We start from the raw sequence: 72,089 nt of genomic DNA on the forward strand, positions 1-72,089 counted from the left end.
TCTCTTACACACTCCCGCTCGGTGCGGTCACTTTTTGTAACTATAATAAACAAACGCCTATCGCCACGGCGCGTTAATCAAACTCTTACAACGCCACAAATGAAGAACCCGTAACACATAATAATCATTCGCGATATAAAATGCAAACTAAAGTTATAACTCCTAAGCGGCGCGTACACCGGCGAGCTTGAAAGACTCGACTTTCGATATCAGTTTTACTAAAACTATTAATTAATCCGTATCTATCGGCATCACGCAAATCTTTGGTAATGTCCTTTGGATTATTCCGCCTTGAGTCTTCAGAGTCACAGTACGAATCAAACCATCCTTTCCCGGATGGACGTCGATTATCCTTCCCAAACTCCACTTGAGAGGAGGCGTACTCTCACGAATTAAGACCAGTGCTCCAACCTTAATCTCTTCATTGACCCTTTTGGTCTTCCATTTCGTTCGTTGTTGTAATTGAGCGAGATATTCTCTGGATCAGCGATGCCAAAAATCTTGCTGCATTTTAGTTAACAGCTCGTAACGATTTAAACGATTCAACGCTACGTTGGAAATGTCTTTTTCAGGAAGCGATGTTAACGATGAGCCTACTAAAAAATGCCCCGGCGTGAGCACTTCAAAATCGCAAGGATCGGAAGATAAAGGACTTAAGGGCCGTGAATTCAAACAAGCCTCTATCTGGCAAAATACTGTACATAGTTCTTCGAAACTGAGGCTAGTTTCTCCAACCACCGCCTTTGCGTGTGTTTTGGCCGATTTTACTGCTGACTCCCATAATCCGCCTACATGCGGTGAATGAGGTGGAATAAATTTCCACTCTATACCTTGGTCTGCAGAGAATCTAACTATCTCTTCCTGATGAGTCGCGCCTTTTATTAGATTGCCGAGTTGCTGCAAAGTATTGTTAGCGCCCACAAAATTTGTGCCATTGTTCGAAATAATAGTCTTACATTGACCTCGCCGAGATATAAATCTTTTCAACGCGTTCAGAAATCCCGCTGTAGTAAGGTCAGATACTATTTCCAGATGAACCGCTTTAGTTGCAAGGCAAATGAATAAGCACAAATATGCCTTTGATGTCTTATTCCGTGATATCTTGATTGTGTACGGTCCTGCATAATCTACGCCAACATTTGAGAAAGGTCTACTCGGAGTTATTCTCTCAGCAGGTAAGTTGCCCATTAATTGTGTTGGGCTTATCGGTTGTCGCCTAAAACAAGTAACGCATTTCCTTAATACGCTACGAATTGCACTTCTAGCCGCTATTATCCAATATTGCTCTCGGATCGCAGCCAATAGTGCTAAGGATCCTGCGTGTAAGTCTCGATGATGAAAATGTAATATGATTAATTTCGTCAACGGATGTTTTTGTGGTAGAACCATTGGAAAACGCCTTTTGTAAGGAAGTGGTGCGTTTTGTAACCGTCCACCCACTCTTACAATATCATCCTCATCGATAAAAGGATGAAGATCCAATAGATTGCTTCTTGAAGAGACGATACTCTTACTTTTCAGATCGTTGATTTCTTGAGGAAATGTCTGCTGTTGCGCCAGCATGACGAAAGCCTTCATGGAGTGCTGCAATTCTTCAACTGTTAAGAGGATGCTGAAGTCATATTGTTACCGACCGAAACTTCAATTTTCTAAAAAGGATGGCGTTTTTTATTGCGTTAATAGAATTACAAATCCTTTGGTGTAAATAAAGTACATATGCTAATCTTTCGGCAGTTGGTCAAATTTAAACCAAAAAATAAAAAAAATTTTTGAAAATTTACCGACAATGTTACCTCAAAGAATTATATTTTTTATATCAAAATTATACTGCTTTAATCTGCAAAACAAGACCATGTGCCGAAGAAGAGCGTATGAAACAATAATGGAAAACCAAAAAAATAGAGCTTAGAGACTTATTTTCAAAACGCCACCTTTTTCCAGATTTATGTAAAGCATGTGTGCAATATAAAAAGAATAAGGTAAAAAAGAGCTATAGATTAGTTCCGAGATTTTGGGATAGAGGCGCTATACAGTTCTCAGTGCTATCTGTCATATACAGAATCTTTTAGGTTAGTTATGTGTGTGTTAGTTGTGCGTGTGTGTGTGTTTGTGTTATGTGCTACGAAACCCGGCTGAAAAAAATGGGTTGAAGGCACTCTGAAGGATAAAAAAGTGTATGTATTATACATAAATTTTGCAACATTTTTGCAAATATTTATATTATTTAATTACATACATTCATATTCTAATTTCTACAAAATACTTTTATTCATGTGCTTTATGTGTATATATTATGTATATTATGTGCTCCATATTATGTATATTCACATCAAAGTATCTATGTAAAAAGTTAATATCATTTTGTATATTGTATATATTTTTATAATAAATGTATATGTCATATAACTTATTTATAAAGCATGAAATATAAAGGTATTTTTAGTTTCTTGTATGCATCATTTGTAAAAAAATCTTGATAAAAAAAACATTAATTTTGTGACTTGCAATTATCTGTTTCAATATATACTTCTTTTAAATACTTACAACTAGCCTTATTTTATGCGTTTACCTTGGTATCTAAAATACACATCAAAATATAAAATTAATTTCTAATTCAGTAGAAAAAAAACATTGTAGTCTTACACCAGAGAGGAATGGGAAAATATCATGTATATGTAATAACAAATAAATCACTTTTCCACTGACATTATACACAACTTTGCAGAAATAAATTTATTCTGTGAATTTTGAATGTGTAGTGCAGTTTAAAACACACAGTCGAAATATGTCTATATTTTTGAAAAAATAATTCTGATTTTTCATGAATCACAGTGGTTTTATAAAATGTTCAATTTTAACCGTTTTTATTGGACTGTACTTTAGACAATATAATATTTTGCCATTTCTCTCTGTTGTAAGACAAGAATGTTTCTTTTCTACTGTAATAGAAATACATTTTCGATTTTGATACGTATTTTAAATACCAAGTTAATCACATAAAATAAGGCTAATTGTAAGTATTTAAAAGAAGCATATAATGAAACAGATTATTGCAAGTCGCAAAATTAATGTTGTTTCTTTTATCAAGATTTTTTTACAAATGATAGACACAAAAAAATAAAAATATCTTTATATTTCATGCTTTAGAAATAAAAAATATGGCATATATCATATACATTTATTGTAAAAAGAGTATACAAAATGATGTCAATTTCTTAGAAAAATATTTTGATATAAATATAGATAATGTGGAGCATATAATATACATTATATATATATATACATAAAGCATATGACGTAATAAAAGTATCTTACAATAAAGAATAAGACAAGCCAGAGGCGGTTTCCTCGTGGACTGGCAATATAGAATAAAACAAGCCAGAGGCGGTTTTCTCGTGGACTGGCAATATAGAATAAGACAAGCCAGAGGCGATCTTTCGTGAGCTGACAATTTTAAATAAATATAGTCAGAGGCGATCTAACGTCAGCTGACAGTTTAGAAGAGAGCTAAAGGCGATTTATTCGTGAATTGGCAAATTGTAAGAAATATTGTCAGAGGCGATCTATCGTAAGCTGACAATTTTAAATAAATATTGTCACAGACGATCTAACGTCAGCTGACAGTTTAGAAAAAAGAGAGCTAAAGACGATTTATTCATGAACTGGCAAATTGTAAGAAATATTGTCAGAGGCGATCTATCGTGAGCTGACAATTTTAAATAAATATTGTCACAGACGATCTAACGTCAGCTGACAGTTTAGAAAAAAGAGAGCTAAAGACGATTTATTCGTGAACTGGCAGATTTTAAGAAATATTGTCATAGGCGATCTAACGTCAGCTGACAGATTTGAAGAAATACGTATTTATTTTAGTTAGCAATTTACTGCACGTGTGGTCTGTTTATATTTTATCAGATAATTTATAAGGTCATTTAACCTTTTTTCTCGCAATTGAAATTCTATCGTATGGCTGAATGATGTACATACGAGACAAAATAGACTTATACAAGGTGTCTAATAGATATAAGTTAGATATAATAAAATATTTTATTTGAAAAATGTATGTATAATACTATATATCTAATTGGAAAAATATGTTATATGCTTTTCCTATTTTTATTCTTATGTAATAAATACAAAATAAATAAATAAGTTAATTAATTATTGAATACATACATATACATATTGAATATAGTTATCTTTATTTTGTATTTTATATAACTGAAATAATATATACTTTCATTATTTCAGTCATTATCATATAAAATACAAAATAAAGATTACTATTTATTGAATATATGTGTATATGTATATATTAATTAATTGATTAATTAGTTATTTAGTATTTACTACATAAGGATAAAAGTAAGAAAAGTATATGACATTTTTCTTCAATGATATATATAGTATTATATGTATATTTTTCATTTATTATTTTGTCATATTTAGTTTGTATTTATTTGACACCTTGTATACGCCTATGTTTTCTCGGACATTATATTGCAGCCTTGCGATGAAATTTCAGTCGAGGAAACAAGCGCAAGCATCGTTTGTTTACAAACTTCCGATGACACACGTACACGGACCACACGTCAATGTAGTGAGTCACCACTACAAACAAATGCGTACACACGGACTTACGCGGCATAGGTCCGTAGGCTGCGCCGATAATGTCATTTCATTTTTAGTGCCATCGAAATGATGGCGCTTTCGCGTCGGAGTTCGCCCGTCACTTCAGCATCCTCTTAAGTCTCCAATTTGCCGTTCCCCTCTTGCATTAGCGGCCTTCGCGTTAGTTTGGAATCGAAATACATATGCGACTATTCGTTGTAACTTCCGCAACGATGAGTATTTAAGGAACAGCTCGTAACTAATCGGCACAACTGGAAATGCTAATGAGTACGCCTTGGTTTCTGGTATCTCATGAACCGGCGGGTAAGACGATATTGGCCACAATTCTTCGTCCTTCTTCAGCCACTCGGGGCCATACCACCAAATGGAGGCGTTGATTAATTGCTGAGGATCACTTCCGCGTGAGATAATATCCGCTGGGTTGTGTTCTGATCTCACATGCCTCCAATGATTCTTCTCAGTGGCATCTTGTATTTCCGACACTCGATTACGAACAAACTCTTTCCACTGATAAGGTTGCTCTCTTAAGAATGCCCTCTTAAGGTTGCCACGAAAGTGCTACACTGGAATCGCACCAGAAAATCTCACGATGAATTTCGATGGTTAGGGCCGTTTTCATTTTTTTATATAATTGTGACAGTAGTAGAGCGCCACATAATTCCAAACGAGGCAACGTGATAGCTTTTAACGGGGCGACTCGTGACTTCGCGCACAACAATTGCACGCTGGTGGCACCTGAAGGTTCCGTTGATTTTAAATATATGCAGGCTCCATATGCTGACATGGAAGCATCGCAAAATCCATGTAACTCGATACGTATCGGATTATTGCATAATACATGCCGAGGTATCTTGATCTCATTTATTCGTGCAAAGTTCTGTTTATACTTCATCCACTTCGTGTGAAGATCCATGGGGAGTCCTTCGTCCCATCTCACTTTTAATTGCCACAACTGTTGGATGATAATTTTTGCCTTGATCGTTGTCGGTCCTATGAAACCCAGAGGATCAAATAATTGTGCCACGAATGACAGAATAGTCCGTTTCGTGGGTCTTTGCTCCTGTCCTGTTAAAAGGATTTTGTAAACTAGCTGATCGTTATCTGCGCTCCATCGTAATCCAAGAATTTTGGTTTCTTCGCCTATCGCATAAGTAGTCGATCGATCGTAGTTCTCGCCTTCGACTATTTCGCGTGAGTTTGATTTCCACTTTCTCAAAGGGAATAGGGCTGATTGCAAAATCTCTGTTATTTCGTTCTTTCTTTGCAGAAGCTCCATGACCGAAGATCCTCCAGTTATGAGGTCGTCTACGTAAAAGTCTCGCTTGATAATCTTACTGGCTTCTGGGAATTTCGTGGCATTTTCTATTGCCAATTGTAACAAACATCTCGTTGCTAGAAATGACGCAGGTCCCGTTCCATACGTCAAGGTGTTTAATCTGTAGATTGTGGGAGTCGCATGAATATCTGTTCTCCATAAAATTCTTTGGAGGTCTCTACCTCTTTCGTCAACTGATATTTGGCGGTACATTTTTGTAATGTCCGCTGTCATTACATATGCATGTTGTCGGAAGCGTGCTACGATGTCTATTAATTCATCTTGAATAACTGGGCCAACCATCAAAATGTCATTTAAAGATTTGCCTGATGTCGTATGACTTGAAGCATCGAAGATAACCCTGTTTTGTCGTTGCACTCTCTTCTTTTAGGACTGCGTGATGAGGTAGATAATTTGCTGGTATGCCCTTTTCATTCATTTCCCCTCTACCCATGTGGTTTAAGCTTTCATAATCCTTTATGAAAGTTGTATATCTCTCTTTAATGAGCGGATCTTTAATGAATTTGCGTTCAATGAATCGTAGGCGTTTGAAAGCGATATCATATGACTCTCCTAACTGATCTGGATTTTCGCGCAATGGAAGTCGAACTTGAAATCTTCCGGAAAACAGTCTTCGATGTGTTTGCTGAAAATGTTTTTCGCATGCTAATTCCTCTTGTGATTGAACTTGACTCGTTGGTACCTCGTCAATCTTCCAAAAACGTTGCAGCTGGTTTTGCAGATAATTAGCGTCGGAAAATCCGCAGAATTCTTGTATGGTCGTTTGTCGCGGTTTAACGGCGTAAGGACCACCTATTATCCACCCTAACTTGGTCTTTTGTATGATCGGTTGATTTTTCCCATTTCTAATCTGTTCTGCGCAAAGTAATTCCCAGAATACCCCCGCGCCTAACAATAAATCTATCTTTTGAGGAATACAGTACGACGGATCAGCTAGAATAACATGCTTTGGAATCTTTACGGATTGCGCGTCGAACGGCATAAGAGGAATATTGTTAGTGATTTCATCGAGCATAGAAAATGACAACGTAATCGAAAATGCATTAAATCTTGACCGTATAGTGGCTGTTGTCGCAGCGGATATTCGTGTTACCGCTTGAGCTATTGCTCCTACTGATTGATTAAATTTTCTTTTCGGTAACTTTAATCTGTCGCATAATGAACTTGAAATAAAGTTTGACTGTGAGCCATTGTCTAAAAGTGCACGCGCTTCAATCTTATTACCTACGTTGTCATCTATATACACGATTGCTGTCGACAACAATACCTGCGCTGGTTGCTTTACGCTATATGTTGTGATCGCTTGTACCAGTTGTGGTTCGCTTAATGAAGAGGTTTCCTCCTTTGCTTTACCGTCTTTACGGCTATGATTTGGTCGAGATGCATCCGCTTTTGATGAGATGTCTGAAAGTTCTTCAATATGTAATAATGAATTATGTTTTCCGCTACATCGCTTACAATTTCCCGCTTTACAACTCTTTACAGTGTGTCCTTTCCCGAGGCAATTCAAACACAGATTCAGACGCTTGACTTCAGTTATTCGCGCTTGCACTGAAAGATCGCGTATTTTTTGACACTGATATATTCTATGATCTTCTTGACACATCGGACAATTACCCTTGTTCTGAACGCTTAAATGAGAAGTGAGATGCTCCGATTTTTGTTTTATACTTGAATTTGCTTAACTCTTAGCGTTATTGTCCTTTCTCTGTTGAACTGCCTCGAGAATTTGACATCTATTCGCCAGAAAGCCTTTTAATTGTTCCATTGTAGATAGGTTGTCCGCAATAACCTTTTGTTCCCATTCTCGCTTTGTAAATGAATCTAATTTGTTGACGACCATTTCAATAAGCAATGTGTCCCAGGATTCTACAGGTTCTCCCAGATTTTTTAGCGCTCTCAAGTTTTTGCACAGCTCATCCGATAGGGTGCGCAGAGCGCCAGCTGACTCCTTATGGATTTGAGGTAACTCAAACAGCGCACGGACGTAATGCCTCGTAGTAAGACGCTTGTTTTCAAATCGACTCTTCAAGAGCTCCAATGCTATTCTGTAATTTTCACCTGTAACTTCGAGTGAATGAATTACTTGAGCTGCCTTATCCTTGAGTACTGATTGCAAATAATAAAACTTTTGTACATCCGACAACGATGAATCTGAATCAACTAAAGCCTTAAACAAATCGAAAAAATGACTCCACTTTTCATAGCTTCCATCAAAGTGCGGCAATGCTATTGTTGGTATTTTTATGTTATGATGTACGATTTCATTATTTGGCTGTACCGGAATTGCAGGATTATTTTGTGGATTGTTCGGCACCAAGCTTCGTGCCCTTGCAATCGCTCGAAAATATAGAGGCTCGAAAACTTCATTTTCCGCGTTTAATTCCCCATCAAGACCGTTATTAATGTCTAAATTGCGAATTTGATCCTGACAATTATTGAATTCTGTTAATAAATCCTCCGCTCGTTCTAATCGCGTTTTCAATTCTATTAAATTTTCTGCATTCGGATTGTATGCATCCAGAAATTGTCGGAATCTTGTTAATTTCGATTTAACACCCGCGCGAGTTCGTTTTAGAGATGCAATATTTACCTCCATTTTTGTGCTTGTATGCGATGTATCGCCTTGTATAACCTTACTGCGAAAACCAAATCTATACTTACGTACTTTTGCTCTTGAATTAGTAAATTTGCTCTTATACAATCCTTTTGTGATTTAATCGTGATTAAATTGTTACTTATTGCGCCGATACCTTCCTGAATTTTTTAACCATGCTATTGAATGCACGCAATCAATTCTCTCTGCTAAACGCACGCCACGATGTACTTTTTCTTGATGTGGTGCGTACGTTGTCTTTTTTGTGTCTTCTACACATCCGGCTCGAAGGACCATTTGTTGGGTCGGGATTATGCTTAAGAATCCACCCGATTACCTGAATAAACTTTTATTCTTAAAAATGCTTTTATAAAAAGACACACACTGGAGATGTGCTCGACTCGCGAGCTTCTCTTACACACTCCCGCTCGGTGCGGTCACTTTTTGTAACTATAATAAACAAACGCCTATCGCCACGGCGCGTTAATCAAACTCTTACAACGCCACAAATGAAGAACCCGTAACACATAATAATCATTCGCGATATAAAATGCAAACTAAAGTTATAACTCCTAAGCGGCGCGTACACATATATAAATATAGAATACTGTAACAGAAGAAGTATAAATATTTTTATAAATACAATATATTACTTTTTTTTATTATTAAACATAAAAACTGTTCTAAAAATGTTAAAGAATGTAAAAGATTGTTACAGAATGCTTATCAAAATTCAATAGAATATAAATAATGTATCATTTTCTCATAATAAAAGATTATCAAATATATTGTATATATTTAATTTATCAAATTCTATAATTTTGGATTAATTAGGCGAGGATGTCTCCGTATATCTTAAAAATAAAGTTGTTTATGAGTTGAAGCGCAAAAATCGAAACTGATTGGCTATAAAAGCGCATAAATCGTAGATTAATCGCACATAATTGTTCTAACGATCCTTTTCATTTTAGAGACATTTTATGACGATTACGTCTCTGATGTCAAAAGAGAAGTCCTTTAAGGATTGCAGCGCAAAAATCGAAACTGCGTTGTTGTAAAAGCGCATAAATCGCAGATTAATCGTACATAATTGTTATAACGATCCTTTTGACTTTAGAGACATTTTATGGGGATCGCCTCTGTCGTCAAGATAGAAGTCCCTTAAGGATTGCAGGGCAAAAGTCGATATTACTTGGAAATAATAGCGCATAAGTCAAAGATATATTTTCCTTAGTTAAATAATTATTAAATAATTATTTTTTAATTTTAAAGCACTTGGAAGCAAATATTACTGTTTGCTCCAAGAGGGAAGTCCCTTAAGGGCTGCAGCGCAAAAATCAAAATTACTCTAATATAAAAGCGCATAAATAGCGCATAAATCATGTACAATTTATTTTTGGAATAGGTTGTTATTAATCCGTGGGGGGGGCTCACTGGCAGCCTACTCAGCCCCCCACATAAAAAAATTTTTTCTTGGCTAAACGAAATAAGCGCAAAATTTTTTTCTTGTGGATTTGGAAAGCGCATAAATAGCGCATTATTATATAATTTTTTCATAAAATTTTGGTCAAGTGGAAAGGCCAGCTAGGCAGACGTACAAATGGAGCAATTATTAGAAACTGAGTTGTTAGATGAAGAGAATGATTATGTGATATTTGAACAAGCTATGGAAATAGGTACCAAACAATATAAACAATTAAATAATAGACAAAAAGAAATAGTTGATCTTGTGTTAAATAAATTAGATAACAATATTTATAATAATAACTATTATTTTTTTATGTTGATGGTCCAGGTGGATCAGGTAAAACATTTATATATACAACTATTTATCATTTAGCAAAAATTAGAAACAAACACGTGTGTGCAATGGCTTTTACGGATATTGCAGCGACATTATTACCTGCTGGAAAAACAGTTCATAAGACATTTGGATTGCCGGTTCCATTATTTGCTAATTCAACATCTGCTATTAAAATCCAATCAAAGGAAGCTCAATATTTGAAAAATACAGATATTTTTATCTGGGATGAAGCACCAATGTCACCACGATATGCTTTAGAAATTATGGATCGAACATTGCGTGATATTATGAACAATGATTTACCTTTCGGTGGAAAAATTGTTTTATTAGGTGGTGATTTTAGACAACTTCTGCCTATAAAAGTACATGGTACTCGAAATGAACTTGTGAATCTCTCTATTAAATTTAGTGCTATTTGGAAACATTTTGTAAATTATTCTTTAACACAAAATATGAGAGTTCTTCCAGAAGAAATTGAATTTGCAAAATTTCTTTTAGATATAAGAGATGGCATATTGAATGATTCTAATGATAACATACAAATTTCTGAATGTTGTATAGCACCTATTAATGCTGATATTGTAGAAGATATATATGGCGATTTAATACGAAAAAAGGAATTTACCAAAATGGCTAAATGTGCTATACTTTCTGCAAGAAATACTGACGTAGATAAAATTAATAAAAAAGTTGTTGAATTATTAAATATAACTAATGAACGAATGTATACAAGTGTTGATAGTACTATGAATTGTGATGATAATGGTGATATTGGTGAAGCTTTGTTACCAGAATATTTAAACAGTTTATCCCCATCATGTCTTCCTCCTTATGAATTACGTTTAAAGCCAAATTGCATTATTATGTTGATTAGAAATCTTAGTATCAATGAAGGTCTTTGTAATGGTACTAAATTAATAATTATAGAACTTACAGATCATTTATTGAAATGTAAAATCTTAACGGGTGATAAGACAGGAGATATCGTTTTTTTAAATCGTATAACATTATATTACAAAAATGTATATCCTTTTACTTTTTCAAGAAGACAGTTTCCAGTAAAATTAGCATTTGCTATGACAATTAATAAATCACAAGGGCAAACGTTTGACAGAGTAGGAATAGATCTTCGCAAAGATGTTTTTAATCATGGGCAATTATATGTTGCTTTCTCAAGAGTTCGTTCTTGGCAAGCATTAAAAGTTTTTCTTGGTAATCAACGAGATAATAGACACGTTAAAAATTATGTATATAAAGAAATATATATGTGAAATAAAAATATATATTAAACTGAGAGCTGTATTTAAAGATGTATGTTATAGTTAATTAATTTTTTAAAACTGTATTGCACATATTGTGTAGTATAAATAAAAGAAAAAAAAATATTTAAAAATTTTGACGATTCTGATGTTACTGAATATTTTTTAAACTTTAATTTAATGTAACTTTTTGTATATATATATAACAAAAATATAATATTTGATTAAAATTATTCAATATACAATCAACAATTGTAAAATAACAGTGTTTTTAAATGTTGATAGAATTAAACGTTACGATTTTTGTACAATAATATTTTTAGGATATTTTGATCTAAGATAAAATTGTATTTTTTTTTTATTATATGCGAAGCTGAATAGCGCGCGCTTGTGTTGTTCTAGTTATAAAAAATTGCCAGCCCACAATGTGTGTGAAGTTAGCCCAACACTTTTTGAATTTTATATTTTTTTTAATTGTGCCGAATTGTGCTACGTTTGTGCCGTAAACGCGAAATCGATAACTCAAACCACACTGTTGAAAAAAAAAATTAAATTTTTAGTAGTCCAGCACTTTTCAAATTTTATATTTTTCTTAATTGTGCCGAATTGTGCTATGTTTGTGCCGGTTTGTGCCGTAAAATTTTCAATTTTTTTTAACTTAAATAATATTAATATTATGAAAAATGTTTTTAAAATTCTAAAATTTAAGGGTTAAATGACATATCTAAGGTTTGATTTCAAAGATTAATATTGCCACACAAAGAGGATACTAAAGTGTTTCAAGGTATGTCCGGTATTTAAGATTGAATATACACAAAGCATGAAAGAAAAGCAATGCACGGAGATTTTGTTTTGAATACTATAAATAAAAAAGAGAAAGATTTCACTCGCGGCGCGGTGAAGTACTATATGCTCTTTTCTTCGATCTTCTTTCAATATCTTTTGTCGCAGAAGCCATAAAATCCACATCTGTTGAAGTATATTCATCCTCCATTCAATATTTCCGGAAATGTGACTCTTATTGGTAAAATGAGAAATTCATTCGGAAAAGGATATGTGAAAAATGTAGAGTATGTTAATTGCGCAATATTTGTTTTCTGTCATTTCTTTTCTCAAAGAACCATCTCTTTTTAAATTACACATGTATGTTATATAATATTACATGTGTTTCTTTTTTAAATAAAATTCTTTCTCTCGATTTTTCTTCAAATATTATTATAATTTGCTTTTCTCATTCTTTTTAAAACAATTTTCTTAATTTAATTTTTAAGTAACGGTTACAAATGTAACGATGCTGTAGAAATACTGCATATGGATAAAATTTGCAAATCTACAATGAATTTAATAATAAGCTGCATGTAATAGTTTTTTATTTTATTTCCAAATGATAAACAGACTGAAACATGCAATATTAATTATATTTCATGTCAAATATTATTTATTTTGTTATATAAAAAATTAAATATAATAGGAATAAGAAAAAACAAATTAACATTTATTACAGACATTCAACATTTATTTATATTTTATGTGTATAAAAATAAAAATTTGACATGAAAAGCATTATATGTATCAAAGCGAATAATATTGTAATTATTGCACTATGCAAAAACATTCATAAGTTTTAATGACAAAGGAATATATTTTAGGATCCTACTTTTTTTTGGATAATACGATATACATATTCAATGTAAAATTATTGTTCGTAACTTTTACTAATATAGAAATTTTTTCTGCGAAATTCTCAAAAAAAGTAATTCAACTGTTTTAATAGTAATGAAAAGTACGATCGCCTTGTTTTGTTTCAGACAAAAATTATGAAAGTTTTGATATAGTCGCGAGAGAGAAACTGAGCACATTTTTACCTATTGCTATTCGAGATATTTTTCTTTTATATATTTTCGTACTTTTTTTTGACATTCTAATAATTAATTTATAAGAATCATTTTGAATAGAATGCTAATGCTTTAAGTGAATTTTATACATTATAAATGTTCTAAATTCCATGTTTATTCAATAATTATTTTGCAAATGAAGCCGCAGATTTTCTTGTTCGCACTTTTAACCAGAATCCATCTTCAGCATTCATAATAAACGTTTTTTTGTTCAATACCATGGGATTTTTGGTCTTAACATCAGCTTCAACATCGCAACGCCGTAGTAGATACAACAGCATAATTTTTATTTCCATTAGGGCGAATCTATTACCTATACAAATCCTTGGACCGATACCGAACGGAATATACACCGAGTTGTCCATTTCGCTGTTTAGAAATCTGTCCGGATCGAATTTCTCTGATTGCGAATAGTACTTAGAATCACGCTGTATAGCGTAACTCGGAAACCAAATGCTATCTCCAGGTTTGACCGTGACCGGTTCGCCGTCTGAAGTAGCTGGTGGCAATTCGAATTCTTTGACGCATAATCTATCAAGGAAAGCCGACAGCGGATAAAGTCTTAGAACTTCGTTCACCACAGCATCCATATACTTCATACCGTTAATGGCTTCATAAGTGGGCTTGCCATTAGTCTCTTTGAGTACATCGTCGACCTCTTTTCTCAATTTATTTTGTACGTCTCGATTAACAGCGATCTCGTGCGCCGCAAAGCACATAACCGTTGCCACGGAATCGAATCCACCTAAGAAAAAAGTGAACGCCTGAGCGGTCATCTCGTTAATATCGAACACTGGTCCATGATTTTTGTCTCTAGTTTCCATCATTAGCTGGATCATATCTGGTCGAATAATTCCTTGCTCGTCTCTGGCCTTCACGGTGCTGGTGACGACTTCTTTGAAAAAATTGTCTATCCTCGTACTAAACATTCTGAGTCCGAAAAATTTTGCAACTTTCGGGAAATTTCTGTGCATGAAAAATATAAATGACTGCCAGCCGCCGACGTTCAGGGTTTTACCAAGTAGAAAAAATTCGTTCTTTGGGTGCTTGAATGAGTCCACACTGATACCAAAAGCGCATGTGGCAATCACGTCATTAGCATATCTGCTTACTATGTCCTTCATTTCGTACGTTTTGCCAGTGTTTCCAGACTCAATGACCAAAAAATTAGTAAAATTTTCAGCGCATTGGCAAATTAATTCAAACATCATTTTCATTTTGCTGGCCGTGAAGCTGGGACTGAGGAGTTTCCGCATCTCGCGCCAATGATCGCCTCGCAAACCAAACAAATTCCTGCTGGCCATCGGTTCAATCTCCTCATTCACAAAATTATTATGGTCGCAAAAATTGTCGAAGTTCTTAATAGCGATTGTGTTGATCATGTCCGGATCGCGTATTACGTAGACTGGTCTCATAAATTCGTAGAAACCGAAATACTTTGCATCAGGAAAAAGATTGTATATGTCGCGTAAGTTATCCATCAAGGACACACGTCGGAAAATGAAAGGTGCCAGGTTGCCCAGATACGGAACTGGTCGCACATGTGGAATCTTCAATCGCTCGAAGTGAGATAACTTGCTTAGAACGAAATAATATAAAAAAATACCTGCAGTGAGGATAATGAGTAACAAAGTAGAAAATTCCATTGCGATAATGATTTTCAGATCAATTATATGAGAATGTTGTTGATTGTTGTTGGTTTTTGTCACAATTTTGGCCAAAAAAATAATTTTTACTATTTCTTATTAAATCTATATTATCACTACGTAAAAACGTGTAGTCCACTAAAAACTGCTAGTCTACTGATTTTATAAATTGCCGTTAGCACTTCTATTTAAATCACACGCGATTTTTACGGCTGATTATTCACAAGAGATTGATATCTTATCGATTAGATAAATTATCAACCAATGAAACGCATATGTGTGTTATGTACGAGGTAGTATCGTTGAGTGTTTCTTGTCTGATAAAATGAAATTTAATTGCGTCAAGTTGCGTCAAGGATGATATGAATCATAAGGTTATATTTTCAAACAATTGTGTAATCCTCGGCAATTACATGATTTGCGTTATTTTTATTATCAATGTATTGGACTTGTTATTTGTGAAGTAAGTTATCTTAAAGATTAATTGACTGCATGAAAATTTTATTTTAGCAACGTCATCGTTTAATATTCTTGAAAGAAATAATATTGAAAAAACAAATATTTTATAACGTGTGTGAAGTTAGCCCAGTACTTTTCAAATTTTATATTTTTTTTAATTGTGCCGAATTGTGCTATGTTTGTGCCGGTTTGTGCCATAAACGCGAAATCGATAACTCAAATCACACCGTTGAAGAAAAAATCAAATTTTTATTAGCCCAGCACTTTTCGAATTTCATATTTTTCTTAATTGTGCCGAATTGTCCTATGTTTGTGCCGATTTGTGCCGTAAACGAAAATCGACTACAACCTATGGTTCTCTTTCAAAACGGAGAAAAGTTTTTTTATGCACAAGCAAATTGGGTCCAGTACGACTGAAAAACTGATTTTATCAATTATTCTCGTTGGGAAAAGTTGTTGTACTGGCCTAGCACAACAACTTTTCCTAATGACAAAATGGTCTAAATAGCTTTTTGCAGAATCGGTGGATAATTGTTTATACAGCCATTTTTGACATTTATTATTTTGACAATTCCAATGCTTGTGCTGAGTTGTGCTAGTCTAGCAACGAGAATAATTGATAAAATCCGTTTTTCAGTCGTACTGGACCCAATTTGTTTGTGCATAAAAAAACTTTTCTTTGTTTTCAAAGAGAACCATAGGTTGTAGTCGATTTTCGTTTACGGCACAAACCGGCACAAACATAGCACAATTAAGAAAAATATAAAATTCGAAAAGTACTGGGCTAACTTCACACACGTGCGCGCACCGTAATCGTTAGGGCCAGCGTCGCCGAACATTAGGAGCGGTGCTATCCGATTAATGTTTGATTCTTCTTCCTTGATCATTAAAAATTAAAAAAAATTTTTTTATTTTTTAATTTATTATGTGGAAATATTTGAATAGATTTTCACGTCACTTATGAGGTACTATTGCTATTGAGGAAAAAAGTATTTTTAATAAATTTTTTTAACATTAATCGGATAGCGCCGGTTTTAACGCTCGGCGGCGCTGGCCTTAGCGACTGTGGCTCGCGCGGTAAGGAAAGGAGGCGTGTGCCGCGAGAATCGGCTGAAAAGCTGAAGTAATTCGAGCCGAGCACTGACATAGGTAACAGATTTGCCTTAATGGAAGAAAACATTATGCTATTATACCTGTTATGACATTACGATCTCGAACTTAAAACTAGAAATCCTATTGTGTTGAACAATAAGATGTTTGTTGTATGAGCTAAAGGTGGTTTCTGATTGAAATTGCGAGGGAGGAAATCGACGGTTACTGTTGCATAATGTTTTGCAAATGGACATAAAAATTTAAAAACATTTGTAACTAATAATGCTTACTTCAAGTTTGAAAATTATATTTTCAATAAATTTTACAATTATTACTTGCTTAAATGACAAAAAGATGGATTTTGAATATATATATATATATATATATATATGTATATTAAAAATGCCACGTAACGCTGTAGATTCAATAAAAATTTTGTGAGTGTGGGCCGTAATTATCAATATTTGCAAGCTATTATTAAATCAATGATTTTTGTTTACAAAAAGTGCCTCAAGAACTGTGACTATTTTTTAAAATTTTTTGATGTAAAACAAAAGAGCTTTTTTACATTCGAATGTTTAAATTCAATATTTGATGTGAATATTTAATTATGTAAATAACATAAAAAAGTCAAGAGTAAAAAGTTACAAAAAATTATTTTCCAGCTGACATATATTCTTTATTTTTACGAAAAAAATAAAATAAGTCGCAATATTATATTTTCTTATTTTCAATATTTCAAATATTTGAAATATAAATATCAATTTTCTACAGTTATATGCCAAATATAAAAGAGAATGGCGCCATAAAATCTTAAAATATTAAAAACAAAATTATTTTAATCTTACGACTTAATATAAGATATCATCATAACGATACTTTGATAGTTTGCCAGATAAATGTATTAATAAAAAAAAACATTATTTACTGAAAAAATTTATATTACTTTACGTTTACTTATTCTTATTTGTATTTCTTAAATACTGCATTTAATAATGTTTTTCAATGCTACTACAATTTAACTGAATGAAAGTTTGTACATGTATACATAATAAAAAAAAAGCATACTTTGTAACTGAATAGAAGAATGCATATTGAAGAATTGATGGATTGACAACTTTATGTACAAGTATCTTAATCTAATACATACACATGCACAAATATAAAATGACAAAACAGGATAAGTGTACATTTTGTTATATAATATTCATACGTTAAAAAAGGAATATATAAGTGTATATTTTATCATCCAAATAAATAAAAATAAAATTTTATTTTGCATTCGAGCCATTAGTAAATTTCAAAGAGAGAGATATGTCTGATCGCTACGTAAACACTTAATTATTAAAGAAATATTATATTTTGTCTAAATCTTGTACTAACTATTTTTGTAATAACATGATATTTGCCACCTTTATATTTATTAATAAAATATTGGCATAAATAAAAAACCAAAAAATATATTTAATTAACATACCATCGCATAGAAAAACGAACGCTATTCCAATTTAACTACATTTTTGGTTTTGCATTAAAAGCTTAAAAATTTAATATGTATCTTTCAGTAATTTTTTAGTTGCTAAAAAACATATAATATTATTATTTGTATAGCACTACAATTATTTCCTTTATAATTTACTTTTGTAATAAATCGAAAAATGAAATTAACATAAAATAAAGAGAAGAAAAAACATCAAATTATTTTACATATTTCTTATCTAGAAACTGAAGCTAGTAAACAGAAATATGCGATAAAAATTGAATTTAAAACACAACATATGGTTACAACATTGTTTCATTTTAATATCTTAAATGATGATACTGATTGTGAAATGACGATATATTGAGATGAATACGTTTGCAGTTGACCTTTAAATCAACTTTACGAGCAATGAACATGATACACTGATAAAAATAAAAATGCAAAATACATAATAGGTTACAAGATAGCCATCAATCAAATATATAACCTTATGACTTTTACGCTTGTACACTTTGTAGCTATGTATATATCTCGTCTTGATAGATGAAAAGCATTCAGTTATAGCGCAGTACGCATAGTGCATGTTCATTGTCAAAGTCAAAGATATTCGTTTCTTAGAAACGTTGGTCGTAAAAATTGTTTTAAAGTTTCAACAATAATTAATAAAATTAATAAATAAATAAGTAATGATGAATAATAATAAATAATAAATAAGTACGTTTTTGTGAAGTTTTGATGTAAATATAAAAATTATTTAAATAAACAATAGATTGTGAGAATTATATATATATTTCGTCGACTGTGATAAAAAGACGCAACAAACACAGAAACATTTTTTTCATACATAATTAAACCAGTTATCATTATCGCAATGGAAACTTCTACTTTGCTCTTAACTATCCTCACGGCAGGTGTCTGCTTTTACTATTTCATTCTGAGCAAGTTATCTCATTTTGAGCGGCTGAAGATTCCACACATACGACCGATTCCGTTGCTGGGCAATATGGTATCTTACGTTTTTGGACACGCATCCTTGATGGATAATTTACGCAACATATACAATCTGTTCCCTGACGCAAAGTACTTTGGATTTTACGAATTTATGAGGCCTATCTATGTGATCCGCGATCCGGATTTAATCAATACAATTACTATCAAAAACTTTGATAATTTTTGCGACCATCTTAATTTGACAAACGAAAAAATTGAACCAATAGCAAGCAAAAACCTGTTTGGTTTGCGTGGCGATCATTGGCGCGAAATGCGAAAGCTCCTCAGTCCTAGCTTTACGTCCAGCAAAATGAAAATGATGTTTGGATTAATGTGCCAGTGCGCTGAGAACTTCGCTAATTTTCTAATCACCGAATCCGGGAGTACTGGCAAGACTTATAATATGAAGGATGTACTGAGCAAATATGCAAACGATGTCATTGCCACATGCGCTTTTGGTATTAGCGTGGACTCGTTCAAGCATCCAAGGAACGAATTCTTTCTGCTAGGCAAAACTCTAAACTTTGGCACATGGATGTCTTTTGTATTTCTTATGAATAGAAGCTTTCCGAAAATTTCACAGTTTATCAATCTAAGAATGTTCGGTTTAAAAGTGGAAAAATTCTTCAAGGATATTGTCAGTAGCACAGTAAAAACAAGGGACGAGCAGCGGATTTTTCGACCAGATATGATTCAACTAATGATGGATACTAGAGACAAAAATCATGGCCCCACATTCGACATCGACGAGATGACTGCACAAGCATTCGTCTTTTTTCTGGGCGGATTTGATACCGTGTCGACGATTATGTCTTTTGCGGCACACGAGGTCGCTGTCAATCCTGATATACAGAGCAAGTTGAGAGAGGAGATCGACGATGTCCTCAAGATGACCAACGGCAAACCTACATACGAGGCAATCAATAACATGAAATACTTGGACGCAGTTATAAACGAAACTCTAAGAGTTTATCCTCCAGGATTTTTTCTCGATAGATTGTGCGTTAAAGAGTTCGAATTACCGTCGGCGACGCCAGATAGTGAACCGGTCATACTTAAGCCTGGAGATAGTATCTGGGTTCCAGTTTTTGCTCTACATCGTGATTCTAAATATTTTTCACAGCCGGAAAAATTCGATCCAGACAGATTCCTGAATGACGAAGTAGATAATTCAGTTTACATGCCATTCGGTATTGGGCCCAGAATTTGCATAGGTAACAGATTCGCCCTAATGGAAGCAAAAATTATGCTGTTTTATCTTTTATGGCATTGCGATGTTGAACCCGACATTAAAACCACGAATCCTATGGTATTGAATAAGAAGTCGTTTGTCGTGATGCCAGAAAATGGGTTCTGGTTAAAATTGCAGACGAGGAAATCGGCGGTTACATAATGTTTATCGAACGGACATAAAATTTAGATAAACATTCATAAAAATTTATAAAACACATTTATAAAAATATATTTTAATACACATACACATATTTTGTATGCATATTTTTTACATAAAATGTGTAATCTAAATAAAAAAGATTTTAGATACAACGTTGAATATAGCATTCTATGTGATACTCAATCGAATTACTGTTGAATGTTTCAATTTATTAATGATTTCAAAATAAGATAAAAAAACTATTACGTATGGTTTATTTTTAAATTTATTATATGAAATACATTTGCGGACATAATGCATATGTACAATACTAGTAGAGTATATGATAATAGCATACCATGCAAGGCAATAAGTGGTTTTTTAAATATAATTAGTTCAGTTTTTTATGTCGCAATTATCAGAATTATCACGTAAAGCAGTAGATTCAATAAAAATTTTATTAGTTTTTGTCGCAATTATCAATATTTACAAGCCATTATTAAATTAATACTTCTTTCTTCGTAAAAAATACCTCAACAAACTATAACTATCTTTTTTTTCTGCGTAAAACGAAAAAGCTTCTTTACATTTGAATGTTTAAATTCAGTCTTTTTACGTAAATTTTTAACATAAAAAAATAAAGAATAAAGAGTTGCAAAAAACTTATTTTGCAGCCGATATATGTATATTCTTTATGTTTGCGAAAAAATAAGGCATAATATTATATTTATTTATTTTGAATATTTCAAATATACTTGAAACAAAAATATCAATTTTCTATAGTTATATTTATTTTATATGCCAAATATGAAATAGGATGACGCCATGAAACCTTAATATATTCTAAAAAATTGTTATTTTAATCTTACAATTCAAGATAAGATATCATATCATTATAAAAATACTTTGATAATTTGCCAGAATAATGTATTAATAAAAATAAATAATATTAATAAATAAAATTAATAATATTAATAAAAGTTTTTATCAATACTTATAAATATTTTTATTAATACTTTTATTAATTTTATTAAATAAATAAAAAATAAAAGTATGAATAAAAAAAAATTTTTACTGCAAAAATTTTTTCTTAATTTTCTTCCATTTACACATTCTTTTCATTTTTATTTCTTAAATACAACTTTTAATTCTGTTTTTCAATACTACTTCAATTTAATTGCATGTAAGTTTGTAGATATATATATGATACGAAAAAGCATAACTTTGTAACTAAATATCATACAAGAGTATGTTGAAGAATTGATGGATTGTATAACTTTATTTACAAATATCTTAATCCCATATACATACACATACACGAATATAAAATGACAAAACAACATATGTGTACATTTCGTTACATAACATTTGTAAAAAAGTTAACATTGTTAAAAAAGCAATAAATGTATATTTTTTCTTCTATATCCAAATAAATAAAAATAAAATTCTATTTTACAGACGAGCTGTTAGTAATTTCAAAGAGAGATATTTCTATTCGCAATATAAACACTTAATTATTAAAGAAATATTATATTTTGTATAAATCTTATTCAAGACTATTTTTGTAATAACATGATATTTGCCACTTTGGTATTTATTAATAAAATGTTGACAAAAAAGCCAAAAAATATATTCAATTCATATGCCATCGCATAGAAGAAGGAAAGGAATAAAATGGTATTCCAATTTAACTATATTTTTGGTTTTGTGAAATGTTTGGTTTTAAAACTTGAATAATTTCCGGTTGCTAAAAAGCAAATAATATCATTCGTATAGAAGCAGCAATTATTTCTTTTATAGTTTGCCTTTGTAATAAATCAAGAAATAAAATTAGCATAAGATTAAAAAGAAGAAACCTCAAATCGTTCTACAGATTTCTTACCTGCAGTTAGATAAAGAAATATGCGATAAAAATTAAATTTAGAACACAACATGTGATTACAACATAGTTTTATTTTGATATCTTAAACGATGATATTGAGATGACGATACATTGAGATGAATACGTTTTCAGTTGACCTTTAAATCAATTTACTTCACGAGCAATGAGCATAACACATCGATAAGAATAAAAATGCAAATAGGCAAATACAGGATAGCGCCATCAATTAAAGATATCATTTTAAGACTTTTACGCACTTTGTAGCTATCTATCTCATTTTGATAGATAAGAAGCATTTTTTTCGTAAAATAGATAAGTTTCTTGACAATATTTCTTATTTGTATTCCTTAAATACTGCATTTAATAATGTTTTTTAATGCTACTGCAATTTAATTGAATATAAATTTGTACATCTATATGTACAAATGTATAATATGTACTATCTCCGAGTCGAAATTTTAAACCTTCTTTGATTCTTCAATTTCTCAATTAAAGATAGGTTTAAGAGGATGCTGGAGTGGAAGCCGAACTCCGACGCGAAAGTTCCATCATTTCGATGGTACTAAAAATGAAATGACATTATCGGCGTAGCCTACGGACCTATGCCGCGTAGGTCCGTGTGTACGCATTTGTTTGTAGTGGTAACTCACTACACTGACGTGTGGTCTGTGTACGTGTGATCGGATAGTTTGTAAACAAACGATGTTTGCGCTTGTTTCCTCGACTGAAATTTCGTCGCAAGGCTGCAATATAATGTCCGAGAAGACATAGGCGTATACATGATGTCAAATAAATATGAATTAAATATCACAAAATAATAAATTAAAAATATACATATAATACTATATATATCACTGAAGAAAAATGTCATATATTTTTCTTATTTTTATCCTTATGTAGTAAATACAAAATAGCTAATTAATCAATTAATTAATATATACATATACACATATATTGAATAAATAGTTATCTCTATTTTGTATTTTATATGATAATGACTAAAATAATGAGAGTATATATCATTTCGGTCATTATATAAAATATAAAATAAAGATAACTATATTCAATATGTATATGTATGTATTGAATAATTAACTAACTTATTTATTTATTTTGTATTAATTACATAAGAATAAAAATAGAGAAAGCATATAATATTTTTTTCCAATTAGATATATAGTATTATATATACATTTTTTAAATAAAATATTTTATCATATCTAATTTATATCTATTAGACACCTTGTATAAGTCTATTTCGTCTCGTATGTACATCATATAGCCATACAATAGAATTTCAATTGCGAGAAAAAAGGTGAAATAACTTTATAAATTATCCGATAAAACATTAAAAGACCACACTTGTAGTAAATAACAAACTTAGAAATACGTATTTCTTAAAATCTGCAAGCTCACGATAAATCGCCTCTGACAATATTTCTTACAATTTGCCAGCTCACGAATAAATCGTCTTTGGCTCTCTTTTTTCTAAACTGTCAGTAGACGTTAGATCGCCTCTGATTGTATTTATTAAAAATTGTCAGCTCACGATAGATCGCCTCTGACAATATTTCTTACAATTTGCCAGCTCACGAATAAATCGTCTTTGGCTCTGTTTTTTCTAAACTGTCAGTTGACGTTAGATCGCCTCTGATTGTATTTATTAAAAATTGTCAGCTGACGATAGATCGCCTCTGACAATATTTCTTACAATTTGTCAGCTTATGAATAAATTGTCTTTGGCTCTTTTTTTTCTAAACTGTCAGTTGACGTTAGATCGTCTCTGATTGTATTTATTAAAAATTGTCAGCTCACGGTAGGCCGCCTCTGACTTTTCTAACTCTACATCGCCAGCACACGTTAGATCGCCTCTGGCTATTCTATTTCTACATCGCCAGCACACGTTAGATCGCCTCTGGCTTGTCTTATTCTTTATTGTAAAATACTTTTATTACGTCATGTGTTTTATGTTGTATATACATATATACAGGGTGGGGCATTTTAATCTATGCACCCAAATTTCTCCGTAAGTAAGCCAAATACAGAAAAATGGTTCAGACAAAAGTTGTTCAGGACAATGGGGGTCACCTATTTGTGCTAGTAACTTTGACCTTGAAGTCATCATGGAAGACCGTATTCGTCGAGTTTGCGCAGCAATTCCCAGAGAAACTTTGCTAAGAACAGTGAAAAATTTCCAAAGGCGTTTAAATTTGTGCCTTGAAGCAGATGGAGGCAACTTTGAACATTTGCTTCGTGGTTAACAATTATACAATTGATTGATACAATAGTGAGAGGCAAGGGGACTCACGGTAATAAAGCACCCCAAAGGAAACAGAACTTACTACGTCCACGGGTGTTTATGATAATTCAAGTTCGAGTTAGTTTCACTAGGACCGAAAAATAAGATAGATATAACCATCTAGAACCTTTATGATTTATGACAACTCGACGCTGTCTTGTATTGCTTGAGTTAAATTCATTGAATTTGTTGAGTTTATTGAGCAAATTTTATTGTAATAGAAAAATGTCATTTATTATTATTATTAATTATATTATTATTATAAAATTATATTATATTTATATTATTATTATATTATATTATTATGTTATATTATATGTTATTATATTATATTATATTATTATTATATTAATTATATTATTATTAATTTATTAAAGAGGTATACCAACAAACATACCAACATTATTTGTTTCTTTCATAGACTGATTTGCAGTTGACATTTTTCTATAAAAATAAAATTTGCTCAATAAACTCAATAAATTCAATGAATTTAACTCAAGCAATACAAGACAGCGTCGAGTTGTCATGAATCATAAAGGTTCTAGATGGTTATGTCTATCTCATTTTTCGGTCCTAGTGAAACTAACTCGAACTTAAATTATCGTAAACACCCCACGTCGTTGTTTCTGGATAGCGCTAAAAGTAAGGTTAGCACATGTAAGTAACAGCTTCCGAGTGCTTGTGGAATATTTAACCTTGAATTGTCCTTCTCAAGGTCACACAAACAAACTTTAAAATATCATTTTTAACGTTAAATTTTCCGCTCTCTTCGAATCCGGTGTCAAAAATAGGGGTTTCCATTTAAAAAAATAACTCTGACCTTCAAGTGACTTTGAAAATTGACTTCAAGGTCAAAGTCACTAGCACAAATAGGTGACCCCCATTGTCCTGAACAACTTTTGTCTGAACCATTTTTCTGTATTTGGCTTATTTACGGAGAAATTTAGGTGCATAGATTAAAATGGCCCATCCTGTATATAAGTATATACATATTATGTATATTGTGCTCCATATTATCTATATTCATATCAAAATATTTATGTAAAAAATTAACACCATTTTGTATACTGTTTTTATAAAAAATGTATATGATATACTATATGCCACATTTTTTATTTCTAAAGCATAGATTATAATGATATTTTTAATTTCTTGTGTCTATCATTTGTAAAAAAATCTTGATGAAAGAAACAACATTAATTTTGCGATTTGCAATAATCTGTTTCAATATATGCTTCTTTTAAATACTTAAAATTAGTTTTATTTTATGTGCTTAACTTGGTATTTAAAATACATATCAAAATTGAAAATGTATTTCTATTACAGTAGAAAAGAAACATTGTCTTATAACAGAAATGGCAAAATATAATATTGCCTAAAGTACAGTCTAATAAAAGCTGTTAAAATTGAACATTATATTTAATAACATATACACTCACCCGCAAAAAAAAACGGGCCACCAAACTTTAGCACAATTTTTTAACATCTTTGAATAGCGATAACTCAGCAAAAAATCATCGTATTGGGATGAAAAAAATTGTAAATTAAAGCTTGAACATTCCTCAAAACATTTTGCATAACTCAATTTTGGTTTTTTTGGCTGTTAAAAGGAATGTTCAAGCTTTAATTTGCGATTTTTTTCATCCCAATACGATGATTTTTTGGCTGAGTATCGCTTTTCAAAGATGTTAAAAAATTGTGCTAAAGTTTGGTGGCCCGTTAATAACATATATTATAACTAAAGCTGGGATTATATGAAAATGAATATTTTATATTATTAATATGAATTCAAAACGGTTTGCATATCTACACAAATTACGTAAAAACAAAGCGTTAGAGCCTACTTTTATTTTGCATATTTTGCACATATGTATCTTTTTGAGCATATTTCTTGTAAAATTGCATATTTCCATTTTGTCAATTATGTTATTGGAATATATGTGTACGATCAAGATCGATACTTTCTGTCGTTGGATGATTCCACTCGTGCAGTGCGAGTACTAACATAAATCGCTGAAATACCTGTGAATCTAAAGCAGGCCATACATGATCGAACATACTCGGCAAGCATGTTGATGAAAATAGTTGACAGCTGGCTCGGCGGACATGCTCGACCCTCTCGAGTTCAACTGTTCGCCGGACGTGTCCTGACATGTTCGACCGTGTTTGGTCTGCCTAAAAGATACAGCTAGCCAGTTAAAGCTAACTAATTGCACTGATCGTTTTTGTTTCTCGTATTTTATTTTCAATAATGCCAAAGTCAAATTCACTTGTATCGCTGTGGATAAAAGATTACCCCGAACTCTATTTAGATAAAGGCAGTGTATTCTGCAAATATTGCAGTGAAACTGTAAGTAAGTTTTTTTTACGTTTTATTATTTTTTTGTCAATTTATTATTTATTTTAGGTATCATGCGATAAAAAATTTCAAATAACGCAGCATCTTGGCATTAGTTTGCATAAAAATAGTTCAATAAAATTTAAAAATTTAGTACAACTTATTGTACGATCAAACAAACTTATCTGTAAGTGAAGTTCGATCGTGATTATACGAAAAGCCTCGTTCGAAGAGATTACACATGTAGTTTCCTTTCTTTATACCAGTGCTCGGAATTAGTCTGAACATTTCAGCCGATTTCCGTGGTATACGCCTCCTTTCCTCTCCTTACCGCGCGCGCCGCAGCCGCTTGGGCCAGCGCCGCCGAGCGTTAGGAGCGACACTATCTGATTATGAGTGGGTTCTTCTCCCTATTTATTAAAATTTAAAAAAATGTATTAAAATTTATTAAAAATAAATTTTTTATTTTTAAATTTATTAAGTGGAAATATTTCAATAGATTTCCACGTCACCCATGAGATACTAATGCTGAAGCGTTTTTTTTAAAGTGGTTTCCCCCGTAGACCTATTCCACTAAAGATAAAAATAAATTCTTAATTTAAAAAAAAAAATATATAAAAGAGATTTTCTTAATTAGATTTTCTTGGCCTTTTATGAGAATGAACAATTGATGCACTAATGTAGATAGAAACCACTTTTTGAAAAACGTGTCAGTATTAGTACCTCATGGGTGACGTAGAAATTTATTGAAATATTTCCACTTAATAAATTTAAAAATAAAAATTTATTTTTAATAAATTTTAATAAATTTTTTTAAATTTTAATAAATAGGGAGAAGAACCTACTCACAGAACCTAATCAGATAGTGCCGCTCCTAACGCTCGGCGGCGCTGGCCCTAGCGGCTGCGGCGCGCGCGGTAAGGAGAGGAAAGGAGGCGTATACCACGGAAATCGGCTGAAATGTTCAGACTAATTCCGAGCACTGCTTTATACTAATTAACCACACATTTAGAGTGAGTGGAAGGAGAAAAAAGTGCGCCGGTGGCGGCGCCCCTGCTACGCCGTCCCGCGCGTCACGTGACATCGCGGTTTCATACTTTAGAGTTTGTAGCCTTAAAATTGCTTTTATAAAGAGGGATATGGGTAGAAAAAACAAAAAAACTTGTTTGGGAGGGAGGTGTAATCTCTTCAAACGAGGCTTTTCGTATAATCACGATCGAACTTCACTTACAGGTAAGTTCGTTTGATTGTACAATTATACTTCAAGCCAAGGGGGTAACCACTTAATGTAATCGTGGGACAGTGTCTCCGAAATCATTATGAAATCCTTACGAAATCCCAATGTAATCGTTTTGCAATCAGATGTAATCATGAAATCAGATGAAATCATGTGGAATCATTAGAAATCATAATGAAATCATATGTAATCAGCAGAAATCATTTTGAATTTTCGTGTAATCACTGAAAATCATGTGTAATCACCATGAAATCTGTAATGAAATCATGTGTGATCACCATGAAATCTGATGAAAGCATGTCTCGTATGCAGTGTGAGATCTCGAGAATAGCTATACTATATCTATAATTCAAAAGAGACAGAAGACAAAAGATCTCGGAAATAAAAGACAGATGATCTATCTGTGTTCCAACGCGAGCCGAGCGGCAAACGGGTGCCTTCCGTAGTATGCGTTTGCTAGCGCGCCAACGGCTAGCGCCGGTTCATCCCCACCACTTACTGGCAGTGTGTTGTTCTTTGTTCCGTCTGCAATTTGGCAGCTCTGCTCATAACCTGCATAAACAGCTAAGACGTACGCATTGAGAGTTGTTGGATTTATACTGGGTCCGATTTCCGACGTACGATGTCCGATATCCAATAGAAGAGATTATTTTATATAAAATAATCTTTCTTATTGGATATCGGACATCGTACGTCGAAAATCGGACCCAATGTGAATCCAGCAAGTGTTCGCAAATCAACACTGTCGGACCCTGGTATAGATAGATGTTTTTTAATCAGAATATGATGGAGGGCGAGGTGATAAACAAAAAAATTTATGTTAGTGTTGGAATTCAGACCGAGATTCAGGAAGAGGATCAAATTGCCATGGATGTAGTCGCAATGTGGCACATTATAGAGACGGGAATGGGACTGAAAGTTCCCGTATACTTAAAAAATATCATGCGTCTTGAAGGGTATGACACAACTGTAAGAATCTCTTATGATAATGTAGATAACGGCGGATCAATTAGTGTCTATTTTATGTATGAAGGCGCTAGCCTATGTTGTATATGCGCAAAGCGCTCCGGCGTCGCCGGGAGGGAACAGATTTTCAGAATGTTCGAGAAAGAACGAGAACGTTCTTTCGAAAAGGATATATAAGAGGGCCCGAACAGGCAACGAGGCTTTTTGGCTCTGAACAGTTAAGAGATAAAGTCAGTATATTTTTAAGTGTGTGTATCCAACGACGAGAGGGACTTCGTCAAAGGGACATCATTTTCATATCGCAAAGAGGGACTTTTGCAGAATTTTTATTAACAAGCAAAGAGGGACTTTTGCAAGTTAAAATTATTAGCCAAGAGGGACTTTGGCTTAATTTCAAATTGGTTACGTGTCGCCGGAAAGCACGGTTAAGATAAGTGAATTATTTGGACAATCATTTCGTTATATCACATTTTTATTTAATCTATTATTCGTTGTTAATAAATTACTGTTACGTTAATAAGTTCTATCTCTATCCTGACATAAACGGACCTTACAATTTCTCAGAAGCGGGATAGAATTCGCCGTGTGAGATTGAACATTAACGTAAATTTTTTTTTTTCTCTTTCTTTTTGAACATTAAGTATAAACCTTATTGTGTTAACGGTTTTTCTTTTCTTTTTCGTGTTTGCAACGGGCAAAATATTTTTCTTGATCACCTTCGATGAGTCGATGTGAAGACTGCGCATGTGCTATATGTTATATGTAATACGTTACATACTGTTTCAACGAATCTTTTGAACATTGACTTTTTAACAACTGTTTATCCCTGCGATTAACAGATTGCCTTATTGTTCTATTCTACTTTGACTTTTTCGGTATAAGCGTGAATAATTTTCATTATGAGTACTGTGAGTGCGCCTATTAAAGTCACATAAAATCATTATCGACTGTGATTATCGACCAGAATTATCGGCTGAGGTTATCGACTGCGATTATCGACTAGAACTATTGATTGATAATTGATCTATAAATTATTGATCGTGCATTATCGCAGAGTAGGCTTGAATTCGCGAGTGTTATAGACAGTAATCTGATAAATTACGGACAATGAACCGAGTACAATTAGACCAACTTACCCTAGACGGATTGCGGGAATTGGCGCGATCGCTAGCATTGGACGCAGTCGGAGTAAAAGCAGTATTGATAGACCGAATTACAATGCACTGTGAAAAAATTGGATGGCCTGATCGTATTGGCGTTAGACCACCAAGTGGATCAGATGGCGCGGTAACTCCTACGTTTACTGCGGATCCGTCTTCATTTCTCGATGGGAATCAATTAAATTCTGGAGGAGATGCGCGACTTGACCAACCGGGAAGTTCACGCGATAATGCGCCTCGCGATTCGGGATACCCGTTGGATTTGCAAGAAATAATTCGGCGTGCAATTCAAGCATACGAGGAATCTCGACACGCGCGTTCAGATTTGGATAATAATTTACCGCGGCATGCCTCAGGTATAAGCACGCGTGTTTCTCGTGAGACATCGTCAAACTCGTCATATGATTGGAAACAAGTAAAATTTTTAAAGAACACAATTCCACCGTTTTCTGGAAAAGATAACGAAAGTATTGAGAAATGGGTCGAACGTGTAACAGCTGTTGCAAGGATCTATAATATTCCGCATGAATCGTTGGTATTGGCGGCTGCGGGGCAACTCAAGGACAGAGCTTTGAATTGGTACCATAGGCAATCCATCGAATCTGTATCATCATGGAATGACTTTAGAGACCGAATTTGTCAATATTTCGATCGCAGAGAATCATATACGGTTACAATGGGCCGAATTAGCAGCCGAATATGGAGACCGAGCGTGGAACGATTTGTCGATTATGCTGAAAGCAAATTACAACTAATGCAATTACTGAATTTATCAGAAAGAGAGCAGATTGAATTGTTAGCTGACGGAATTCGAGATCCAATTTTACGACGTCAAGTACTTGGTACGTGGGTGAATACGGTACCTGAATTTATAGATCACGTAAGAATTATCACCGAGGATCGTGTGTTACAAAAACATTTTGCTGGGTACGGAGCAAGGGTATCAAACAATACAAAAGGCAATACTGACTCGAATATAAAAACATGTTTTACTTGCAAGAAGCCGGGTCATGATGCCAAGGACTGCCGTCATGGTAAACTGACTTGCTTTAAGTGTGGAGAACTTGGACATGTTAGTCCAAATTGCCCAAAGAAAACGGGAATTTCGGGAACAGCCCTCAACCATGTCGTGCAAGAAGATTCCACAACCGAAGAGCTTGATAAGGCAACAATCAATAAAATTACTCAATCCTCACTAATAAATAAAGATAATCCTTGTGTGGCGTTACGCAGTATTTCAAATGACAATATCTTTAATGCGCTAATTGATACAGGAAGTCCTGTGAACTTGATTAAAAAATCAATATTTGAGAATTTTTGTAATAATAATACTTTATTTAAGGTTAAAGAGAATCTACATCTAAGGGGGGTGAATGATTCGATAATTTCTGTTTGTGGAAAAGTTTTTACGCAGGTTTCTTTTATAAAATTACCAGGTCATTGGTTCGATATAATTTTATATGTGGTAGAGGATCGAACAATGATACATGATATATTAATTGGCCGAGAATTTCTTTCCAAATCGAATTTGAAATTGATATATGAAAAAGGAGTATATGAATTTGTATACTTAACAGAAACAAATGATCAGTTAGAATCAATTTTGTCAGTTAACGCAGTAGTTACTAAGGAACCGTTTGATGATATTTTTGAAAATTTAGATAAAGATTTACCTCTAAAAAATAAAAAAGAATTAATTAATCTCTTAAATGAAATAAGTGTGACGCAAGTAGAAGCGATTGATGATGATTACTACATTCGAGTACATTTAAAAGACAACTCAATATTTAGATACGCGCCTAGACGATTTTCATTTACTGAAAAAAGAGAAATTGAAGATATTACTGATGATTTGTTGAAAAGGGGCATTATACAACCTAGTATTTCACCCTATTGTTCGCGTATAGTTTTAGTAACTAAAAGAAATGGAGTCAAACGTATGTGCATTGATCTTCGTCCGCTTAATCAACGTATATATCCTCAAAAGTTTCCTTTTCCTTTGATAGATGATCAATTGGATCAACTCTATGGTAAAAAAGTATTTACGAAACTTGACTTGCGAGATGGTTTTCATCAGATTAAAATTAATTCAGAAGATACAAAATATTTTAGTTTTGCAACACACAGAGCTCAATACGAATATGTAAAAATGCCTTTCGGATATTCAGAGGCACCAGCTGAATTTCAAAAGAGACTTTTGTTTATACTAAGAAATTTATTGAAAGATAGTAAAATTTTGTTATATATAGATGATATTCTTATACCCACGATAACTATGGATGAAAATTTGCAAATTTTACGTGAGGTACTATTTTTATTGAAAAGTTATAAATTAGAATTAAATTTAGCAAAATGCTTATTTTTGAAAAAAGAAATTGAATTCCTTGGTTATGTTGTATCGGAAAAAGGTATTAGCATGAGCAATCGTCATGTACAAGCTATTTTGGATTATCCCCAACCAAATAATGTTAAACAGGTACAAGGATATTTAGGATTAACTAATTATTTTCGTAGATTTATTAAGGATTATGCACTTAAATCACGACCATTAGCAGTATTGACAAGAAAAAATGTAAAATTTAATTTCGATAAAAATTGTATTGTGTCTTTTGAAAATCTTAAAAAAGAATTAACATCTGCACCAGTACTCCATATTTATAATCCAGCGGCAGAAACGGAATTGCATACTGACGCCAGTTTACATGGTTTTGGGGCCATTCTACTACAAAAACAGAAAAATAATTTGTGGGCACCTATTGCGTATTTTAGTAAAGCTACCACTGAGGCTGAGAAAAAATTCCACAGTTACGAGCTCGAAACTTTAGCCATTGTCAAAGCTATTGAAAGATTCCATGTGTACGTGCAGGGAATCACTTTTCGCATTGTGACCGATTGTAATGCACTTGTACTCGCAATGAAGAAAATTAATATTAATCCAAAAATAGCCCGATGGTCATTGGCTCTACAAAATTATCGGTTTGAATTGATACATCGAACAGCTGATCGAATGACTCATGTTGATTGTCTAAGCAGAAATGTCATGGTAATAAATGCGATTACGTTAGAAGATGAGCTGATGTATAAACAGCTTACAGATCCTAAACTTAAAGAACTTGCCGATATTGTTGAACTAAAAGGGAGTAAACATTTTTCTTTGATTAACGGTCTGCTTTTTCGCTTGTATAAAGATAAAACTTTATTTGTCATACCAGATCATATGGTCAATAATGTGATACGCATTCATCACGATGATATAGGTCATGTTGGTATTGAAAAAACAATTTTTGGAATTCTGACTCATTATTGGTTCCCCTGTTTAAAATTGAGAGTTCGACAGTATATTGAAAATTGTATTAAATGTTTAACTTTTTCAGTTTCTGCAGGTAAAACGGAAGGAGAAATGCAATTAGTAGAAAGAGATCAATCTCCTTTACAAACATTGCACTTAGATCACTATGGTCCTTTAGAATTAACAATAGATAAATATAAATATATATTAGTAATAGTTGATGCTTTTTCTCGTTTTGTCTGGTTATTTCCTACTAAATCCACTGGCACATTAGAGGTAATAGAACATTTAAACTCATTGTTTTATTTGTTTGGCTTCCCGAAAAGACTAATTAGTGACCGGGGCACTGCTTTTTCTTCACATGTTTTCGCTCAATTTGTAAAAGAGAATGAAATTAATCATACAATGACCGCAGTAGCTTCACCTTGGGCAAATGGTATTGTTGAAAGGGTAAATCGGTTTTTGAGATCGACATTAGCTAAAACTACGGATGACGTGTTTAATTGGAAGAATGCATTAAGTAAAGTTCAATTTGTCATTAATAATACGCTTAATAAAGCTGTGGGGTCTACACCGAGCAAAATTCTTTTGGGATATGAACAAAATAATAAATCAGATAAAGATCTTCGCGATTTTCTCGACATATTATGTGGCATAGATCGCGATATCGATATAGAAAGATCTAATAATCAAGATATGGCGCGAACGGTTAATAAACAATTACAGGAGTATAACAAAAAGATATATGATGAACACCATAAAAAGTGTACTAAGTACGCTGTGAATGATTTGGTTCTGATAAAATCTTTACATTTTAAACCAGGAACGAATCAAAAATTAGTTCCAAAATTCAAAGGTCCTTATCGGATAAAAGCGGTTTTAAATAAAAATAGATATGTGGTTACAGACATTCCTGGGTATAACCTATCTTCCAAACCACTTAATACTATTCTATCCCCAGACAAATTAAAGCCTTGGATTCGCATAACAGATAGTAATAAGACAGACGCTAATATTGAGCCAGAAAATATAGAAAGCGATTTCTCTAATATAGAATCCGATTAATTGTTAAACTTATATAGATGATATAATTTAGAATAAGAGTTTGTTTTGTTTAAAATCAATTATGTTTTAGATTACGATAGAATATTTTCTTATTATTATAGAGTTTTTTTTAAAAAAAAAAAAAAAGAATTATTTTAGTGTGAACAGTTCGAGGACGAACTGCATGGTCAGAACGGCCGAATCTGTAAGAATCTCTTATGATAATGTAGATAACGGCGGATCAATTAGTGTCTATTTTATGTATGAAGGCGCTAGCCTATGTTGTATATGCGCAAAGCGCTCCGGCGTCGCCGGGAGGGAACAGATTTTCAGAATGTTCGAGAAAGAACGAGAACGTTCTTTCGAAAAGGATATATAAGAGGGCCCGAACAGGCAACGAGGCTTTTTGGCTCTGAACAGTTAAGAGATAAAGTCAGTATATTTTTAAGTGTGTGTATCCAACGACGAGAGGGACTTCGTCAAAGGGACATCATTTTCATATCGCAAAGAGGGACTTTTGCAGAATTTTTATTAACAAGCAAAGAGGGACTTTTGCAAGTTAAAATTATTAGCCAAGAGGGACTTTGGCTTAATTTCAAATTGGTTACGTGTCGCCGGAAAGCACGGTTAAGATAAGTGAATTATTTGGACAATCATTTCGTTATATCACATTTTTATTTAATCTATTATTCGTTGTTAATAAATTACTGTTACGTTAATAAGTTCTATCTCTATCCTGACATAAACGGACCTTACACAACCATCGCCATACAGAAGATATCGGCAGATAATATTGAAGAGCTGGAGCTCTTTGATAGAAAAGAAATGCACAAGTTCATAAAAAAGGGCGAGAAATACAGCGACTATTTCGACAAATATTATATTTGCCCTAGTGAGTTCCGCATTCCAATCGGACATAAGATACTACTCAGTGAAATACAGAAATTCGTTACTAACAAGCTCTCTTCGGATAAAATGTATTTCACGCCTGAGTTAAGACTTGAAAAATCTAACTGTCAACCCCAAAAATTAACAAAAAGCATGAATTTCACTATGAATCAAAAGCGAAAAAACTGTGCAAGTCAAACAGCAAGTAAACTTCAAAATGAAGACTTCTCGCCGAGTTCCTCGCAGCATACCAATAGTGGATCAAATCCAGACACTCTCGTTGACATTAATTTGAACGCTGAGCATGACAGTCTTTATGGCTTAGTAATGGCATGGTTGAAAAACCAAAATAAAGTAAGTATATAATTTAATTCAAATATGTATCTAATTTATGTAATAGGTATACATTACTGGTATAATACTTAATTAATTATTAAAATTACACAAATAAACGCAAATAAATGAACAACATAACAATTCAAAATTTAACTAATAAGATAATTAAGAATAACTTGATAACTACAAGGATAATTCAAATTTTCAACACGTATTGGTTAAAAACCTATTTTTAACTTAAATAAATAGGTATATTGAGATCTTTATTTTAATATTAACAAAGTAATGATAATCTCTAAATTAAAATGATGTTAAATTGCAATTTTCAAAAATTATTTACCAGGTAAATAAGCAAGTCGAGAAGCATGTTGTCGAGAACTTTTCGCCTGCTTCTGTGGAAATAAATATCATTGAAGAAAGAATAAATGATAGTTCGAAGAGCTCTAACTATGCTGCTAAGATCGAGGCTAATATTATTTGCCCCATATGTCAGAAAAAGACAAAAGCCCATAAACTCGAATATGGGAAACAAGGAAAAATGAGATGGGTAAAATCAAATTTTAAGAGGCACCTCAAATCTCATTTTTCCAATGCGGGCAGTCCTTGCGGGCGTGATACACGGGTATACAGCAATAACCATCCCGTTGGAAAAATAAAACAAGTGCCTCTTGAGAACTTCTTTTTGCAGTCCCCCTCAGAAAATCAGCTTGAGGACGATGAACCGACGAATGCTATGAATTCTGCAAAAAACGGCATCTCGGAGGACATCACTGAAACAGCGAGTTCGGGGGAATAACTTCCTGGAGTAGTCAAGGCGCATATTGCTCCAGGAAAACACCATCACCATCACGCGCCAATAGCTTTACAAACAAAACCTTGAACAAAATTATAAAACGTAAGGACAAAAGATCTCGAGTATACAAAAGACAGAGATTACGCTATAGATCCATTACAAAAAACCAAACTCGAATACCGCAATTTTTTAAAATTTTAAATGACATTGATCTAATTTTACAAAAAATATAGAGTTAAAGATGTGTTTAGAGAATGCTTTATTAATTAGAGAAGAAAATTCGGAAAAAAATGTTAGAAAAAATTATGGTGAGAAAAACACTTTTTTATTACAAATATTAATTAATTCTGCTGAAAAGAATATAAACGCGTCAAATCAAATGTCAAACCCTGGTTTTAGATACAGTGAAACCCTCAAGTTATTTTCTACATATATATTTATGCTTGGAGGAAGATTATTATACGAAACACTGTATAAAAATCTTCCATTACCTTCTCCTACGTCTATAAGCAGATACTTGCAAGAGAATGGGCAAAAAATAGTTGAGGGAGAATTACGTTGCGATTAACTGAAATCTTACCTACGTGAAAGAAACTTGCCTCCTACTATATGGATCTCGGAGGATGCTACAAGAATAACTGGTAAAATTCAATATGATTCTTCAACAAATCAGTTAATAGGATTAGTTTTACCACTTAATAAGGATGGAATGCCTATATCATATTCATTTCTGGCCAGATCAGCCAAGGAAATTGAACATCACTTTAGTAAAGAAAAGACTGCCTCATTAGTTTATGCCATTATGGCACAACCCATCGCAGAACATACTGGTCCATTTTGTCTGTCCTTATTTGGTACTGATAATAAGTTTACTTCGCAGGATGTCATCACACGCTGGAAATTCGTTCTTAAAGAACTAGCTAAATTTGGAATAACTGTACTCGGATTTTCGTCAGATGGAGATCCTCGTTTATTAAAAGCAACGCACGGAAATACATTTGGGAATTTCACAGGTGTGCAGTACTTCAATCTCGAATTTAACTTCAAATTGGCCGTGGTTCAATGCTATATACACTGACATTGGTTTTGTACAAGATACCATACACATAGCTACAAAATTTAGAAACAGGTTATTGAAACCCTCTATTCTACTACCGTTCGGGAACAAACTTATTTCTGTAAATCATTTAAAAATACTGATAAATATTGTGTCCAAGGATAAGCATTTGTTATCTTTATCCGATATTGAATCTAAAGACAAAATGAATTTTGAATCTGCTAACAAAATATCACAAGAATATGTTCGGAAATTACTACTTAATCATATCCCTGATTCTGAGGGTACCGTGCTATATTTAAAATTATTAAATTATATAATACTGTCATATACTGATCTCTATTTAACACCTTTAGAAAGGCTATCTAAATTATGGTACTGTGTGTTTATAATACGAATATGGCGCAACTGGATAAAAGGTAACCGAAAGTATACTTTAACAGACAACTTTTTAAGTTTAAATTGTTATGCCTGTATTGAAATCAATGCACATAGTATGATAAATATGATACAAAAGTTAAGAGATTGCAATATGTCACATTTGTTTATGCCGCCATTGTTTAGTAGTCAGCCTTGTGAGGCATTTTTTCGTCAAATTAGATCTATGTCCACTACTTACTCGACTATTGTAAATTGTAGTTTACTTGATGTCATACACAGAATTAAGAAGATACAATTACAAACCGATATCTTAGCCAGCAAATTAAATAAAAATATTAGTTTCCCGAGAATAGAATATAAAGTGAAAACAATACAGATTCAGCCCAATTTACCAACTAATGACGATATTTACGAAGCGATCGAAAAAGCTAGGAAAAAAGCTATCACTGATGCTCACAAGTTTGATCTAGAGCCGGGAGAACTAAATTGCAATTTACCTTTAATAGTTGATGCGAGAGTTGATGACTCTAAAGCCGACTTCTTTGATGGTGAAAACCGAGATGAAAACGATATTTTATATGACTATGTAGACGGCACTAGAGAAAATAGTACGATTACATCAGCTTCTATTCGAGCTTCTACTTCTAGAAGTATGGAGCAAGAAGATGACGAATTTCCAGCAGAAGATATCCTTGAAGATGTGTCCACTTTATCATGCATGTCTGACGGTTATCTTAATATGAAAAATTATGGCGAAACAACACTTGCACTAAGTAAAACAAGTCCATTTACCATTGTTGCAGATGCGCGTGGTAAAGAAATGGTTGTTAGAAAATCGTCTATTTGTTGGCTTCTCAATAAAAATTGTGGTCGTCTCAGTAGTGATCGTTTACAGCGTGTAATGGAAAAAGAATTTTCCTCCAAGCCAAAATCTACTTTAAGATCGAATCTATTAACACCATCTTGTAGAACTTGTGATGATGTAACTGTCGGTGAGTGGTGCCTGTTTCGACAGACCGAAAAAAATGTAATACTCTTGGGTTTGATTTTAAGTTTTTCTTACCTTCAAGGTAAAAGTGAAAAATCCAGAGAATTTTCCAAAGAATGTGCAATTATCAATTATGAGTCAAATCGTGAAGTAGGAGTGTTGTGTTCGTGGTATAGTTACGATACCGAAGGAAATGTTAAACCTATATTAATAGAGAGCCATGGATACATAAGTTTGAGAAATTATGTATGTACTATTACCAACGGATTTATAGAGAACAAATTAAAACTCCACGAAACTGTTTTAAAATATATCAAATCTTTCGTTGAGACTGAGCCAATAGCTAACCCTAATGATTATGTATTAGTTCCTTTCGAAACTAATAAGTCCTTTATTTATTACATAGGAGTTGTGATTTTCTCAAAGGAGAATGAATATAACATTAAATTTATGAAGAAGAAAGAAAATTATTTATTTTATTTTCCAAAGCGAGACGATATTTGTGTAGTTAAGTCTGTTAATATTGTACGTAAGTTATCTTCTCCTAATATTGATGCCAAAGGACTTTATTCATTTTCTCCACAGGAACTTGCAACTTATAAGTTAGGATAAGTTTCTAAATAATATTTATTTTTTTATTGTTGGAAAGTTATATATTATATAGCCGTTTTGTTTATATTTGGTTTATTTTTATGTAACGTAATAACGAGACAAGCTACATAAGTGCTCGTAGAACATAAAGTATTTTTATTTTTTGTTGTGAAGCAATAAAACATGTTTGTCATTATGTTTATGTTCTCTCATTTTTTATTTTATGGTACTTTTTATAACCTTTGATCATTCTTATTATTATACATAATGTAGTATTTGTTTGAAATTTATTTAAGCCCCACTTTAAACAATCTATAATTTGCAACCAAATTCAAGATAAAATTCTATTTATAATTTTATATGTCACATGTCCCAAATGTATATGTGTATCTTGATATGTATTGTGTGTGTGTGTGTGTGTGTGTGTGATTTACTTGTTCAAATGTTTTCTACACGACACGTAAAAATATAAATAGAATTCTGTTCCAAATTTGGTCGCAGATTATAGATCATCTAAAGTGAGCTTTAGACAATAAACATTGAATTTGAACTTTTTCTCATCTTGTTTTTTATTTTCTCAAAAAGTTTGCATCTTTTAATGAAAATGCAAATATCTATCATAGTTCATACCTGTAAGCGCGTATTATTCATTTCACAATAAGATTGCAGTCGAAATTGCAGTAGTTGCTGTTAGAACAATAGTGAGTTGAAACATTGATACACCTTTGCGCGCAAATTTGGAACAATAAACAGTAGATACAAATACAAAATTACTTTTTGTTAAACAAATTAGCAATTAATTATGGTGTTTCTAATCAAATAAAATTATTTTTAATTTGATGATTACATATGCAATCACGAGAAATCATTGTGTAATCAAATGAAATCATGTATTTTACCAAATGACTTCATATGTATAATGAAGAAAATTATTTGTAATGAGATAAAATCATTTGTAATCAGATGAAATCATTTGTAATCAGATGAAATCATTTGTAATCAGATAAAATCGTTTGTAATCAGATGAAATCGTATGAAATCAAATGAAATCATAAATCTGTGGGACAACATTTTAGCTAGTGGTTACCCCCTTGCTTCAAGCCTCGTTCTCGAGATTACACATGTAGTTGTTTAGAGATGGCAATTTTAAGGAACAGTATTGGCATAGCTCTACATATACATATACACACACATACATATATATACAGGATGTTCATTTGAAAACTTTCCAGCTGATTATCTCGAAAAGTATGAAAGATACAAAAAAAAGCTAAAACACGTGTTCCATGATTTCGAGGGGGAAAGAGAACGACATTATCAATTTTTTATTTGGAAGGCGTTTTCAACGTAATTTGAAGGTCAAATTTGTTTTTTTAAATGAAAACCTATATTTTTTATTACAGAATTTTATTCTACACAAAAAAACAAGTAACTTTTATAGGAAACATTTTTTTATTCGATCACTATTTTAGGAGATATTTAAGAAAATAGCAAGGCCTAGTTACTGCATAAAATTTTGTCATTTATTATAACAAATGTTCAAAATGTTCTCCGTTGTTTGCTAAACAATAATAAAGACGATTCTTAAATTCTGAACGAACATTTTGGAAGGTATCTGTTGGAATAGCTCTACATTCCTGTACAATACTTTGACGCAAATTGTTGATATTTATACGTATCTTTCGAAAACAAAGTTGATCAGATCGTTTATGTTGTGTTAAATCCCGTTCCTTTATGTCTTTCAATAGAACAGTGTACTATTCAGTCAAATGTGAGACTTGTACCAGAGATTATCTGAAGGAATATCATAATTAAACTTTATAAAATGGTGTATTCTTTAGAAGAACGAATTAAAATTATTTTTATTTATGGAGAAAAAGATCAGTGTGCTCGTAGAACTGCTGCTACATTCTTTGCGTCAAAGAATTGTACAAGGATGTAGAGCTATTCCAACAGATACCTTCCAAAATGTTCGTTCAGAATTTGAGAATCGTCTTTATTATTGTTTAGCAAACAACGGAGAACATTTTGAACATTTGTTATAATAAATGACAAAATTTTATGCAGTAACTAGGCCTTGCTATTTTCTTAAATATCTCCTAAAATAGTGATCGAATAAAAAAATGTTTCCTATAGAAGTTACTTGTTTTTTTGTGTAGAATAAAATTCTGCAATAAAAAATATAGGTTTTCATTTAAAAAAACAAATTTGACCTTCGATTTACGTTGAAAACGCCTTCCAAATAAAAAATTGATAATGCCGTTCTCTTTCCCCCTCGAAATCATGGAACACGTATTTTAGCTTTTTTTTTGTATCTTTCATACTTTTCGAGATAATCAGCTGGAAAGTTTTCAAATGAACATCCTGTATATATATTTCCACACGTCTCATTACATGTTTTGTTTTGCATGCGCTGACTAGCATACGTATTGATCGCCATGAAATCAACTAGAAAAAAATATGAGGATCTTGGACGAATTCAAAAATGGCGTCGTCGTAGGAAATTATTAAACAGCGATGTAATTGAAGTTTCCGACAATACCAAAGAGAAGTTATTAATACTAAGATTGCGGAAATTCAAGATGACCACAACGAGAGTGATAATGTATATATGTCTAACATCGCATGTAATGCTAACACCGTAGAAGAAGATGCAAACTCGAAATCTGACTATTCTGAACAAGAATCAGAATTGAGCGACAAAAATGATTAATATAATCACGACTTATATGTTGATCCTTCTAAAGACATTCCATTGAGAAAATTTCTTCATGGGCTCTTGACGAAAATATCACACATGCTGCGTTAACGAAATTGTTGAAAGGCCTCAGGTGCAACAGACATTCAAATCTCCTTAGTAACGCACAAACTTTATTAGACATGCCGACTATAAATAAAACGATCTTAACTGACAGCGGCTTCTTCTACTACTACGGGCTGCGTAAGACCTTAGGGGATTATTTAACACAAATGAAAGCCATGAATCAATAGATTGAAAATTCAATTCGAATAAATTTGAGCATCGATGGGTTACCAATTGCAAAGAGTTCAAAGAGTCACACGAGTAGAAAATGGTTACGGTTTGCCTGAATTTTATTCCGGGCGCTATCAGGTAATGTTCCAGCATGCCTTATTGTGGAAAGCCTGATCCGGCTCTGTCAACGCCGGATAATGGCTGCTCTATTAGCGCCAAATTCAGGCAATCCTAACAGTGCCCTGATCAGGTTTTCTCTAAAATTCTTTATCGAATGTGCGCATGACCATTTTATGAACCTAACCTAACCATTATATGATAGTTAAGCTAGTTGACATCAAGAGTTTAATAAACAGTTTAATTTACAGTTACGTTACAATATCGTGTAGTGCGTATCGTGTATATTGTGTTTGAAATAAAGTAATAATCATACAGAATGGATCATACAGAAAGAAATCGGAAATTAACACGAATGTTAAAAGATTTCGTGCAATTCGGAAACAAGGTACGTACATATACTATATTATTATTTGTAGATAAAGTTACTATTTTTTTATAAATGTTCTGAAGCTGTAAACTTGTTCTCAAATCTAGAAACATATATTCGAATATTTCGAATCCGTTTTATTGGATCTGAATGTAAATTATAATAGTTTAATTTGAGAAACAATTTTGAACAGTTTAGGTTAACCGCAAAGATTATTTAAAGGATTATTCATACAAAAAGTGATTTTAGATGAAAATTATTCAATATCAAAACCATCGACATCTACGGTTAGTAAAAAACGCTGTTTATCGATGGAAAATTTTGATACAAATAAAAGCTCTGATAAAAGTCGAGAAAACTGTCAGATGCCTTATATAAGTAGAAGTGCTAACGAAGAAAATATAGATAAAATTGACAGCAGCGTTGGGTAAGTTAATATATATATATATATATATATCTTTATTTTTAAGCTTTTTTCATTCAACGTGTGTTAAAGATGGCACTTATGTGTTATATCTTATAAAAGCTTGTTTTAATAGTGGTAGATAATCTTTTATATTATCATATTTATTGCTATAAAGGTAATTTTTAATAATCAAAAATATACTGTTAGACTGTGCTATGTAAAAGTTCTTCGTCCTGATTAGTCAAATTTTAATCTTTAATCTTCAATTTCAATTTTTATATTTAAAATTAACATATAATTAAAAGGCCCTATGAAAAAGGGTTTTTCAATTATATGTTAATTTAAAAAAAAATTAATTTTGGAAAAAAAGTTTATAAGTTAAAATTTAAAAATAACTAATTGAAGTTATAAATTAATATTTAAAATTTAACTAAATTGAATTAAAAGTTATTAACTTTTTAACTTTTTCTTCAACTTTTTATTTTTTGCTATATATTTTTTGCTATAAATTAGTTATTATCCAAACATGGACATTAGCAATGACAATAATGATGATGACATTAGCAACGACAATAATGATGATGACATTAACAATGATAATAATGACAATGATGAAGATGATGTTGAAATAAACTGCAGTGAACATGATCAGCATAGTGATGATGATCAGTATAGTGATGATGATCAGTATAGTAATGATAATCAGTATAGTGATGAAGATATTGAGGATTTTAATGAGATTGAAGCGCTTAGAGAATGGGCTATAAAATATAATATTAAGCACACACATTTAGATTCTCTACTGCAAATTCTTAGGAAAAAAATGCTACTAGAGTTGCCAAAATCATCCAAAACTTTTTTAAAAACAACATCTGCTGAATATGAAATAAAACAATTAAAAGTATTTTAAAAAGTCTCTAATGTTAAAACAATTAAAAAAAAAAAGGAGAATCCAAAGCCCGAAACGTGGATATTTTATTTCGTAAAAATTTTTTTATTTTTTAATTGTATATGTTTCGGTCAATATTATGATCATTCTCAGTACATATAATCTGAATAAATTAATTAAATTACATAATTGGAAAAACAATTGTTCAAATTTACGATCATTAATGTTTATGACTTATTTGCTGAAAAAATTGTAATTCTATAATTTTATTTTTGACGTCTGAAATTGTGAGAGTGGTTAGTTATTAAAACTGCAAGTATCTGTCAAGACTGTTAGTGGAAGACTGCTTTGTAACAGTTTTGGACGTCATAAAATAATAAAATTATAATTTTGTAGCTTATAAGTCGTAAACATTAATGATTGTAAATTTGAAAAGCTGTTTTTCCAATTATATATTTTAATCAATTTATTCAGATTATATGTACTGAGGATATAGTTATGTATTGACCGAAATAATAAAAAAATAAAAAAAAGACTTACGAAATAATATCCACGTTTCATGCTTTAAATTCCACATTCTTTTTTAATTGTTTTATTTATATTGAATTATTAAATTTGTGAGAGGCCTGGTTAATGATATATGTTATGTTAGTATTATCAAAAAGATGTCATTTTGTCATCAACGATGACTGATATATATTTATATATAAGTTTAATTCCAGATATTATAGTTGCTGAATACAAAAATAACCATTCGCAAGCTTCGCCAGTCATTGAGAAATGTATTTGCAAAAGCGTGGCCGCGGTAATTAATAGCGCAAAGATTGAGAGGGCCATCGGCTATTTAGAGCCAAAAAAGGCAGTACAACAAAAAACACGGAGGATACTTCATCAGATAAAGACAACTAGATGTCTTAGCAGGTTTTTATCATATTTTATTGTCCAAATTTTTATTTTATTTTTTATTATACTTAAATTTCGATAATTTTTTTTTCAGTTAGTAATTGTTGCTAAATTATTTTTATATTTTTATTTTGGATTATTTTTATATTTTTAAGGGGTTATAACACCTTTGCGTAAGAAATTTTTCCTCTTTTTCATTAATTTTTTTCACATCTAAGGAATAGAGTAATCAAAAAACAGATTTGAGGGTTGATTTTATTATAGTTTTTAGTTATAAAATATATTTTTTTAATTAAAAAATACTGAAAAGAATATCCTGTAGATGGCGTCAAAGATGACCCTTTGCGCTATGCCGGTCCAATCGGTGTGCAGGATTCCGGCTGACTGGTATGACATAGAACAAAAATTCAAAACATCTCATATTCTCTGATAAATTTGCCTTGGAAGTACGTAGGATTTTTGAAAAATATTAATTTTTGTGGAATTTACAGTAACTTGAAAAAAAGTATACAAATCTTCACTAAAAAATCGTTTATAAAATTGATTCCCAAAAAAAAACTAACAATCCTATTAAAAAACGGCTACGTACTTCCGTAAAAAATTTAATTTGGCGCAGGATAAGCTTTGTTTCAAGTTAATCCGATGTAAATTGTGGGAGTTACGCTGCACACCAATTTGAAAAATGGTGTTTTACAGAAATCGCATTTAAAGTTTTGTAACGAGAAAACTTGTAATTATTAGGAGCTCACCGTTAATCTGCAATGCCTGCACCATACAGTTGACCTTCTACATTTATATACTCGTCATCTGTGGCCTTCCGAGCTGATGTCTGCTGCCTACGAGCTTCTTGAGCTTCCTTGGTCATGGCGCGCTCAGCTGCGCGGATCCGGCGTTCGTCTGTTTCAACGCAGAAATTGTAGCAAGTACTGCCAATTATCAAATTTAAGACTTGCATAATTTCCATTATGCTGTGCAAACCATCGTTAAAATTGCAAACAGCAATATTTGCGGCAATATCAACGATTGCTTTGTTACTATGAACAATTTTCGGTGCTATTGCCCACAGCACAGAATTGAAGCTCTCGTTGCTGTTTTGGGTAAACCCGCCAACACAGCGGGATAGCAACTCGTCTCGACTTAGTTCTTCATAAATTGGTTGAACAGCCTTAAAAACTTCATTATTCAAAGCTGCTTTGTGTTGGTAGTGATGTAATTCGTTGTGCGCTTTCGCCTGCTGCCAAGAACACCAAGAGTTTTCTCCGACTGGGCAACGGTCGTGCTGCGGTTCGCTGTCCGTGGAAATCTTGTGGAATAAAGTCGCCCATATTTCTCGTCTCATATCTTCAATGGAATTAGGATTTCTGCGAATAGCTAGACCATAATATATTGTCAACTCGTCGATCAGTTTGCCTGTCAATTTGCCTCTGCCTCCAAGACCTCTTATATTTTTTTTCAAATTACGTAATCTCGTGCCCATACGTTTTTGAACGTGATCTATACATTCTTTTTTACAAACATTCAAATCATCATAAGGTTTCGAATCTAAAATGCCTTTGAATGTTTTGCTGTCCCCGTCACCGATGTAATGAGAATATTTTAAATTGTGCAATTTTTCGGACCGCTGAAACATTTCTATGACTGCGTCTACTTCCATCTTTCCCGACGAACCTTCGTGATTTCTTTCGCAGTTTGCTTCGTGATTTGCAGCCCATTCTTCATATTCGCTTGTATTTTGCTTTCCGTTCCACAAACTGCAGGCCTTACAGAATTTAGATTTCACTGCAATGTCGACGACTTTTCCCGTGCACCACCCTATTAGTGATACGACACCGAACAAAGACGAAAATCCCCTCTTTCTCCAGGTTCCGTCACCAGAAACTGTTATCCCGTCTATCTGTCCTCTTTCCAATGACATCTCTTTTTCTTTTGCAGCTGCTCGTTTTATTGAAGTTCCACACACAGCATTAGTGGCAACACGAATGTTTGAAATTATTTTGTCATAAAAAGACTGATACACTGGTATCGGCAAACACATAAATGCACAAAATTTTTTAATCCCATTAATTCCTATACCGAGTAATCTCATTGTAAATACCATTCGGCGATTTATGTCGTAAGCGTGATTGTTTATAAGTGGGCTAGAGTTAATATATTTTGGCACGCACTTTTCACAAATAACAGCAATTTTGAAATCTAGACCGCGACAACTGGATTCTTCAAACTTGATGTTCGAGCCACACGTTTTGCAAACAATTAATTGCGAAATGCTTGTAAAAACGGTAACAAAATTAATGAAACAATACCCAAAAGTTTTGTTCACGTGTATCTCGTAATCGTCCGTACTCGTTTTCAGTTTTTTCGCCGACGTGCTCACACTTTCAGTTTCGCCTTCTAAAGAATACCTATTTAAAGGTTGCCTTCTCTTTATTGAACTTCGACTTGCACGTGAAGTACTTGCTCTACTCCCTTTCTTATTTGCATATATTCTCTTTTTCGGCATTATTACAACAATGTTACGACGTTTCAATGCAATTCGAAAAGCCGAAGCCGGTGGTATAACAGAAACTGTTTGCAGTAAACAAACAATTCCGGCATGAAATAAAGTTTTTTGTTTAAATGATCGCAAGCGACATCTATAATACTATATTCAGGGCTGGGCAAACACATTTGAAATACAAAATACAAAATACTAACTATTTTAGTATTTATTGCAAAATATCTTTAATTTTTTTATTTAAAATACAAAATTTTTGTATTTTAAATCGAAAATTAAAAATTAAAAGTATTTTGTATTTTATAATTTAAATACCAAGATTGTGTTAGCATTGTACATTTTGTATTTCAAATATTTTATTGTATTTGAAATACAATTTGAAATACATTTTGCCCAGCCCTGATTATATTAAACTATACAAAACCCTCAACTACTCGACATTTGAAGTAGAAAGGCAGAATACTCGGAGAGCGCTCCGAGGCTCTCTCCGCGCGCTATGGCGCTGCGTACAAACATGACTATTTCGTACATGAAAGAGTTCCAGATCGAATAAAATTATATTCTGTACATTCCAATCATATCATTTAAGCCAAAAAAAAAATTTGAATTTTTTTGACCCTCAAAGGTGTTATAACCCCTTAATATAAAACTAGATATATTTAAAATTTTTTAAATATTTTTTAAATATACTTTTAATAAATATAAATACTTTTAATAAATTGGACAAAGCAATATGTTTAAAAAGTAAGAACTTTATATTTTTTTATTTAAATATTATGTTTTTTTTGTTAATTTTCTTTGGTTATTTTTGTTAACGTATATTGCCGCTTATATATTATACAGTTAATATATGTTATATATATTATATTTAATACATTTTTTTTATTATATGTGTGTCAATAATACTTGTTTGTGATTTTAAAACTTACACACATTTTATATATTATATAGATAAATAAATATATTATGTAAATAAAAAAAGTCTAAAAATCAATTCTTTAACCTTCTTCTCCTTTTCCTTCACAGGTCCTGATCAGGGCCTTAATAAATGCCTGATCAGGGCCATATAGAACGTATCGTTACATTTTGGATCAGGCGCCTTATCAGGCTGCCTTAATAGAGCCTGATGAGGCAATAAGGCAAAAGCTAACAGGCCCGTACTAGGGCCGTATTTCATTTTCTACTCGGGTTATTGTTCAACACAATAGGATTTCTAGTTTTAAGTTCGAGATCGTAATGTCATAACAGGTATAATAGCATAATGTTTTCTTCCATTAAGGCAAATCTGTTACCTATGTCAGTGCTCGGCTCGAATTACTTCAGCTTTTCAGCCGATTCTCGCGGCACACGCCTCCTTTCCTTACCGCGCGAGCCACAGTCGCTAAGGCCAGCGCCGCCGAGCGTTAAAACCGGCGCTATCCGATTAATGTTAAAAAAATTTATTAAAAATACTTTTTTCCTCAATAGCAATAGTACCTCATAAGTGACGTGAAAATCTATTCAAATATTTCCACATAATAAATTAAAAAATAAAAAAATTTTTTTTAATTTTTAATGATCAAGGAAGAAGAATCAAACATTAATCGGATAGCACCGCTCCTAATGTTCGGCGACGCTGGCCCTAACGATTACGGTGCGCGCACGTGTGTGAAGTTAGCCCAGTACTTTTCGAATTTTATATTTTTCTTAATTGTGCTATGTTTGTGCCGGTTTGTGCCGTAAACGAAAATCGACTACAACCTATGGTTCTCTTTGAAAACAAAGAAAAGTTTTTTTATGCACAAACAAATTGGGTCCAGTACGACTGAAAAACGGATTTTATCAATTATTCTCGTTGCTAGACTAGCACAACTCAGCACAAGCATTGGAATTGTCAAAATAATAAATGTCAAAAATGGCTGTATAAACAATTATCCACCGATTCTGCAAAAAGCTATTTAGACCATTTTGTCATTAGGAAAAGTTGTTGTGCTAGGCCAGTACAACAACTTTTCCCAACGAGAATAATTGATAAAATCAGTTTTTCAGTCGTACTGGACCCAATTTGCTTGTGCATAAAAAAACTTTTCTCCGTTTTGAAAGAGAACCATAGGTTGTAGTCGATTTTCGTTTACGGCACAAATCGGCACAAACATAGGACAATTCGGCACAATTAAGAAAAATATGAAATTCGAAAAGTGCTGGGCTAATAAAAATTTGATTTTTTCTTCAACGGTGTGATTTGAGTTATCGATTTCGCGTTTATGGCACAAACCGGCACAAACATAGCACAATTCGGCACAATTAAAAAAAATATAAAATTTGAAAAGTACTGGGCTAACTTCACACACGTTATAAAATATTTGTTTTTTCAATATTATTTCTTTCAAGAATATTAAACGATGACGTTGCTAAAATAAAATTTTCATGCAGTCAATTAATCTTTAAGATAACTTACTTCACAAATAACAAGTCCAATACATTGATAATAAAAATAACGCAAATCATGTAATTGCCGAGGATTACACAATTGTTTGAAAATATAACCTTATGATTCATATCATCCTTGACGCAACTTGACGCAATTAAATTTCATTTTATCAGACAAGAAACACTCAACGATACTACCTCGTACATAACACACATATGCGTTTCATTGGTTGATAATTTATCTAATCGATAAGATATCAATCTCTTGTGAATAATCAGCCGTAAAAATCGCGTGTGATTTAAATAGAAGTGCTAACGGCAATTTATAAAATCAGTAGACTAGCAGTTTTTAGTGGACTACACGTTTTTACGTAGTGATAATATAGATTTAATAAGAAATAGTAAAAATTATTTTTTTGGCCAAAATTGTGACAAAAACCAACAACAATCAACAACATTCTCATATAATTGATCTGAAAATCATTATCGCAATGGAATTTTCTACTTTGTTACTCATTATCCTCACTGCAGGTATTTTTTTATATTATTTCGTTCTAAGCAAGTTATCTCACTTCGAGCGATTGAAGATTCCACATGTGCGACCAGTTCCGTATCTGGGCAACCTGGCACCTTTCATTTTCCGACGTGTGTCCTTGATGGATAACTTACGCGACATATACAATCTTTTTCCTGATGCAAAGTATTTCGGTTTCTACGAATTTATGAGACCAGTCTACGTAATACGCGATCCGGACATGATCAACACAATCGCTATTAAGAACTTCGACAATTTTTGCGACCATAATAATTTTGTGAATGAGGAGATTGAACCGATGGCCAGCAGGAATTTGTTTGGTTTGCGAGGCGATCATTGGCGCGAGATGCGGAAACTCCTCAGTCCCAGCTTCACGGCCAGCAAAATGAAAATGATGTTTGAATTAATTTGCCAATGCGCTGAAAATTTTACTAATTTTTTGGTCATTGAGTCTGGAAACACTGGCAAAACGTACGAAATGAAGGACATAGTAAGCAGATATGCTAATGACGTGATTGCCACATGCGCTTTTGGTATCAGTGTGGACTCATTCAAGCACCCAAAGAACGAATTTTTTCTACTTGGTAAAACCCTGAACGTCGGCGGCTGGCAGTCATTTATATTTTTCATGCACAGAAATTTCCCGAAAGTTGCAAAATTTTTCGGACTCAGAATGTTTAGTACGAGGATAGACAATTTTTTCAAAGAAGTCGTCACCAGCACCGTGAAGGCCAGAGACGAGCAAGGAATTATTCGACCAGATATGATCCAGCTAATGATGGAAACTAGAGACAAAAATCATGGACCAGTGTTCGATATTAACGAGATGACCGCTCAGGCGTTCACTTTTTTCTTAGGTGGATTCGATTCCGTGGCAACGGTTATGTGCTTTGCGGCGCACGAGATCGCTGTTAATCGAGACGTACAAAATAAATTGAGAAAAGAGGTCGACGATGTACTCAAAGAGACTAATGGCAAGCCCACTTATGAAGCCATTAACGGTATGAAGTATATGGATGCTGTGGTGAACGAAGTTCTAAGACTTTATCCGCTGTCGGCTTTCCTTGATAGATTATGCGTCAAAGAATTCGAATTGCCACCAGCTACTTCAGACGGCGAACCGGTCACGGTCAAACCTGGAGATAGCATTTGGTTTCCGAGTTACGCTATACAGCGTGATTCTAAGTACTATTCGCAATCAGAGAAATTCGATCCGGACAGATTTCTAAACAGCGAAATGGACAACTCGGTGTATATTCCGTTCGGTATCGGTCCAAGGATTTGTATAGGTCAGTGCTCGGAATTAGTCTGAACATTTCAGCCGATTTTCGTGGTATACGCCTCCTTTCCTCTCCTTACCGCGCGCGCCGCAGCCGCTAGGGCCAGCGCCGCCGAGCGTTAGGAGCGGCACTATCTGATTAGGTTCTATGAGTAGGTTCTTCTCCCTATTTATTAAAATTTAAAAAAATTTATTAAAATTTATTAAAAATAAATTTTTTTTTAAATTTATTAAGTGGAAATATTTCAATAGATTTCTACGTCACCCATGAGGTACTAATACTGACACGTTTTTCAAAAAGTGGTTTTTATCTACATTATTGCATCAATTGTTCATTCTCATAAAAGGCTAAGAAAATCTAATTAAGAAAATCTCTTTTACATATATGTTTTTTTTTAAATTAAGAATTTATTTTTATCTTTAGTGGAATAGGTCTACGGGGGAAACCATTAAAAAAAAACGCGTCAGCATTAGTATCTCATGGGTGACGTGGAAATCTATTGAAATATTTCCACTTAATAAATTTAAAAATAAAAAAAAGCGCTTTAGCAGCTTCTCAAGCAATTCAAGACATAGACAGTCAGCTGAAAAAGATCTCAAATCATTCACATAAAAATATAGAAAAAGAAAACAATCAAGATGCTAATGATGAAAAAAGTTCTTCAAATTTGTGGCATTTTCACGATAATCTTGTGATGAAAAATAGAGAGATGACTGATACAGATGAAAGTTTGAGTCTGGAATTAAAACAATATTTGCATCAACCGGTAATCAAACGTTCAGAAAATGCTTTCAACTACTGGAAATCACTAAAGCATGCATTTCCAACACTGTCTAAATTGGCATTGCAATATCTAAGTATTATTTCAACTTCAGTCCCATGCGAACGTTTATTTTCACACGCTGGAAATGTGAAAACTGATAATCGCAGTCGTCTTACTGGTGAGCATCTTAACATGTTATTATTTTTGAGCAGTCTGTCAAAAGAAGAATGGGGACTTGCATAAAACTACTGTAATTTTACTTGTCTGTTTTGTCTTTTATTTTTGCGTTTTATTTGTTTTACTTTCAAGAGATTTACCTTTTATTGAAAGACTGATCCTTTGTTGTATTTTTATTTTATTTTTATGAATGCATTATGAACTAGTTATGTAAGATGTTTGCATGATTGTGTAGATGATATGTATGCATAACTTTCAATTATAAACAGAACTTCCATCTTAAACTATTCCTTCATAAAAACCACTTTCTTTACTCATAGAATGCTATATCAATCTATCGTACAATATCTAAATTTATGTTTTGTTGTGAAAGCATGTATATTTTACATAATTAGTAATAATAATATAATGTTTGAAAATTATTTGTAGTGACAGCAACATCTACAAAGTGTACCGCATTTCGAAAATCTGACTAATGGGAAGTTTTTTTTAATAAAGAAAGAGAGAGAGAAAAAGGGAGAGAAAGAGAGAAATAAAATAAATTATATTTATTAATTTGCGTTATTCCTCTATAAAATCTACGATTTTTTAACTCTTTTAACCATTTCTACAATAAAAAAACTCCTTTTTAAAAATAACCGATTCATCGATATTTTTTGTGAATAATCGATTAATCAACATCGATATATTCAAACATCGATTAATTTAGCATCGATCTTTTTTTTACACATCGCCCATCCCTAATAATAATCATAATTAATAATAATAATGAGTCAGTAATCAGTACAGAAATGTGTGTATATATATATATATATATATATATAGGTTATATGTTCCCGCGCGTCCCGTTAGTTCCTTATTTCCGATGGTACAAGGTATGGTGGCGCTGAAACCGGTCCCCCCATTTTAGCAAGAGCGAGTGTCGACCCCCTGATATTCGATGCCGATATCTACTGTTCCGGCCAAATATGCAAGAACTCGTTTCGCCGCTTGCTGAGTGCTAAATCTCTTGCCGCTAAATGTGAGTTTTGTCGTGTTTATTGACAAATTTACTTAGACTATTCACCGCGAATGCTATATCTGGTCGCGTTACCGTAGCTAAAAACATAAGTGATCCGACAATTTCGCGATACGGTACATGATTTTCACACTCATTCTCTGATGGTACAGGTTTTAAAATAACATTCGGATCCGCAGGCACGCTCACTGCTTTTGCATCACTCATACAAAATCTTTTGAGTATTGTTCTCACATACGCGCTTTGATTTATGAATGTACTTTTACGTTTTCTATCGCGACTAATTTGCATACCGACAAACATACTTGCATCGCCGATAGTAATGTCAAATTTATAACTTAATTCCTTGAGTATCGAACTCAGAACTTCTTTTGATCGACACGCGATTAATCCATCGTCTACAAATATTGCTAGATATACAGTTTGTTGCCTATAATTACCCACAAAAACACATTTATCGGCTTCGGTCTCTTTCAAATTTAATTTCTTTAAAAGATTTTTGAATTTAGTGTTCCAACACCGTGGAGCTTGTTTCAGACCGTATAAAGCTTTGTTTAACACGCATACTACTCTCTCACTCTGGCAATCATCACTCATCCTACCGTCACAAAAGTCACTCGAATTCACTCCTTCGGGAATTTTCATGAAGATTTTCTCCGTCAAATCGCCGTAGAGGAACGCTGTTTGGACGTCAAAAGATACTAACTCCATATCTTCCAGTGTTGTATGCGCCAGTAGTATTCGAAGAGAGTCATATCTCACTACCGGTGAGAATGTTTCCGTGTAGTCGATGCCTTCGCGTTGTTGAAAACCTCTTGCACACAGCCTTGCCTTGAAACGCCAGACCTCACCTTCTTCATCTCGCAAAACCTTGAATACCCATTTAGAATCGATGGTTTTCATGTCAGGTTTCCTGGGTATTAGCGTCCATGTGCCGTTCTGTTCGTGGGCTCTGAGTTCGTCGTTGATCGCGTTGATCCATTCTTTTTTATTTTCGCTATTTAAAGCTTCCTTGTAATCGTTCGGAATTTCGTACACTGCGACATTTGCCTGAAAGCGGCCGGGCTTCTTCAGTGTTGCCCTGTCTCGCAACTGTCTTGACTGGGATCCTGTCGGTGCATCTTGAGACAACCCTTGCTCGTTGCACGCATCCTCTGTCGCGACTGCTTCGTTTTGTTCCACTTCGAGACTTGGCAGAATTACTTCTCTGTCTTCGTATTCGTCTCCGGATGAACTAACGTTTTCGTGTACTACCACATTCCTAGATACGACAACCTTTTTCGTAGTTGAATCGTATAGTCTATAATTTGACGATTCTCCTTCATATCCTACGACCATTACTTTCTTCGATCTTGCGTCGAATTTTTTTGTGAATATTTTCGGCACGTGCATGTAAGCTTCTGATCCGAAAACTCTCACATGTTGTAGATTGGGTTTCCGTCCAGTCCAGGCTTCGTACGCTGTTGTTGTCGCATCGTTGCTTGCTTTTGATACTCGATTTAACGTGTAAACAGCTGTGTTTACAGCTTCCGCCCAAAGAAATTTTGGCAGATCCTTGGCTTGTATGAGAGTTCGTGCGCACTCGACTATCGTACGGTTGTCGCGTTCGGCCTTCCCATTTTGTTCCGGAGTGTGCGGTGCGGTTCTCTCATGTCTTATACCAAGCGATGTAAGATATTTGCGCATATTATCGTTGCAATACTCGCGCCCGTTGTCCGATTGCAAGACGCGTATTGTCCTCTCGTATTTTGTTGCAACTTCACGTTCGAATTGTTTGAATCGTTCATAAACATCCGCTTTGTGTTTCATGAAATAAACGTAACGATACCCTGTTGCATCGTCCTTGAACGTCACAAAAAATCTCGCACCTCCGAGGGATGTTTCTTGCATTGGACCACTGACATCGCTGTGGATGAATTCACCGGGATCCGTGTTGCGCTTTTCACATTTCTTAACAAACGGAAGCCTGTGTGATTTTCCTAGTTGGCACGAATCGCAGAAAAATTCTGTTGAATGAGACACTTGAACACCGTTCACAAGTCCTTCATTCGTGAGTTCCTTTAACGTACGCGTGTTTACATGTCCAAGTCTTTCGTGCCATAACCTCAGACTGGTTGTTGACACGTTCACTTCTCCGTCATTCTCGATCACACGAGTGCGGAAGAGCATTCGATATACTCTGTTCGATTGTTTCACTCCGATCGCGATATCTTTACTGTGTCGAGTTATTTTGGCCCATTCGTTATCAAACGTCACTTTAAATCCTTTCGCGGTACACGCACCGATGGAGAAAAGATTCTTCTTGATTTCCGGCACGTGGAGAACATTGTCTATGCGCGCTTCACGCCACTCTCCATCAATGAGCATTTCTATGAGCGCTGTTCCTTCGCCGATAACATTGCATTGTCCATTATCGCCTAGCGAGATGACGCCACTTTTCCTCGATCGGTAATTTTCTAGCCACTCGCGACGGTACGTAATGTGGGCTGAGGCCCCGCTGTCGGCCAGCCACACCTCACTCGCGTCTTCTTTTAACAGTTTCTGCGCATGCTCAATTGATGATTTCGCTGTTCGCGGCTTTTTCTCCTTCTTTGCTGCTTGCCACAAACGCACAGTCACGTGATTTGTCTCGTTCTTTTTCGTTTCGACTGTTTTCACTTTTTCGTTTCGGGCACTCGCGAGCAAAATGTCCTTTTTCACTACAACTGAAGCACTTCACTTCCTTTTGTATACGTTTTGATTGTTTTTCGTTTCTTTTCGGGCCTTGCTTACTGTCTCTCTGTAGATTTTTCTTTGACACGGCTGCCAATGCTCTCGCATCCTGATTGTCTTCTTCTAATCTACTCTCCTCTTGAATTAGCCGATCTTTCAGGATTTCCAAGGTTTGTCGAGCAGGATCCACACTTTCCCAAGCGGTCTGGAAGTTTCCGAACTTCGGTGTCAGACTCGCTAGGATTTTTGCCATGATAGTTACATCGGATACGTTCTCTCCCAAATCCATGAGTTGTCGCGCCATGTTCTGAATCCTTGCGATATGTTGCATCACGGTATCCGTAGTCTCCATGCGGTACGCATGAAACCGTTGTGTGAGCAACAGTTTATTCGACGCCGACTTCCGCTCGTGAATGGCAATCAGATTATCCCACATTTCTTTCGCGGTCGTATAAATCAATAGATTCTCGAGTTGAGTATATTCCATTGCTGACGACAATAGGAACATTGCCTTGGCGTTGTCTCTGATCCAGATTTTGCTCTCAGGACTCTGATTATTTTCGGGTTTGACTCTGGTTCCGTTGACTATATCGTCAATTCCGTGTGCTATGAGAAGAGCGTTCATTTGGAACTTCCATCCAAGAAAGTTCGTTCCGTCGAATTTCGTCACGTGCTTCGCCGATATTTCGTTCGCCATTTTGAACTCGGATTTACTATTCACGTAAATTTAAGCACTCAAAAATACACGGTTACCTTCTACTTATTTTATTTGTCTTTTCACTTTTTTTTTCGTAGAACTGAGCCCATAACCTGTTAGAATCTGATATTGTTATCGTGAAAGTTCTTTATTAATTAAAAGACAAATAAGGAAATAGTAATACAAAATAAACGCTTGCGTACGGAGACCCGAACTATTTAGACCGAAGGACGCGAACAGACTAACTACGCGACGACGCATAACTGAAAATATAACGCTGTCCGAAAAACAAAAGAATGTATCAGTAGTAGCTCGCTCTCGTGACACTTATCGATAACTTAATACCTCGCGCTTCGGCAAGATCTAATAGAGATTTGTAAAACTTACTTTAACAGTTACTTTTAAAATTGTTTAGATGGAAAACATCTCTTGAAAGTCATGCCCCTTCAAATAAACAACAATCCTTAACTTATCAGGAAGGAAACGATGTCGTGTTTTACATTATTAACATACGCGATGTACTTTTGACTTGAGACATTGTGGTTGATTGCAATAATTCTAAAAAACATTATGAACTAATGTCTACTTTTATCTTTATATTGTACTTGTTGTTTATTAATTATTAAAATAATTCTTACCTCAATGCATAGCAGTAACATCATGTTGTGTTTTCGTGTATTTAACTTTCTTATTTTAAAATATTAAAAAACTAAAACCAATTTTAGTGTACAGAGTCAGTTTGTGCTTTTAAAAGAAATTTGGTGGTCTGTATCGTTTGAGTGGACATGGCAAACTAGTTGAGGATATGATAGAGGATGTAATAGAGAATTCGTGTGTGAAGGAGAAACGTGGTGGGAGAGAGTGAGTGATCTTTAAGCAGTAAATAAATTGAGAACTGGCAAATACAAGTTTGGCAGTAAAGCCTTGTGTCCACGATACTAGAACTCGGTCCGAGATCTCGGACTGAGGGAAAGTTACTAGAACTCGGATCATGTACACACTGAATTTGGATGCAAAACTCGAATAAGAAGCTCAAACAAAAAAATGCGTTGCGTCCCATTTTTCGGTACGAGTTATTGCGAGTTATTAGATTTTACTAGTTTCTTTTACTATCTGTCAAGACAAAATATAAGATACTTATAGTGACACGAGATACTGTGAACAATATAAATAATATTTTAGTAAGTAATTATAGAATTGAAAAAATAAGAGAAATATAATTCTTAAATAAAATTAATTAATAAGATTAATAATTAATAAGATTTACATAAGTAGTTATTATTAGTTTTAATGCAGATTAAATTAGACATTAAAAATATATTATAACCTATATATACATATTATTTTTCAAGAAAAGTATAATAATATATAAAATTGATTTTCAGAAAAAACTTCTTTTATAATAAAAAAATGGATAATAAGGAAAATGTTAAAATTTTATTAATGTTATATCAACAACATTCTTGTTTATATGTTACAAAAAGTGTTGATTATCATAATCGTATGAAACGAGATCAAGCTTTACAGATAATTTGTAATCAGTACAAAGAATTAACAGGACAACCACTAACAACTGAAATTGCAAAAAAAAAATTAATAATTTAAGATTACAATATCTGGACCATCTAAATAAAATAAAACATTCGAAATCAAGCGGTGCATCACTTGATGATATCTATAAACCAACTTGGCAATATAACATAGATCAGAAAATCATCGTAAAGAATCGTAACTCGATTACAACGCTAACTATATTCAGCCAAGTATAAATATTATTGTTTGAGGACTCGGATCGAGATCTCGGATTGAGTTCTAGCATCGTGGACACAAGGCTTAACTCAGTATCGTTCTGCTTATTGAGACTCGTTTTTTGCCGTTTTATGTGCAACATCTCGGAAATAAGCCTTTTACTATAAGACATTTCCTTGTCTAATATTTCTACGTTCTCCCAATCCATTTCGTGGTTTTGTTCTAATCTATGGCAAGAAATGACGGAAGGGGATCCCGTTCTTTTATTTATATCCAACTTGTGTTCTTTAATTCTAGTTTTTAATTTTCTCTTTGTTTGTCCCACATAACTAGCTTCACAATCATGACACGTTACCTTATATACTACATCGCATTGACTCATGGATTCAATAATGTCTTTCCCTGTTTTTATAATCTTATTGAGTTTATTGTTACACGAAAAGGCTAAACAATGATTGTATTTTTTCATGTTTTGTGTGAATTTATCAAAAGTTTCTTTTATATAAGGGATCGTAAAAAAACCTATTCTTTCATTGTTATTTTTGTTTCCATTACAAACATTATTGTTAAATTTTTTAAGTCTTTCGTTAATACTGTTAAAAATTAATTCCAATGGATAGCCGTTAGTTAAAAGTAGGGAAATCATTTCCTCAATGTTCTTGCACCAAAATTGTGGGTGTGTTAACTTTAAAACTCTGTCCAATAAGCCAATGATAACACCTTTTTTGTGTGCCATGGGATGATGCGAATAAAAACTTAAATATCTGCACGAAAAAGTAGGTTTGTGGAACAAATCAAATTTAATCAAATTGTTTTCAGTAATTAGTTTAACATTAAGAAAATTGACATGGTTATTTATTCCCTTTTCTAATGTGAATTGTAACCTGCTATGCATTGAGTTGAATGTCTCCAAAACTTCGTCTAAATGATTTCCTGGAGCCGTAAAAAGTATGTCGTCAACATATCTAAAATAAAACGTCAACATATCTAAAATAAAAAGAATTCTCTATTACATCCTCTATCATATCCTCAACTAGTTTGCCATGTCCACTCAAACGATACAGACCACCAAATTTCTTTTAAAAGCAAACTGACTCTGTACACTGAAATTGGTTTTAGTTTTTTAATATTTTAAAATAAAAAAGTTAAACACACGAAAACACAACATGATGTTACTGCTATGCATTGAGGTAAGAATTATTTTAATAATTAATAAACAACAAGTACAATATAAGGATAAAAGTAGACATTAGTTCATAATGTTTTTTAGAATTATTGCAATCAACCACAATGTCTCAAGTCAAAAGTACATCGCGTATGTTAATAATGTAAAACACGACATCGTTTCCTTCCTGATAAGTTAAGGGTTGTTGTTTATTTGAAGGGGCATGACTTTCAAGAGATGTTTTCCATCTAAACAATTTTAAAAGTAACGAATAAGAAGATTATTGTAATATATTCCGAATTTTAGTTTTAAAAGTAACAAATGTAAGAAGATTTATTGTGTGTGTAATATGCTCCGAATTTAAAATTAGTGTAACTACTGAAGATGACCACAACCAAATGGTCGAAACGTTTAGATCTTTATAATTTGTTATAATTGACCAAAAAAACATTGATTGTTATAAGAAGTAAATAAACTAAGCACGTAAATCCAGCTTGGGCTCTGTAGCTTGTTTTCATTAATTTATAAAAATAATAGTTATTATTATAAATATTGTTATCTAATTTATTTAACACAAGATCAACTATTTCTTTTTGTTTATTATTTAATTGTTTATATTGTTTGGTACCTATTTCCATAGCTTGTTCAAATATCACATAATCATTCTCTTCATCTAACAACTCAGTTTTTAATAATTGCTCCATTTGTACGTCTGCATAGCTGGCCCTTCCACTTAACCAAAATTTTATGAAAAAATTATATAATAATGCGCTATTTATGCGCTTTCCAAATCCACAAGAAAAAAATTTTGCGCTTATTTCGTTTAGCCAAGAAAAAATTTTTTATGTGGGGGGGCTGAGTAGGCTGCCAGTGAGCCCCCCCACGGATTAATAACAACCTATTCCAAAAATAAATTGTACATGATTTATGCGCTATTTATGCGCTTTTATATTAGAGTAATTTTGATTTTTGCGCTGCAGCCCTTAAGAGACTTGCCTCTTGGAGCAAACAGTAATATTTGCTTCCAAGTGCTTTAAAATTAAAAAATAATTATTTAACTAAGAAAAATATATCTTTGACTTATGCGCTATTATTTCCAAGTAATATCGACTTTTGCCCTGCAATCCTTAAGGGACTTCTATCTTGACGACAGAGGCGATCCCCATAAAATGTCTCTAAAGTCGAAAGGATCGTTATAACAATTATGTACGATTAATCTGCGATTTATGCGCTTTTACAACAACGCAGTTTCGATTTTTGCGCTGCAATCCTTAAAGAACTTCTCTTTTGACATCAGAGACGTAATCGTCATAAAATGTCTCTAAAATGAAAAGGATCGTTAGAACAATTATGTGCGATTAATCTACGATTTATGCGCTTTTATAGCCAATCAGTTTCGATTTTTGCGCTTCAACTCATAAACAACTTTATTTTTAAGATATACGGAGACATCCTCGCCTAATTAATCCAAAATTATAGAATTTGATAAATTAAATATATACAATATATTTGATAATCTTTTATTATGAGAAAATGATACATTATTTATATTTGTATTGAATTTTGATAAACATTCTGTAACAATCTTTTACATTCTTTAACATTTTTAGAACAGTTTTTATGTTTAATAATAAAAAAAAGTAATATATTGTATTTATAAAAATATTTATACTTCTTCTGTTACAGTATTCTATATTTATATATGTGTGTATGTTTATGTTTATGTATGTTTGGATCGTTATAACAATTATGTATGATTAATATTATCAATATATAAATTTTACCAACAAATTTTTCACTCAATAATAGGTTAGAATGAGAACTGATGGTACGTTTTAGACCAAATCTCACAACTAACTGATGTGTGTATGCGTTGCTTCGTCGTCGTCTTAGCTGTTTCGTAAGATCAAACCGTTTGATATTCTTTTGTTCGCGTACGAAACAGCCAAGACAACGACACAGCGACTCATATACGCAAGCTAGTTGTGAGATTTGGTCTGAAACGTACCATCAGTCCTCATTCTAGCCTATTGAGTGAAAAATTTGTTAGTAAGATTTACATAATTAAAAAGGTAAATATGTAAGTAACATTTATATATTAATTGGAAAGATACATAAATCTATTTTAAATATAAGAAGTGTAGTAAATTTACAGATTGTTACTTATAATAGAACTTGCAATAGAATATCCAGTTTGCATTATGTCTTCAAAACGTGGAAGACTTCGTGTGCATGACGAACAATTAATTGTATCTACAATTTTGCAACATAAAGAGAGTTTGGTAAATACTTCTAATAAAATAATTTCAAAACAGATTTCAACAAGATATGGACAGATATATCTGTTAAATTAAATAATGTAATATCAGAAACGCTTTATATACATTAACGGTAAAAAACCGCTTTGGATTAAAAGAACAGATACTGAATAAATATAATGATAATAATATTAATAGTACTGAAATATCTGAACAAAATATTTCATGCAATTTAAATTCAAGTAATCCTTCAAATGCCAGCAACGTTTCCAGCACATTAGATAAGAGCAATGATGACACAAACCCTGTTATTAAAATAACTTTTGAAAAAAATGAATTAGATAATATACTTGTTACAAAGCAATATACTCGATCAGAGAAATGTCGACCGCATATTCGATTCCGCAAATACGAAGTATTGCAACCAGGTTTATGGCAACAGCTTTTGACAGAAAAACTATGGGATGCATACAAAGTTAAATGTGCATATAATTTTAAACGTAATAAAGTATATAATAACACAATTACAGTTAAAGGAAAATGCAATTGTGGTTCAACCATTAATGGCATTATTAATAATTTAAATCTCGAAAGCGATATCATGTTTTGTAAGCAAACTAAAGGTACGGGGACGTGCGGAAAACGATTTTTGAGAAATCCTGAGCGACTACAAGTAGGCAAAATTTTGTGGGACAGGCACTTAACTGCCGAAGTGTATAGAGCTGAGCAGGCACAAGAATTGATGGTAATTAATGATCCTGAACCACCACACTTGTATAAAGCACAAACATTAAGAAATGCAAAAAAAGAATACAGTAAATATTTATGCTTCGACAAAGATCCAGTTAAGTCATTATTGATAGTGCAGGAAAGTACATACCAAAATATGATACATAATTTAGGATTAAATCCTTTTTTCGTTCATTATTGGTCTACTCATCACTACTCATTTCACAACAAACTTTTAAACCGTCTGTAATGTCTTGTTTAATATAAGACGCCATAAACGGAAAGTCCTCTTGTCCAATATCAGGGTTGATCGCATTTTCTGCCATTGTTACAATTTTTCACGTTTTCGATCGTCGAGAAATATCTGCACATGTAGCTGCGGCTGTTTGCAAGATAAGACTGGCTAGGGCAGACGCCAATAGGTCTGCCCCCACCATCTAACTGTAACCGTTACTCCCTAAAAGTTTCAATTGTTCCCTTACCTAACGGTCGTCACAAACAGAGCCACACGATGACAAAACATGAAGGAACATTCGGTTTTATAACCGACTACATACTTGCAAGGAGATTAAAAACTTCTCCTTTATTTACTATTTTGTATCCGCTTCTTTTACTAATTTTAAATTTAAACAATTTGAAAATTCAGATACGTTGCCTTTATATGTTACCAATTACAAATAATTTATATAATATTATTATTACTTATTTATTATTTCAAATATTATTACTTGAATTAAAGTTCCCTTAAAATTAAATTTAAATTAATATTTATAATATATATATGTGATTGTGGCGGCTCACCGCCACTCCGCTACACTGACGCGGCATAATACGCCGCGGCGCCGCTACACGCCGCAAGGCTTCTGCCGAGTTACGAGCTGGCGGATACACCGCCAGGTTGCGCAGGCGGTGAAAAGCTTTCTCGCGATCAAGTATCGATCGAAGCTGTATAAAAGAGCTTCTCCGCAGACTTTTCTTCACTCACTCGCTTCAAGGCAAGCTCTCTACAAGGCCCTTGACTTGAGTTTTACTCTGCTTTAGCAGAGCGTAACCATGATGTAAGAAGATAGGTGTACCATTGCGCATAATGGCAGCCGTATGACGTCAGCATGATAGGACAGCCAATCAAACGTGGTCCAAAATGCATCCGCGAAATTCTAATATAGAATTATCATATTATTAAAATGTAATTAAAATTTATAAAAATATCTTATGAAAATAATAAATTTGCAATATAAAATACAGTAGCAATAAATGACAATTACCCACAATAATAAATAATATCAATTAATAAATATTATATAGAAAATTAAGTGTTTCCAACACAAATGTGTGAATACATATATTTAATATCTCTTATGATATCTCGTATGATCAGTACGACTTATACAATTCTTTACACAACACGTTGGCATAGTTTTTAAATATCTTTTAATATTATTATATTTAATAACCTTCGGTGTCAACCGTGTCAACATATTTTGGCAGCCATATTACTTTTTAGCATTTTGGACCAATTCCTGATTGGTCGAAGAGCGATCATTACTTTGGACGACTGCGCATTCACGGCAATGGTACACCTATCTTCTTACATCATGAGCGTAACCAGAGGCAAATTTGTCTCGCCGTTTTTCTCACGTTGCCTCGCAAGGCACGTAAAAGAAAAACAGAGTCCCAGCTTTGGCCGCACTCTTCAACCAAGCGGCCCGCTGACTTATCAGTACCGCCGTCACCTCCTCAGACTCTAGCGTGGAAGCTAATTCCCCTAGAGTTCTGCGTCCGGTTGACTCGGCCACCAAGGGACACTCTCGTTGCTGGCGACATCCGAATTCGGAGACCTCTCTCTCCTTGGTACACAGAACATTCTGTTACGCCGAGAACCGAGACGGTTGCATTTTCAGGCACACCGGAAACTCGTTCCGTGGCCATCCAGACCTCGCCGCCTAGAGCGTGCTCAGAGAGCAGTTGCAAGACGGAAGACCACTTTCCAAACGGAGTTCCTCCAACACCAGGAAAGGGGCTGCAACGAGCGAATTCAATAGAACCGTCCTTTTAAGGACCCATTCAATATACGAAGACGCGGCCGGTAATTTCTTACCGCGCCCGTCAATTTTTCTTTCAACTTCTCGGTCTTACACACATACCGAGAAAGCGCCTCTGGCGCAATCAATTAATTCAAACAGAATATAGCACGTGTACATACTCATTTCTCTGACGAAGAAAATAAATTATATTTTCTAACGAAATTGGTTTTCATAAAATCTTTAACCAAGTCGAACACATCCTTAGGACCATACGCCCATAGTGATATTAAATTAAATTTTCTGTTTCAAAAATTTGCATGCTATATCAGTATCATCAAAATAAATAAAAATGAATAAAAACACTCATTAAAAAAAAAAAAAAAAAAAGTTATTGCTTACCTCCGTAAGCGAACTTGGATCTTATGAATTATGAAGCAAGCGCCTGACTCACGGAGCTAATCGCACTGGTTGGAAATACTCTTACCGGGAAGATTCATATGGTGCGCCGCGGCGCGCTTCGGATATGGCCAATTTTCACAAATTTATTACTCCGAAACTAAGGCCTATTCAATCAAACGACAGAATATGTATTTTTTTTTTCACTTCCAGAATAACCATAAAAATTAGGATCAAAATCCCAGGGTGACTCACTTGGTCCTCCCCTTGTAAGCACATCTTTTTATATAGGGGAAGGTGGGGTAAGACGGACCCCGTAAGCAAAAATGGCTATATTTTTTATATTAATGACAAAAAATAACTGAAATTTAGCATGAAGAAACTGTAGAATGTTTATTATAAAATTATAATGTTAAATTTTCAAAATTTGCAAAAGTTTGAATTATTATTAAGATTTTTAAAAACTTAATTTTGGTCCGTTTTACCCCATAGGTGGGGTAAAATGGACCATCCCATGGGGTAAAATGGACCAAGCCGAGATAATATGGATCAAGAAATAATTTAACTGATCAACTCAAAATCAAAACTATATAGTATTTATTAAATATTTTTGAATAAGAATAGAAATTAATTTAACATTAATTATTTTATTATACACACAAATCTTTAAAATAATTATAATCTTTATAATTTTTAACGTTTATATTAAATATAACATTAAATATAACATTTTAAAATAAAGCATGTAAATAAAATAAATAATTATTATAAAATCTGTTTTTATTTGGAGACATTATTTTCAATAAATTTCAAGTTTTTTCTACTTTTAACAGTGCGTTTTTTATTTTTCATAGCTTTTTTCAGTAAAAAAAAAATGAGATGTAAAATATTTCTCAAATCAGAGCAAATATATAAGCAGAAAACTATAAGTATAATAGAAAGTATAAGTAGAAAATATAAGTAGAACAAATATATAAATTGGTCCGTTTTACCCCATTTAAATTGGTCCATTTTACCCCACATGACAACATTAATATTATCTTATTTTTATTTACCTGTATCAAAATTATTTTTTAAATGTAACTGATGAAATATTACTTCTCAATAACCAGAAATATGGAACTTGTAGAAAAATTTAAAAATATTAAGTTTTGCAATCTTAGTCACTTAAAATGTAATACTAAGAAATTAGATCACGAGATCTATTTGCAAGAATTTGACGTTTCTTTATAAATAACTTACGATAGTCTTATGATATAATGACGTAATTTTTAAACAGTTAAAAAGCATCAAAAAGGAAATTAATTTTATGTTTATCCAGCAGATAGAGGTACTTACTAATAAGATCTAGCAAATGGACCATTTTACCCCGCGGTCCGTCTTACCCCACCTTCCCCTACATGTGTATTAAATACAGAAAATTGTTCTAATTTTGCGATAATTCAAATGGTATCAGAAAGCCAAACTACAAATTCAATATATTTCTGGTTGATGGAATGGCTGCGAGCAAAAGTACCTGTTCCAAAAGAAGTAATATGTGATTCATCTAAGCCTTTATTGACAGCAGTTATACGAGTTTTTTCTAAATATCAAGGAATAGACGAATATATTGCAAAATGTTGGAGTAATAACATGCCGATGTGCTACGTTCGCCTAGATGTAGCTCATTTTATAAAAGGTTACGCTAATTTTTTAAGTTCAGCAAATCGCAGAGTAAAGACATTTTTTTTTAAATGTATTGGGCAATTAAATCTTTCACAAACATTGCAAGAAGCTGAAGATATTCTCACTGCAATAATAATAATAGCGAATAGTGAAACTGAAGGCTTTCTTTCTGATGGAACACCTACGCTAAGTGAAAAATACAAACAGAAAATGAAACATATATTAATTGAATCATTATCTAATGAGGATATCGATTCCTGATAATAATTAGATAAATTTAGCTGTTTCTGATGAAAACAATGCATATGGAAAATGGGCAAACGATATCTATATTAAAATTTTGGATCAATTAGTTGACAATGGAGATCGCGCTAACGCACACTTTTATCCAACTCTTATCGATCGTTTAATGCGTGACATGAAATGGTTTCCTTTATGGTCTTCCGTATGCCAAAAAAAATTCGAATACGGAAAAATTCCTGCATCCAGTGCAGCCGTAGAGGCTGAATTTAATAATATAAAATGTCGATTATTTGCTAATGCATTACCAACAAGAGCTGATCTATTTATATTTCGGCATATAGACTAAATTAATGGGCGCATGAAAATTGATGATACGTAAAATACGAAGATTTTATTTGATACGGAAGAAAATCAGGAAATTAAAATAGAACGAGAGACAAACAATGAAAAAAATTTAACTACAAATAAAAATATTCTGCCAATATGCTCTGTATGCAAATCGAGTGATAAGCTAAGTAATCACGTTTGTATTGTATGCAATAGATCTGTACATGCATTCGATACATGTTCTAAAACTTTTAATAGTGAAGACGCATACGGCACTCAAAGAATATGTATTTTATGTCAATATATCTAAAGACAATATATTACACGCTATAGATAGTAATGAGATTGAAAATTGGCGTAATTTAACAAAATCGACGAAAAAAAAATCAAGATATTTAGACAAATACAACATGTGTTTTGATCTAGAAAACACAAAATTGAAAGACATTCCTATTTTGCGAAATGGAAATAATATTAATTTAAAATCGATAAATATTAAAGGCAAAAAAATTTCATTAATGCACACATGCGCTTTTGATAGTATATTTCAAATATTTTTAGTATCATTATTTCAAAGCAAAGATTTTAAAGCTAAAGTTACAGATCATAGCAATAAAAACATGTTTTTTAAACTAATTTCTGATACTTTTTTACAAGGTTTATCAAAAAACACATATTATTTAAGAGAAATTATATTATCTGATATTTTTGAAGCCAAAGAAACATTTAATAATTGCTTGTTTATTAACTGTGAAGTTTCCATGCGATATTTATGTAAACAGTTGTTCAATGATGTCTCCTGTCTTAAAGAACTCACTTTATGCAACAAATGTCATCATATGCGAGAGAAGATATTTCCTACAATCCAAGTTAAAATAGAGGATTTATTGCATGCAGAATTTTCTAATACAATTACAAAAAATTTTATTTTAAAACCAAGACGTTGTCACCAAACAAATATAAAAGAAAATGATGAATGTACAGGAACACAGATAACAGAAATTTCAGATATTAGTAAGTAGCGAAATATTGAAAAAGTAACATGAGAATATAAATATGAATTTTCATTGTATCTAATTATAATTAGATATAATTATTTACATATTAATTTATAATTAGTATACTGAGAAAAAATTTACTGAAAAAAATTAATTTTCCTTAATTTTAGTAAACTACATGTTTATATATAACTATAAACACATTTTCTTAAAAAATAAGGGATTGTATTACATAATAAAAGAATATATTGAATGTAAGTCCAGTTCTACATAACATATGTCTTATAATACACATAAATTAAAGAGTGTAATAGAAAAAGAAATTAACATTTATCGTTACCATAATACAACTCAAATTTTGTAAAAACGAAGAAAATGTATGTTAGCAGCACTGTTGCAGCAGTTCTTCAATTTTATGTATAGTATTATATATTTAATAATTTCATTGCAGGTTTATTCATAATATTAGAAGTGTATGATACTTACAACACTGACAGTGATGTAGAATTAAGTAAAATACCTAAAACCATGCATTGCTCATTTATGCCAACAAATTTTACTTTAAGAGGAGCAATTATTTTTAAACCACCAGCACTTACTAGAAAACTAGAAAAAAAAGTTGTAGGACATTTCACGGCTGCGAGTTTCCAAGACAATGTTTGGATAGAATACGACGACTGTAGAAATAAGCCAAAGAGGCTTCCAGCCAATTACAAAGGAAACATACAAGTTGTAATATACAGTATATAACAATAAATTACTTTGTACCCAAAACATACATAAACATACACACATATATAAATATAGAATACTGTAACAAAAGAAGTATAAATATTTTTATAAATACAATATATTACTTTTTTTTATTATTAAACATAAAAACTGTTCTAAAAATGTTAAAGAATGTAAAAGATTGTTACAGAATGTTTATCAAAATTCAATACAAATATAAATAATGTATCATTTTCTCATAATAAAAGATTATCAAATATATTGTATATATTTAATTTATCAAATTCTACAATTTTGGATTAATTAGGCGAGGATGTCTCCGTATATCTTAAAAATAAAGTTGCTTAAGAGTTGGAGCGCAAAAATCGAAACTGATTGGCTATAAAAGCGCATAAATCGTAGATTAATCGCACATAATTGTTCTAACGATCCTTTTTATTTTAGAGACATTTTATGACGATTACGTCTCTGATGTCAAAAGAGAAGTCCTTTAAGGATTGCAGCGCAAAAATCGAAACTGCGTTGTTGTAAAAGCGCATAAATCGCAGATTAATCGTACAGAATTGTTATAACGATCCTTTCGATTTTAAAAACATTTTATGGGGATCGCCTCTGTCGTCAAGCAAGAAGTCCCTTAAGGATTGCAGGGTAAAAGTCGATATTACTTGGAAATAATAGCGCATAAGTCAAAGATATATTTTCCTTAGTTAAATAATTATTAAATAATTATTTTTTAATTTTAAAGCACTTGGAAGCAAATATTACTGTTTGCTCCAAGAGGCAAGTCTCTTAAGGGCTGCAGCGCAAAAATCAAAATTACTCTAATATAAAAGCGCATAAATAGCGCATAAATCATGTACAATTTATTTTTGGAATAGGTTGTTATTAATCCGTAGGGGGGCTCACTGGCAGCCTACTCAGCCCCCCACATAAAAAATTTTTTTTTCGCTAAACGAAATAAGCGCAAAATTTTTTTCTTGTGGATTTGGAAAGCGCATAAATAGCGCATTATTATATAATTTTTTCATAAAATTTTGGTTAAGTGGGGGAGAACCAGCTAGGCAGACCTTCTATTTGTGGAAAATCAGCAAGACTTTTGCCTTCAGTACAAAGCATATTATTGATTTGTATATATGCTTTCTTCTGTTCTTGTAACATACCAAAATGTCGAACATAATCCTCCGACAAAGCTGTTTTAAAGTTATCCCATAATTCTTCAGGATGTAATGGCTGACAATATAATAATATTCGTACAAATAATTTACGAAGTTGTCGTGGCATCATCCATCCAACAGCTTCATTCATAGCTCGATTCTATTCATCATCATCTTCGATTAAACCTAAAGCCAAACATGCTGCTGTAAATGATTGACATAATTCTCCATTTACAGTTCTTAAATTATTAAAACTTGTAGCCCCCTTTATTGTAAGTAATAATAATCGTAAATGAAATAATTCTTTTTGAGATGGACTAACAGAATACATTTGTCCTATGCAATTATAGTGACTTTTGCGTTCAACCCAGTGTGACACATTTCTATCATTAATTTTCTCTTTTTTAAATGTATAATAGCGTGGAATTTCAATATATAAATATTGTCTTGCTTCTTCATCACGCAAATTTAATGAAAAATAATCGATTAACATAGTAACCTGGCTTAATGCAGAAGTTATTGTGTCTTCATTAGATTCATTTTCAATTATAATATTTTGTTCGTTAGGAAGATGGATTGGTAAACGCATTATAGTATGGCTTTTATCTTGTAACTTCTTACCAAGGATACGCCAACAGGCTTCTACAGGTCCAACATAACAAGTTTCGATATAATTGTGTATCTCATCATGATCAATAATTACATTTTCTGTTATTGGTTCAATGGTTATAGCAGCAACATCGTGCCTTTTATAAATATATTTATATAGATATTTAACCGATTTGATACTTGAAACTACTTCAACATTAATATGACAATTAAATATAATCGATAAAGTAGGACAATATGGAACAACATAACGATTATCAACTATATAACCACCAGGACGTTTAAAATTTTTACCATTATTTCGTCGACAATAATAGGGATAAGCATCTTCATCCATTTTAGTCTCTTAAAAATAAGATTTCGGATAATGTTTCGAACATTTACCATCTACCAAACACCAATCACCACAAGGTCCATGAATCATATGCTTCATAACTATATCATGTAAAATACGATTGTCAGATGGATCAGGAATTTCAGCAG

The 72,089-nt window shown here is 32.9% G+C and overlaps 7 protein-coding genes across 9 annotated transcripts; 3 read left to right on the forward strand and 4 right to left on the reverse strand.

Annotated features, from left to right (window-relative positions):
- Window positions 1–483: 483 nt before the first annotated feature.
- Window positions 484–1,578, reverse strand: LOC136996974 (uncharacterized). The gene has a single exon (XM_067347004.1). It carries the CDS (start codon window positions 1,576–1,578, stop codon window positions 484–486), a length of 1,095 nt encoding a protein of 364 aa, XP_067203105.1.
- A 3,156-nt stretch (window positions 1,579–4,734) lies between these two features.
- On the reverse strand, window positions 4,735–8,567 carry LOC136996976 (uncharacterized). Its single transcript, XM_067347012.1, has 4 exons — window positions 7,655–8,567; window positions 6,274–7,519; window positions 5,520–6,068; window positions 4,735–5,155 (listed from the first exon to the last, which is right to left on the reverse strand). The coding sequence occupies exons 1-4, from the start codon at window positions 8,565–8,567 to the stop codon at window positions 4,735–4,737; spliced, it is 3,129 nt and encodes a 1,042-aa protein (XP_067203113.1).
- A 4,471-nt stretch (window positions 8,568–13,038) lies between these two features.
- LOC105672482 (cytochrome P450 9e2-like) lies at window positions 13,039–15,486 on the reverse strand. The gene has a single exon (XM_067347638.1). It carries the CDS (start codon window positions 15,166–15,168, stop codon window positions 13,648–13,650), a length of 1,521 nt encoding a protein of 506 aa, XP_067203739.1. The 5' UTR covers window positions 15,169–15,486; the 3' UTR covers window positions 13,039–13,647.
- Window positions 15,487–18,729: 3,243 nt separating this feature from the next.
- Window positions 18,730–22,019, forward strand: LOC105672493 (cytochrome P450 9e2-like). The gene has a single exon (XM_012367467.2). The coding sequence runs from the start codon at window positions 19,074–19,076 to the stop codon at window positions 20,583–20,585; it is 1,512 nt and encodes a 503-aa protein (XP_012222890.1). The 5' UTR covers window positions 18,730–19,073; the 3' UTR covers window positions 20,586–22,019.
- A 13,585-nt stretch (window positions 22,020–35,604) lies between these two features.
- Window positions 35,605–40,105, forward strand: LOC136997182 (uncharacterized). 3 transcript variants are annotated; one of them, XM_067347636.1, is made up of 4 exons: window positions 35,605–36,021; window positions 36,347–36,625; window positions 36,692–37,437; window positions 37,677–38,577. In XM_067347636.1, the coding sequence occupies exons 1-3, from the start codon at window positions 35,605–35,607 to the stop codon at window positions 36,797–36,799; spliced, it is 804 nt and encodes a 267-aa protein (XP_067203737.1). In that variant the 3' UTR covers window positions 36,800–37,437; window positions 37,677–38,577. The 3 variants fall into 3 exon arrangements, with proteins under 3 accessions (XP_067203737.1, XP_067203736.1, XP_067203735.1); XM_067347635.1 differs by adding an exon at window positions 39,305–40,105 and having other exon boundaries at window positions 35,884–36,021; window positions 36,347–37,437; window positions 37,677–39,226; XM_067347634.1 differs by having other exon boundaries at window positions 35,884–36,021; window positions 36,347–37,437; window positions 37,677–40,105.
- A 5,479-nt stretch (window positions 40,106–45,584) lies between these two features.
- Window positions 45,585–48,218, reverse strand: LOC136997183 (uncharacterized). The gene is made up of 2 exons (XM_067347637.1): window positions 46,222–48,218; window positions 45,585–45,856 (listed from the first exon to the last, which is right to left on the reverse strand). The coding sequence occupies exon 1, from the start codon at window positions 47,970–47,972 to the stop codon at window positions 46,224–46,226; it is 1,749 nt and encodes a 582-aa protein (XP_067203738.1). The 5' UTR covers window positions 47,973–48,218; the 3' UTR covers window positions 45,585–45,856; window positions 46,222–46,223.
- A 1,711-nt stretch (window positions 48,219–49,929) lies between these two features.
- LOC136997185 (cytochrome P450 9e2-like) lies at window positions 49,930–53,685 on the forward strand. Its single transcript, XM_067347639.1, has 2 exons — window positions 49,930–53,131; window positions 53,560–53,685. Exon 1 carries the CDS (start codon window positions 50,867–50,869, stop codon window positions 52,220–52,222), a length of 1,356 nt encoding a protein of 451 aa, XP_067203740.1. The 5' UTR covers window positions 49,930–50,866; the 3' UTR covers window positions 52,223–53,131; window positions 53,560–53,685.
- Window positions 53,686–72,089: the final 18,404 nt, after the last annotated feature.

The sequence above is a fragment of the Linepithema humile genome, chromosome 1 (assembly GCF_040581485.1).
Source record: "Linepithema humile isolate Giens D197 chromosome 1, Lhum_UNIL_v1.0, whole genome shotgun sequence".
Classification (NCBI taxonomy): Eukaryota; Metazoa; Arthropoda; class Insecta; order Hymenoptera; family Formicidae; genus Linepithema; species Linepithema humile.

Bases quoted from the DNA above. Each gene is read 5' to 3' on its own strand.
- LOC136996974 (XM_067347004.1), bottom strand. From the start codon at position 1,578: ATGAAGGCTTTCGTCATGCTGGCGCAACAGCAGACATTTCCTCAAGAA.
- LOC136996976 (XM_067347012.1), bottom strand. From the start codon at position 8,567: ATGGAGGTAAATATTGCATCTCTAAAACGAACTCGCGCGGGTGTTAAA. The intron at 6,069-6,273 runs GCAAATCTTTAA...CACAATCTACAG, and splicing joins TTCAAGTCATACGACATCAG to ATTAAACACCTTGACGTATG. The intron at 5,156-5,519 runs GTATAAACAGAA...GGCATTCTTAAG, and splicing joins CTTCACACGAAGTGGATGAA to AGAGCAACCTTATCAGTGGA.
- LOC105672482 (XM_067347638.1), bottom strand. From the start codon at position 15,168: ATGGAATTTTCTACTTTGTTACTCATTATCCTCACTGCAGGTATTTTT.
- LOC105672493 (XM_012367467.2), top strand. From the start codon at position 19,074: ATGGAAACTTCTACTTTGCTCTTAACTATCCTCACGGCAGGTGTCTGC.
- LOC136997182 (XM_067347634.1), top strand. From the start codon at position 38,059: ATGAATTTTGAATCTGCTAACAAAATATCACAAGAATATGTTCGGAAA.
- LOC136997183 (XM_067347637.1), bottom strand. From the start codon at position 47,972: ATGCCGAAAAAGAGAATATATGCAAATAAGAAAGGGAGTAGAGCAAGT.
- LOC136997185 (XM_067347639.1), top strand. From the start codon at position 50,867: ATGGAATTTTCTACTTTGTTACTCATTATCCTCACTGCAGGTATTTTT.